We start from the raw sequence: 61,623 nt of genomic DNA on the forward strand, positions 1-61,623 counted from the left end.
TGTTTTTTTTTATATTATTGTTTTTAAAAGGGCATATATGACACTTGAACTTCTGATCTAAAATCCAATGTATCCATATTTATGTTAATCATGTTTTTAAATTTAATTTTAGTTAAATTGTGATTTTAATCGATTATTCTTGTCAAGTGGTTTATAGAATGAAACACATTTGATTTTTTTATGCTTTCTCATATACTTTTCTTTAAAACAAAAGACAGAAGAAAAGGATTCTATGCAAACTCAGCGACCTTCCTCCTCCTCTTCCTCAGCTATAAAAACTTCACATCCAGCTCTCAGAGCTCACAGCACTTCAACCTCATCATGACCATGTTCTCTGTGGCTCTGCTGCTGCTGCTGGCAGCTGATTGTGAGTAACCACATCTGATGCAGTCCCTCTTTTTTCTGAGGCTGACTGATTTTCATTCAACATGACGTTTTTCTTATTGCAACAGGTGTCAAGTGTGAAACACTGACACAGCCGGCCTCTGTGACTGTGCAGCCAGGACAACGTCTGACCATCAGCTGTCAGGTCTCCTATTCTGTCAGTAGCTATTGGACAGCTTGGATCAGACAGCCTTCAGGAAAAGGACTGGAGTGGATCGGCAGTGGATATGTTGGATCCACCACATATTACAAAGATTCTCTGAGGAGCCAGTTCAGTCTCACCTTAGACTCCTCCAGCAACACAGTGACTCTCAGCGGACAGAATATGCAGCCTGGAGACACTGCAGTGTATTACTGTGCCAGAGACCACAGTGACACAAACCATGAGAGAGCTGAACAAAAACCCCTCAGAGTGTCAGAGTGACATGAAGCCACCAGAGGAGGCGCTCTGAGACCACACGAAAGCAAAAGTACAACTCTTCAATCCAAACAATGACACACAGATATCACTCTATGTCCTTTATTAATGCAGTCAACCCAGCAAAAAGTTTTAGCCAGTGAATTGTGTGTCTTATCCTTTGCATTGTTGATGTCTAACAACACATTTTAATTCTAGTGAAAGCAACACACCTCAAACACACTGAGTGGTTCTCTGATGAAGAGACTCCAGAATTGGGTAAAAAAGTGTTTCAAGTAGCAGTGCACACAACTTAAATCATTGCATTTTATATCAATATATTTCTTGATACACTTGAAAAATAAATGAACTAAGTGCGTTTTGAAATGCAATGGATGTGCTGCAACTTGCAAAATAATCTCATGGGGCAGTTTTTGTGTGTACAACACTGACTGATGATCTTGTTCTTCATCAAGCACTTGAAGGAGGAGTCAATGCAAAACTCACTTGATCTTCCACCTACTTAATGTGACTGCAGAGAGGAGGACAGAGGACACCCAGTCTGACACGATGGACTACAGGACAGGATTGCTGGTTTTTACTATCTGCTTGTCAGGTGATGATCATCATTGGTCTGCATTCTGTTTGCCTTGTGCACAGTTTGATTAGAAATGAAATAATCTTGGATCACATCTTCTTGTCTCAGCAGGTGTTGATGGTCAGACTCTGGTGGAATCTGACTCGGTGGTTAAACGTCCTGGAGAATCTCACAGACTGACCTGTTCAGCCTCTGGATTCACATTCAGCAGCTATGGCATGAACTGGGTCAGACAGGCTCCTGGAAAAGGACTGGAGTGGATCGGATGGATACATTATAATGGTGGCACAACTCACTACTCTGACTCAGTCAGGGGCCGCTTCACCATCTCCAGAGACAATAACAGACAGCAGCTGTATCTGCAGATGAACAGTCTGAGAACTGAAGATTCAGCTGTTTATTACTGTGCCAGAGACCCACAGTAACTGGAGTTGGTTGAGCAGCTGTACAAAAACCCACACACAGTGTTGTTTTGCAATAGGCCTTCATGATGAATTTTCTCAATATATATTATGCAAGATAATAATGAATTCAAAATCCTTTGTCATCTACACTAGATTATACTAAAAATAAAATTAAAATAAAAAGTACAAACATCATTGAGAAAAACAGGTGCTTTTCTCCTGTCACAGCTTTAGTTAAGTGGCTATAAAAGGTGAGTGGATGGTCATGTGGCATTTCTGAACAACCATCACATCTCAGGCTTCCAACACAACGTGAATTAAATCACATCAACAAGATAAGTTAAAAACAATTTAAACAAACAACAAACAAATATCACTCTATGTCCACCACTAATGGTGTCAACCCAGGAAAAATGTTTTGGCCACTGAATTTGTTGTATTCACCTTTGCATCATAGATCTCTGACAGTATATTTTTAGGTGCAGTAAAAAGTCAAAACATTTTAAACACATTGTGAGTGGTTGTCTAATGAAGTTTTTCCAGTATCGGATTGAAATTGTTTCATGTAGCAGTGCACACAACTTAAATCATTGCATTTTTATATCAATATATTTCCTGATACACTTGAAAAATAAATGGGAAAAGTGCATTTTGAAATGCAATGGGTGTGTTGCAACTTGTGAATAAACTCATGGGGCAGTTTTTGTGTGTGCAACACTGACTGATGATCTTGTTCTACATCAAGCACTTAAAGGAGGAGTCAATGCAAAACTCACTTGATCTTCCACCTACTTAATGTGACTGCAGAGAGGAGGATAGAGGACACTCAGTGTGACACCATGGACGGCAAGACAGGACTGTTGATATTAATTCTCTGCTGGGCAGGTGATGATCATCATGTGTCTTCACTTTGACCTGACTTCTGATTTCAGGCTCAAATAATATTTCTGGATGTCTTTTGCAGGTGTTGATGGTCAGACTCTGGTGGAATCTGATTCGGTGGTAAAAAGTCCTGGAGAATCTCACAGACTGACCTGTTCAGCCTCTGGATTCACATTCAGCAGCTATCACATGGCCTGGGTCAGACAGGCTCCTGGAAAAGGACTGGAGTGGATTGCGTTTATATACACTGATAGTAGTGGGATGTTCTACTCTGACTCAGTCAGAGGCCGCTTCACCATCTCCAGAGACAACAGCAGACAGCAGCTGTATCTGCAGATGAACAGTCTGAGGACTGAAGATTCAGCTGTTTATTACTGTGCCAGAGACCCACAGTGACTGGAGTTGGTTGAGCAGCTGTACAAAAACCCACACACAGTATTGTTTTGCAATAGGCCTTCATGATGAATTTTCTCAATATATATTATTCAAGATTAAAATGAATTTAAAATCCTTTGTCATCCACACTAGATTTTACTAAAAATAAAATTAAAATAAAAAGTACAAACATCATTGAGAAAAACAGGTGCTTTTCTCCTGTCACAGCTTTAGTTAAGTGGCTATAAAAGGTGAATGGATGGTCAAGTGGCATTTCTGAACAACCATCACATCTAAGGCTTCCAACACAACGTGAGTTAAATCACATCAACAAGATAAGTTAAAAACATATGAAAGAGGTTTTTTGTGTCAGTTGCCACGATCCAATGCCATTGTGTGATGTAAAGTTATGAAATTTAGCCAGTCAGGACTGTCACTGAGAACATTATTGAACCACCTCAACAACTTGAGTCCCCTCATGCCTTCACTAGTGGTGTCAAGGGTGACTGACAACATGTCTGACTCTTCTCTTATAACCTGTGTGTTTCTCTCTATGCAAAGTGAACCTCCTACATCCTGCTATAAAGACCTGGCATCATGCCGTCAGTCTCAGCAGAAGAAGAAGAGAGGCTCTCACTGGACCACCTTCAGTTGTCACCATGTTGTCTGTAGCTCTGCTGCTGCTGCTGTTGGCTGCTGGATCCAGTGAGTGTCACTGAGGCAGAGACACTGACAGTATGATCAGCTCACACTGAGCGCTCACTGTTAGAACACTGCTTCAATGTTCATGTCTTCCTCCACAGGTGTCAAGTGTCAAACGCTGACTCAGCCGACCTCTGTGACTGTGCAGCCAGGACAACGTCTGACCATCAACTGTCAGGTCTCCTATTCACTCAGCAGCTATGGTACTAACTGGATCAGACAGCCTGCAGGAAAGGGACTGGAGTGGATTGGATATAGCTGTTCTGGATGCACAGCAGAATACAAAGATTCTCTGAGGAGCCAGTTCAGTATCACCTTAGACTCCTCCAGCAACACAGTGACTCTCAGCGGACAGAATATGCAGCCTGGAGACACTGCAGTGTATTACTGTGCCAGAGAGTCACAGTGATGAACGAAAGCAGCCGCGTCCTACAAAAACACTGCTGAGCTTTTCCCACACAATGTCCAACAGAGGGCAGTAGAACACATGCAGTCAGCCGGGACAGAAGACAGGACACTCATCATGCTGTGGGGCTGTGACTTCCTGTCTCTCAGCTGCACCAACTTCTTTTGTCACAATGACAAAAATATTGACAAGAGTTCTATTTCGGTCTTCAACTGCAGGAATTGATATGATAATAGACGCTACAATAAGTGATCCAAAAATAACAGGATAAGTTTGTATCAACGCCATCTTCACTGAACAATAAGTTCAAAACTGGATGGAAAAATAATTGAGTTCAGAATCGTTGTGGCCGCATTAAAATAATGATTTGAATTTTCTCTCAGTCCAGACATCAAAGGTGTTTCCACCGAGGGGGAGGAGTCAATGCAAATGTCTGGTCTCTTCATCTCTACATATGTGTTGCTGAGGTCAAATCACTGACAGTCACACTGCAGACTGGACAGAGACAACTGTCTGAAAATGACCAGAGCTGATTATTTAGTTGTTTTGCTCATCCTGTCTGTTTACTGGGCAGGTAAGATTTGTTGTTACTTTGTTGCTTGTTTAATGAGCTGCACAGCGCTAATGAGTTTTATTCTTCCCAGGTGCTGAGGGTCAAACCTTGACTGAGTCTGAGTCAGTGGTTAAAAGACCTGGAGACTCTCACAGACTGATCTGCACTTATTCAGGGTTTAGTAGTGCTATTAGCGTTGCTTGGATCAGACAGGGTGCTGGAAAAGGACTGGAGTGGATCGCCTGGATTGAATATGATGATGACAGAAAATTCTACTCTGACTCAGTCAGAGGCCGCTTTACTGCCTCCAGAGACAACAGCAGAAAGCAGGTGTATCTGCAGATGAACAGTCTGAGGACTGAAGATTCTGCTGTTTATTACTGTGCCAGAGAGTCACAGTGACACAGGAACCAGCAACACTGTACAAAAACACAACTCGTCACTCCTCAGTGCCTGCAGAGTCAAACAACCAGAGGGGGCGCTCTTGTTTCACATGATGGCTGTTAGAGATTGTGTTGACAGTGTGACTTCTATTACTTTACAGATAATTTAACAATCATCAAAAAGTTGAAAAAAAATGTCAACATCAACTGCCTATTTACTGACATCAGTCATTTTATATTGCCATCATATAATTTAAAACAGATATGATGGAAGTTACTGATTTAAATGATTTAACATGCATGTAGTTTATGTTGTTCATGCAGAACAGTTTAGAAACTTTGATCTATAAATAACATGTGAATGTACTCAAGGGGAAAAGTTGTAGTTTCATACATTCTGTCTTCTCTAAAGTCCTGCAGAGGTTGCATAAACCACCCAATTATGAAAATTCATATGTACCATGTTTCCCCCTCAGAGGAGACATGCAAACTTCCTGTCTTATAAACAGGAGCTGAGCACTGAACAGTGGAACAGTCACACATTTCTGCTCTGATCAGTGGACACTGCTGAGTTTCTCACAGAATGGAGAGTGCAGTCATCAGCAGTTTATTATTCTTACTGACTATTCATGGTGAGATCACTGTTCTGCTACTTCTTCTCTGTGTGTCTGTGTGGCCACTTTAATATTCATCACTGTGTCTTTACATCCAGGAGTCTGGAGTGAAATCAAACTGGATCAGTCTCAGTCAGCAGTGAAGAGTCCTGGAGAGACAGTGAGGATGTCCTGCATCATATCAGGATATAGCATGACAAGCAACAACATTCACTGGATACGACAGAAGCCAGGAAAAGCTCTGGAGTGGATGGGGAGGATGGACACTGGTTCAAACTCTGCTATCTACGCCAGCTCCTTCCAGAGTCGTTTCAGCATGACTGAAGATGTTCCACGCAGCACTCAGTTCCTCCAGATCAGCAGCCTGACAGCAGAAGATTCTGCTGTTTACTTCTGTGCTCGACAGCCACAGTGACTGAAAGAAGCTGCACAGCTGCACAAAAACCTCCAAACAACAACCACAGTGTCAACTTGAGGAGAGTTTTCAAAACATGCACTTTTTTCGTGGAATCAAATCTCTTGGTTCATGTTGTACATTTGAACACAATCATACAAATGAAATTATTGTCTGTCCTTAGTTTGATCATTCACAGTGAATCCAATCAAATTGGACTTTAATAATTCTTGGAAAAATTATGTTTCGTTTTGCTTTTAGAATAAAATAGATTTTATTCAAAAATAAAATTAGAATTACCTGTTAGGCAGAAACTACAAACAAAATACATTTGAATATAGGCCTAATGGCCACATTATCTTCCTGCTCAATTTAGAGCCAATGCGTTTCTCTCTATGCAAAGTGAGCCTCCTACGTCCTGCTATAAATACCTGATGTCATGCTATCAGTCTCAGCAGAAGAAGAGGAAGAAGAAGAAGAGAGGCTCTCACTGGACCACCTTCAGTCGTCACCATGTTGTCTGTAGCTCTGCTGCTGCTGCTGCTGGCTGCTGGATCCAGTGAGTGTCACTGAGGCAGAGACACTGACAGTATGATCAGCTCACACTGAGCGCTCACTGTTAGAACACTGCTTCATTGTTCATGTCTTCCTCCACAGGTGTCAAGTGTGAAACGCTGATTCAGCCGCCCTCTGTGACTGTGCAGCCAGGACAACATCTGACCATCAGCTGTCAGGTCTCCTATTCTGTCAGTAGCTATTGGACACATTGGATCAGACAGCCTGTAGGAAAAGGACTGGAATGAATTTATTACTGTGCCAGAGACTCACAGTGACTGGAGTTGGTTGAGCAGCTGTACAAAAAGCCACACACAAATTTAACTGCGCAATAAGCCTGCGTGACACATTTTCACACTCTCTCTAGTTAAAGACACCAGTCACTGGAAACTCCCTTGTTATCTACTCTAATACTCTACTCTACTCTACTAGATTTTACTAATGAATAAAGACTGTATAACCATCATTGAGAAATAGAATAGAATATACACGTGCTTTTTTTTGTTTGTTTTTAAAGACAATGAATCTTGTCAAAACCATTTTATATGTGAAATTTACAGTTATATACAACATTTAATATTTTAAATAAGAATATAATGATGATGAACCTTTTCATTTTTAGACAAGCTTCTTCTTATGTTAATTTACCATATTATTATTATTATTATTATGATTATTATTATTATTATTATTATTATTATTATTATTATTCATTTTATAATCATAATCATTTCTCACATAATTTTCTTGAAAAACAAACATTTTCATTGTTTGAATCCTTTTCATCATTCATTCATCTTCTATACCCGCTTATTCCTATTCAGGGTCACGGGGGTCTGCTGGAGCCTATCCTAGCTGTCTTAGGGCGAAGGCAGGGTACACCCTGGATAAGTCGCCAGTTCATTATTGACATTTGCTGTCTTTGATTCTTTTTTGCAATCAATCCTTCATTTGTGCATTTTTTAACATGTCATAAAACAATGTGCGTTTCATGAATATTTCCCACATGTCTCTTTATTCCTCACCATTCAACCACTAAACATTTGATTCTATGCAAACTCAGTGACCTCCTGCTTCCTCTGCTATATAATCTGTAAATCCAGCTCTCAGACTTCACAGCACTTCAGTCTCATCATGACCATGTTCTCTGTGGCTCTGCTGCTGCTGCTGGCAGCTGATTGTGAGTAACCACATCTGATGCAGTCACATTTTTTTCTGATGCTGACTGATTTTCATTCAAGATGACGTTTTTCTTATTGCAACAGGTGTCAAGTGTGAAACGCTGACTCAGCCGGCCTCTGTGACTGTGCAGCCAGGACAAAGTCTGACCATCAGCTGTCAGGTCTCCTATTCTGTCAGCAGCTATTGGACAGCTTGGATCAGACAGCCTGCAGGGAAAGGACTGGAGTGGATTGGGATGAAATATACTGGAGGGACACATTTCAAAGATTCTCTGAGGAGCCAGTTCAGTCTCACCTTAGACTCCTCCAGCAACACAGTGACTCTCAGCGGACAGAATATGCAGCCTGGAGACACTGCAGTGTATTACTGTGCCAGAGACCACAGTGACACAAACCATGAGAGAGCTGAACAAAAATCCCTCAGAGTGTCAGAGTGACATGAAGCCACCAGATTAGGCGCTCTGAGACCACACGAAAGCAAAAGTACAACTCTTCAATCCAAACAATGACACACAGATATCACTCTATGTCCTTTATTAATGCAGTCAACCCAGCAAAAAGTTTTAGCCAGTGAATTGTGTGTCTTCTCCTTTGCATTGTTGATGTCTAACAACACATTTTAATTCTAGTGAAAGCAACACACCTCAAACACACTGAGTGGTTCTCTGATGAAGAGACTCCAGAATTGGGTAAAAAAGTGTTTCAAGTAGCAGTGCACACAACTTAAATCATTGCATTTTATATCAATATATTTCTTGATACACTTGAAAAATAAATGAACTAAGTGCGTTTTGAAATGCAATGGATGTGCTGCAACTTGCAAAATAATCTCATGGGGCAGTTTTTGTGTGTACAACACTGACTGATGATCTTGTTCTTCATCAAGCACTTAAAGGAGGAGTCAATGCAAAACTCACTTGATCTTCCACCTACTTAATGTGACTGCAGAGAGGAGGACAGAGGACACCCAGTCTGACACGATGGACTACAGGACAGGATTGCTGGTTTTTACTATCTGCTTGTCAGGTGATGATCATCATGTGTCTGCATTCTGTTTGCCTTGTGCACAGTTTGATTAGAAATGAAATAATCTTGGATCACATCTTCTTGTCTCAGCAGGTGTTGATGGTCAGACTCTGACACAATCTGACTCTGTGGTTAAAAGTCCTGGAGAATCTCACAGACTGACCTGTTCAGCCTCTGGATTCACATTCAACAGCTATAACATGGCCTGGGTCAGACAGGCTCCTGGAAAAGGACTGGAGTGGATCTCATTCATCAGCAATGGTGGTGCCAGAATCTACTACTCTGACTCAGTCAGGGGCCGCTTCACCATCTCTAGAGACAACAGCAGACAGCAGCTGTATCTGCAGATGAACAGTCTAAAGACTGAAGATTCAGCTGTTTATTACTGTGCCAGAAACCCACAGTGACTGGAGTTGGTTGAGCAGCTGCACAAAAAGTCATACACACGATCATAATGGGGTTTTCACTCTGTGTTCAAGATAATTATCAATTTAAACCCAGTAAATACAATGCACTAGATTTTGATCAGATGTTTTTTGAGCCCCTTTTTTTTGTTGTATATTTTGAATGTTTGTTTTTTTTTGTTTTTTGTGGCCTAGTTTATAAAATGAGACTTTTAACTCTAAAGAAGTTTCATTTTAAATCAAAATGGGCAATAATTAATATTACATCTTTTTTACATGTCATTTTAATTCATTGAAATTTCAAACAATAGTTCTTCTCAAAAATGTCTTGAATAATTTTCTTTAAAAAAATGAAAGAAAATATTTATATATTCTCTATCTAAATTATTATCAGAATTTTTGTATCTGGATTCCTTTGCACAATTATTCCTTCATTTGTGAACTTACAACATTTCATTAAAGAGTGTGTTTAATGTAAAGCAAAGACGCTTCCATGTGTCTCTCCCCCTCTACTCTAAGCCTTCCTCCAAAGGTCTGCCTGATGGTCTCTGCTCCTGCATTGACTCTTGGTGTGTGAAGTGAGAAGTAAAACTATATTAATATCCACTTGATTGCAACATACATGGAAACGAGCCCCTCCCTCCTCCTTGATGCAAATCTCCTCTCTACACAGGGTACATCTGTCCTGCTGGCTGCTCTTCTTCTTTGACTGCAGCATCTCATGTCACACCTCCAGCATCAGGATGAAGAACACACTCACTCTGCTGCTGGTGTCTCTCACGGCATCCTGTGAGTTTTGTCTTTGGCACCGACAACATGGGCTGATGGTCGGTCAGCGACACTGGGAATCTTCCTCCATCATTGTCTGACTGTCTCTCCTGTCATCTCCTCAGGTTGTGTTGGTCAGAGCATGGAGTCTCTTCCCTCCACATCAGTGTTTAAAAGCCCAGGGGAGACGCTGAATCTCTCCTGCAGGGGATCAGGCTTCACGTTTAGCTGCTGTGTTATGCATTGGATCAGACAACCTGCTGGAAAAGGACTGGAGTGGATAGGTGGTGGCTTCTCTGATGCCAGTGGGAACGTTTATGCTAGCGGGGTCAGAGGTCGTGCAGAAATCAGTCGAGATGACGGCAACAGCATGGTGTCTCTGAGGCTGTCCAACTTACAGCCAGAGGACTCTGCAGTGTATTACTGTGCCAAAGAGTCACAGTGACACAAACCATTAGAGAGCTGAACAAAAACCAGAGTGACATGAAGCCACCAGAGGAGGCGCTCTAAGACCATGCATCAGTTCATTATACATGCAAATCAGGAATGAGATCATTTAACTCCCCACCCCCTGAAAAAAACCACACGTGTGTGTGTTCGTGTGTGTGTATTCTACTTTCTTTTTTCTCCAAGATATATATTTTTTTTTACAAATGTTCATTCAAAACAAGTTGCACATCCTACAAGTCATCAAACATTTTCATTAAAAAGAAGAAGGAAGTCCTAGTCAACTACTCTCTTCTTTCTGGAAGGTGGAGTCAATGCAAAACTTTGACACCTCCACCTCTACTTAACATTATGCAGAACGAGGACAGCAGACAACCAGTTTGGCACAATGGACTTCAGGACAGGATTGGTGCTTCTGACTATCTGCTGGGCAGGTGAATATCTGAAATGGTTCATTGTCTTCCAAGTGTGAGGCAACCATCAGATAGGACACATTTATGATTTTCTTTGTCTTGGCAGGTGTTGATGGTCAGACTCTGGTGGAATCTGACCCAGTGGTTAAACGTCCTGGAGAATCTCACAGACTGACCTGTTCAGCCTCTGGATTCACATTCAGCAGCTACTATATGGCCTGGGTCAGACAGGCTCCTGGAAAAGGACTGGAGTGGATCGCATACATTGGCACTTACAGTACACCTATCTACTACTCCCAGTCAGTGAAGGGCAGATTCTCCATCTCCAGAGACGACTCCAGTAGTAACCTCTATCTGCAGATGAGCAGTCTGAAGACTGAGGACACTGCAGTGTATTACTGTGCCAGAGACCCACAGTGAACAAAAATAACAGGATCCTTGTACAAAAACTACTTCCTCTTTTTATGGCTACAAGTTGTTCCATTTATTCCGTGTCTTCGTTGCTGTTTAAAATAGTTCTGTTGGTTGAAACTGGATTGAATCTGGACAGAAAAGAAAAGCGCTTGCAGGAATGAAAATTTACAGTAAGACAAAAATAAAATGATCACCTAAAAGTTACACAGAGGAAGATAGATGAATTTTTTAATGAATACAAAAGCTCATATTATGTGCCAAAGATTAAATGATCTTCTATTATGAATTAAATCACACGGTTACACATGTGAGATTCCTTTCTTTTTTCTTTAATCTATAAACCCCCATTAGTCTGTGTAAATTGAATTTGAAGATTAAAATTGTTTTTTGTTTTGATGAGCTGATGACACTCAAAAGTTTTTCTTTCCCTGCTCTAATTTCCTCAGCAGCTGTTTCCAAACATGCCAAGAAATGTTTGAAAGCGCAATTTAAACAAGTACACTTAAATACAAACACAAACTATCCAAAGCAGGTAAAAAGTGGATAAGAAGTAGAACTAATATAACAGCTCTCGATGGACCGGTCTGGATGCAGCACAAAGTCCATGTATTGAGGAGGAGTCAATGCAAAACCTGTGTGTCTTCCACTTCTATTTATCTCAGTGGCAACATGACAACTGAGGACAGTGGACACCCAGTCTGATGTGATGGAGTGCAGGACAGGACTCTTGGTGTTGGTTCTCTGCTGGGCAGGTGAGAATGTTTCCATGTAATGTTTGTTGAGTTTTGGAAATGTTCTCATTTTGAGAATCATTAATGAATCTATTTCTCCCGGCAGGTGTTGATGGTCAGACTCTGACACAATCTGACTCAGTGGTGAAAAGAATCTCACGCACTGACCTGTTCAGCCTCTGGATTCACATTCAGTAGCTATCACATAGTCTGGGTCAGACAGGCTCCTGGAAAAGTACTGCAGTGGATGGCATCCCATGGGGCTAGTAGCAACATCTACCACTTTGACTCAGTCAGAGGCCACTTCACCATCTCCAGAAACAATAACAGACAGCAGGTGTATCTACAGATGAGCAGTCTGAGAGCTGAAGATTCTGCTGTTTATTACTGTGCCAGAGACCCCACAGTGACTGGAGTTGGTTGAGCAGCTGCACAAAAACACAAATTTTGTTATAGTACCTCATAATAAATTTTCTACCAGATAATAATGTCTGTAAAACCTCTTTGCAATCAGGACTAGATTTGATAAGAAACAATATAAGTTCGCTATTTACCAAAACAGGTGCTTTTCTCCTTTCACAGCTTTCGTCCAGTGTCTATTAAAGGTGAAATGATGCTGCAGACGACCACTGAACGGTCTACCACCAAACAATACATATATTGAATTTTTGTTGAATATGTATTGTTTTTCCTACTTTATAAAAGGCATATGGCCCTCAAAGTTGTAATTTAAATTCAAACTAATATTTACTTGCATTATATAATTCCTCCCGTGACCCTGAGCTCGTGAAGAAGCGGGTATGGAAAACGAATGAATGAATAATTTCTAATAAATAATTTTTATCTATATTTTTTATCGACATTTATGATTTCAGTCAATCAAAATAGCCCAAATCTTTTTATTTAGTGGAATTTTTAAGTATTTCATAAGGAAAGACTGACTCACACTTGTCTCTTTCTTCTTCTCTATTCAACCACTAAACATTTGACTCTATGTAAACTCAGTGACCTCCTGCTTCCTATAAATCCTTCACATCAAGCGGTCTGACTTCACAGCACTTCAGTCTCATCATGACCATGTTCTCTGTGGCTCTGCTGCTGCTGCTGGCAGCTGATTGTGAGTCTCTGCATCTGACACTGTAACAGTTTTTTCTTATGCTGATTGATTTTAGAGTAAACTGGACATTTTCCTTTTTACAACAGGTGTCCAGTGTGAAACGCTGACTCAACCGGCCTCTTTGACTGTGCAGCCAGGACAACGTCTGACCATCAACTGTCAGGTCTCCTTTTCTCTCAGCAGCTATCGCACACACTGGATCAGACAGCCTGCAGGAAAAGGACTGGAGTGGGTCGCCAGTGGGCACTTTGGACACAACACATATTACAAAGATTATCTGAGGAGCCAGTTCAGCATGACTTTAGACTCCTCCAGCAACACAATGACTCTAAGTGGACAGAATATGCAGCCTGGAGACACTGCAGTGTATTACTGTGCCAGAGACCACAGTGACACTAACCATTAGAGAGCTGAACAAAAACCCCTGAAAGTGTCAGAGTGACATGAAGCCACCAGAGGAGGTGCTATAAGACTACACATCAGGTCGCTAGAAATCTATCCATCCCTTTTCAATACCCTCTTCTTCCTTCACTCAGAGATCCGGAAAGCTTGGAAATACTGAAATATATGAAATAAAAAAAAGGGCAACATTTGAAAAAAAAAAAAAAAAAAAAGCTCTATCAACACACATGGCTACATGCAAAGCACTGAGGAAACAGCGCAAAAATCCCAAAACACAATAGAGCAATTTTACAAGTTTCTTCATAGAACTTAAAACATGGCGTTTACTTATATTCAATTTTCAACAACAACAACAAACTTGATTCATTCAGATTCACACGACCCAGGAAACCAGGCAGACGTCAGAGTCAAATCCAGCTTCCTCCTCCGTGTGAGGAGGAGTTGATGCAAAACTCTTGAGTTCTTATGTCTGACTGCAGAGAGAAGGGCAGTGGACACAGTTCAACATGATGGACTACAGGACGGCACTGCTTCTATTGACCATCTGCTGGACAGGTCCGCGTCTTTATAGATCCTTATTGCACATTGACATTGGTCTGTGTGTCATCAGTTTCATTCATGGTTTTCTTTCTTGGCAGGTGTTGATGGTCAGACTCTGGTGGAATCTGACTCGGTGGTTAAACGTCCTGGAGAATCACACAGACTGACCTGTTCAGCCTCTGGATTCACATTCAGAAGCTATGGCATGCACTGGGTCAGACAGGCTCCTGGAAAAGGACTGGAGTGGATCTCATACATCAGCGCTCCAAGCGGCACCAGCATCTACTACTCTGACTCAGTCAGAGGCCGCTTCACCATCTCCAGAGACAATAACAGACAGCAGCTGTATCTGCAGATGAACAGTCTGAGGACTGAAGATTCAGCTGTTTATTACTGTGCCAGAGACCCACAGTGACTGGAGTTGGTTGAGCAGCTATCCATGAACCCACACACAGTGTTGTTTTGCAATAGGCCTTCATGATGAATTTTCTCAATATATATTATTCAAGATAATAATGAATTCAAAGCCCTTTGTCATCTACACTAGATTATACTAAAAATAAAATAAAATAAAAATAAAAAGTACAAACATCATTGAGAAAAACAGGTGCTTTTCTCCTGTCACAGCTTTAGTTAAGTGGCTATAAAAGGTGAGTGGATGGTCATGTGGCATTTCTGAACAACCATCACACCCAAGGCTTCCAACACAACGGAAGTTAAATCACATGAACAAGATAAGTTCTAAAACTAAAACTTCTAAAAGTCTTCGGGGACTAAAGAATACTTCAATTATTTTGTTTTTTTTATATTATTGTTTTTAAAAGGGCATATATGACACTTGAACTTCTGATCTAAATTCCAATGTATCCATATTTATGTTAATCATGTTTTTAAATTTAATTTTAGTTAAATTGTAATTTTAATCGATCATTCTTGTCAAGTGGTTTATAGAATGAAACACATTTGATTTTTTTATGCTTTCTCATATACTTTTCTTTAAAACAAAAGACAGAAGAAAAGGATTCTATGCAAACTCAGCGACCTTCCTCCTCCTCTTCCTCAGCTATAAAAACTTCACATCCAGCTCTCAGAGCTCACAGCACTTCAACCTCATCATGACCATGTTCTCTGTGGCTCTGCTGCTGCTGCTGGCAGCTGATTGTGAGTAACCACATCTGATGCAGTCCCTCTTTTTTCTGAGGCTGACTGATTTTCATTCAACATGACGTTTTTCTTATTGCAACAGGTGTCAAGTGTGAAACGCTGACACAGCCGGCCTCTGTGACTGTGCAGCCAGGACAACGTCTGACCATCAGCTGTCAGGTCTCCTATTCTGTCAGTAGCTACTACACAGCTTGGATCAGACAGCCTGCAGGGAAAGGACTGGAGTGGATCGGCAGTGGATATGTTGGATCCACCACATATTACAAAGATTCTCTGAGGAGCCAGTTCAGTCTCACCTTAGACTCCTCCAGCAACACAGTGACTCTCAGCGGACAGAATATGCAGCCTGGAGACACTGCAGTGTATTACTGTGCCAGAGACCACAGTGACACAAACCATGAGAGAGCTGAACAAAAACCCCTCAGAGTGTCAGAGTGACATGAAGCCACCAGAGGAGGCGCTCTGAGACCACACAAAAGCAAAAGTACAACTCTTCAATCCAAACAATGACACACAGATATCACTCTATGTCCTTTATTAATGCAGTCAACCCAGCAAAAAGTTTTAGCCAGTGAATTGTGTGTATTCTCCTTTGCATTGTTGATGTCTAACAGCACATTTTAATTCGAGTGAAAGCAACACACCTCAAACACACTGAGTGGTTCTCTGATGAAGAGACTCCAGAATTGGGTAAAAAAGTGTTTCAAGTAGCAGTGCACACAACTTGACTCAAGCCATTTTCTTATATGAATACATTATTGACACACTTGAAAAATAAATGGGCAAAGCACATTTTGAAACGCACCAGATCCTGAAACTTGCTAAATAACCTCATGGGGCAGTTTTTGTGTGTACAACACTGACTGATGATCTTGTTCTTCATCAAGCACTTGAAGGAGGAGTCAATGCAAAACTCACTTGATCTTCCACCTACTTAATATGGGTGCAGAGAGGAGGATAGAGGACACTCAGTGTGACACCATGGACGGCAAGACAGGACTGTTGATATTAATTCTCTGCTGGGCAGGTGATGATCATCATGTGTCTTCACTTTGACCTGACTTCTGATTTCAGGCTCAAATAATATTTCTGGATGTCTTTTGCAGGTGTTGATGGTCAGACTCTGGTGGAATCTGACTCGGTGGTTAAACGTCCTGGAGAATCTCACAGACTGACCTGTTCAGCCTCTGGATTCACATTCAGCAGCTATGGCATGAACTGGGTCAGACAGGCTCCTGGAAAAGGACTGGAGTGGATCTCATACATCAGCAGTGGTGGTGGCAGCTACATCTACTACTCTGACTCAGTCAGAGGCCGCTTCACCATCTCCAGAGACAACAGCAGACAGCAGCTGTATCTGCAGATGAACAGTCTGAGGACTGAAGATTCAGCTGTTTATTACTGTGCCAGAGACCCACAGTGACTGGAGTTGGTTGAGCAGCTGTACAAAAACCCACACACAGTGTTGTTTTGCAATAGGCCTTCATGATGAATTTTCTCAATATATATTATGCAAGATAATAATAAATTCAAAGCCCTTTGTCATCTACACTAGATTATACTAAAAATAAAATAAAAATAAAAAGTACAAACATCATTGAGAAAAACAGGTGCTTTTCTCCTGTCACAGCTTTAGTTAAGTGGCTATAAAAGGTGAGTGGATGGTCATGTGGCATTTCTGAACAACCATCACATCTAAGGCTTCCAACACAACGTGAATTAAATCACATCAACAAGATAAGTTAAAAACAATTTAAACACTTCTAAAAGTCTTCGGGGACTAAAGAATACTTCAATTATTTTGTTTTTTTTATATTATTGTTTTTAAAAGGGCATATATGACACTAGAAGTTCTGATCTAAATTCCAATGTATCCATATTTATGTTAATCATGTTTTTATATATAATTTTAGTTAAATTGTAATTTTAATCGATCATTCTTGTCAAGTGGTTTATAGAATGAAACACATTTGATTTTTTTATGCTTTCTCATATACTTTTCTTTAAAACAAAAGACAGAAGAAAAGGATTCTATGCAAACTCAGCGACCTTCCTCCTCCTCTTCCTCAGCTATAAAAACTTCACATCCAGCTCTCAGAGCTCACAGCACTTCAATCTCATCATGACCATGTTCTCTGTGGCTCTGCTGCTGCTGCTGGCAGCTGATTGTGAGTAACCACATCTGATGCAGTCCCTCTTTTTTCTGATGCTGACTGATTTTCATTCAACATGACGTTTTTCTCATTGAAACAGGTGTCAAGTGTCAAACATTGACTCAACCAGCCTCTGTGACTGTGCAGCCAGGACAACGTCTGACCATCAGCTGTCAGGTCTCCTATTCACTCAGCAGCTACTACACAGCTTGGATCAGACAGCCTGCAGGGAAAGGACTGGAGTGGATTGGGAGTATATATACTGGAGACACAGCTTACAAGGATTCTCTGAGGAGCCAGTTCAGTCTCACCTTAGTCGCCTCCAGCAAGACAGTGACTCTAAGCGGACAGAATATGCAGCCTGGAGACACTGCAGTGTATTACTGTGCCAGAGACCACAGTGACACAAACCATGAGAGAGCTGAACAAAAACCCCTCAGTGTCAGAGTGACATGAAGCCACCAGAGGAGGCGCTGTAAGACCACACAAAAGCAAAAGTACAACTCTTCAATCCAAACAATGACACACAGATATCACTCTATGTCCTTTATTAATGCAGTCAACCCAGCAAAAAGTTTTAGCCAGTGAATTGTGTGTATTCTCCTTTGCATTGTTGATGTCTAACAACACATTTTAATTTGAGTGAAAGCAACACACCTCAAACACACTGAGTGGTTCTCTGATGAAGAGACTCCAGAATTGGGTAAAAAAGTGTTTCAAGTAGCAGTGCACACAACTTAAATCATTGCATTTTATATCAATATATTTCTTGATACACTTGAAAAATAAATGAACTAAGTGCGTTTTGAAATGCAATGGATGTGCTGCAACTTGCAAAATAATCTCATGGGGCAGTTTTTGTGTGTACAACACTGACTGATGATCTTGTTCTTCATCAAGCACTTGAAGGAGGAGTCAATGCAAAACTCACTTGATCTTCCACCTACTTAATATGGGTGCAGAGAGGAGGATAGAGGACACTCAGTGTGACACCATGGACGGCAAGACAGGACTGTTGATATTAATTCTCTGCTGGGCAGGTGATGATCATCATGTGTCTTCACTTTGACCTGACTTCTGATTTCAGGCTCAAATAATATTTCTGGATGTCTTTTGCAGGTGTTGATGGTCAGACTCTGACACAATCTGACTCGGTGGTTAAACGTCCTGGAGAATCTCACAGACTGACCTGTTCAGCCTCTGGATTCACATTCAGCAGCTATGGCATGGCCTGGGTCAGACAGGCTCCTGGAAAAGGACTGGAGTGGATCTCATTCATCAGCAGTGGTGGTGGCAGCATCTACTACTCTGACTCAGTCAGAGGCCGCTTCACCATCTCCAAAGACAACAACAGACAGCAGCTGTATCTGCAGATGAACAGTCTGAGGACTGAAGATTCTGCTGTTTATTACTGTGCCAGATACACACAGTGACTGGAGTTGGTTGAGCAGCTGTACAAAAACCCACACACAGTGTTGTTTTGCAATAGGCCTTCATGATGAATTTTCTCAATATATATTATGCAAGATAATAATGAATTCAAAGCCCTTTGTCATCTACACTAGATTATACAAAAGATAAAATAAAAATAAAAAGTACAAACATCATTGAGAAAAACAGGTGCTTTTCTCCTGTCACAGCTTTAGTTACACATTTCTGCTCTGATCAGTGGACACTGCTGAGTTTCTCACAGAATGGAAAGTGCAGTCATCAGCAGTTTATTATTCTTACTGACTATTCATGGTGAGATCACTGTTCTGCTACTTCTTCTCTGTGTGTCTGTGTGGCCACTTTAATATTCATCACTGTGTCTTTGCTTCCAGGAGTCTGGAGTGAAATCAAACTGGATCAGTCTCAGTCAGCAGTGAAGAGTCCTGGAGAGACAGTGAGGATGTCCTGCATCATATCAGGATATAGCATGACAAGCTACTACATTCACTGGATACGACAGAAGCCAGGAAAAGCTCTGGAGTGGATGGGGAGGATGAATGCTGGTTCAAACTCTGCTATCTACGCCAGCTCCTTCCAGAGTCGTTTCAGCATGACTGAAGATGTTCCACGCAGCACTCAGTTCCTCCAGATCAGCAGCCTGACAGCAGAAGATTCTGCTGTTTACTTCTGTGCTCGACAGCCACAGTGACTGAAAGAAGCTGCACAGCTGCACAAAAACCTCCAAACAACAACCGCAGTGTCAACTTGAGGAGAGTTTTCAAAACATTGTTTTGCATAAAATGAATTCTCTATGGTCATGATGTGCATTTGAACACAATCATACAAAAAATGTTTCAAATCACTGACAGTCACACTGCAGACTGGACAGAGACAACTGTCTGAAAATGACCAGAGCTGATTATTTAGTTGTTTTGCTCATCCTGTCTGTTTACTGGGCAGGTAAGATTGTTTGGTGTTTGTTTCTTTCTTGCTTGTTTAATCAGCTGCACAGCGCTAATGAGTTTTATTTTTTCCAGGTTCTGAGGGTCAAACCTTGACTGAGTCTGAATCAGTAGCTAAAAGACCTGGAGACTGACAGACTGACCTGCACTTATTCAGGGTTCAGTAGTGATATACATGGTGCTTGGGTCAGACAGGCTCCTGGAAAAGGACTGGATTGGATCGCCTGGATTGAAAATAATGATAACAGAAAATTCTACTCTGACTCAGTCAGTGGCCGCTTTACTGCTTCCAGGGACAACAGCAGAAAGCAGGTGTATCTGCAGATGAACAGTCTGAGGACTGAAGATTCTTCTGTTTATTACTGTGCCAGAGAGTCACAGTGACTGGAGTCAGTTGAGCAGCTGTACAAAAACAACATACTATTATTGTGAAACAGGCCTACATGATAAAATGTGTCACTCTGCAATTATCAAGATAATAATCACATAAAACCTCTTTGCAATGAACACAATATTTAATTTAAAAAAATGCAAAATCACCATGATAAAAACAGCTGCTTCTCTTTCATCACATCTTTAATCCAGTGTCTTTTCAAGGTGAATTGATGCAGCATAAGACTTCCAAAAGGTCTGGCACAAAACAATACATACAGTAGCTGTTGTGGATGTACAGCTGTTTACGAAGATTCTCTGAGGAGCCAGTTCAGCATCACTGTTGACTCCTCCAGCAACACAGCGACTCTCAGTGGACAGAATATGCAGCCGGGAGACACTGCAGTGTATTACTGTGCCAGAGATCCACAGTGACACAAACCATGAGAGAGCTGAACAAAAACCCCTGAGAGTAACATGAAGAGTGACATGAAGCCAACAGAGGAGGCACTGTAAGACCACACATCAGGTCACTAGAAATCTATGCATCCGTTTTCAATACCCTCTTCTTCCTGCACTCAGAGTTGCTGAGAGCCTGGAAATATGGAAATATTTGAAATAAAAAAAAGGGGGAGGGGGGAGAAAGGCTACAGCAACACACATGTCTTATTGTACAACATGCAAAGCACTGAGGAAACAGCACAAAAATCCCAAAACACAAGGGAGCGATTTTACAAGTTTCTTAACAAGTGGCAAAAACACAGAAAATGTAATATTTCACTAATATTCAATTGTCAAACAACAAACTTGATTCATTAAGACTCACACATCTCAGGAAACCAGGCAGAGTCAAATCCAGTTTCCTCCTCCCTGTGAGGAGAGGTCAATGCAAAACTCTTGAGTTCTTATATGTGACTGCAGAGAGGACAGAGGACAGTGGACACAGTTCAACATGATGGACTACAGGACGGCACTGCTTCTATTAACCATCTGCTGGACAGGTCCACATCTTTATAGAACCTTATTGCACATTGACATTGGTCTGTGTCATCAGTTTCATTCATGGTTTTCTTTCTTGGCAGGTGTTGATGGTCAGACTCTGGTGGAATCTGACTCGGTGGTTAAACGTCCTGGAGAATCTCACAGACTGACCTGTTCAGCCTCTGGATTCAAATTCAGCAGCTATGGCATGCACTGGGTCAGACAGGCTCCTGGAAAAGGACTGGAGTGGATCGCATACATCAGCACTGCCAGTTCACCTATCTACTACTCCCAGTCAGTGAAGGGCAGATTCTAAACAAAAACCCCTCAGAGTGACATGAAGCCACCAGAGGAGGCGCTCTAAGACAACACAGCAGCTCACCATGACAGAAAATGAGGAAGGAGACTGAATCTTCATAAAAAAAAAAGGAAAAGGCAAATAAATACACAAACACAATCTTCAAGTTAACACAATACCTCCCCTCAAACAGTATATGTTCAAAAATGATCCCACAAGGCTCAAGTGAACTGATCCATGGAGTGTAAAAACAACTTGTTTCCACTTGACTGGTTGTAATACTTTCACTCCACTCCAGCTTCCTTCAGTGATGATCAGCATGCAAATGATTTTGGCTCCATGCGGCCTTATAAGAAGGTGATATGAAGTTGGAGCATCAGTGAGAAGACAGAGGAGCTCACATCAGCTCAGCGTCAACATCAACATGGTCTCTGGAGCTCTGACACTGCTGCTGCTGCTGCTGGCTGCTGGATCCTGTGAGCAGCTTCTTCTCTCCCATCAACACATTCACACTCAACAGTCATTAGATGGATGATGGAGATGGTTGTGATTTGTGTGTCCACAGGTGTGAACGCTGTTGATCTCCTCCAGCCACACTCCATGGCTGTGCAGCCTGGACAGTCTCTGACCATCAGCTGTCAGGTTTCTGGTTATTCTCTGACTGACAACAGCTATGCAACAGGTTGGATCAGACAGCGTGAAGGGAAACCAATGGACTGGATCTTGCATCAGTGGGGTGGTGGGACCTTTCCTAAAAACAATGCCCTGAAGAACAAGTTCAGCTACAGCAGGGACACCTCGGCTGGAACTGTGACTCTGACAGGACAGAACCTGCAGCCTGAGGACACAGCTGTTTACTACTGTGTGCGTTACCCCACAGTGATACAAACCAGAAAGAGACCTGCACAAAAACCCTGAACATCTGTGACTCACACATGTCAACAATGAGAGGTGTGAAAAATAGATTAAACTAAGTCAATGGAACCAGCCGAAAGGTTTCTGCTAGTGGGGGCTTTGTTCAGAGAGCTGAACAACAAAACCTCAGAGTTTCACAGTGACATAAAGCCACCAGAGGAGGCGCTGTGAGACCACAAAAAAGAAAAAAAAACAAAACCCACAACAGTTCAACTCATCCATTCATCCTTTCATTCATTTTCTATACCAGCTCATTCCTATTCAGGGTCACCGGGGTCTGCTGGAGCCTATCCCAGCTGTCTTAGGGCAAAGGCAGGGTGACACCCTGGACAAGTCACCAGTTCATCGCAGGGCCACATAGAAGCAAACCACCATTCACACTCACATGCACACCTACGGACAATTTAGAATGTTCAATTGACCTCACATGCATGTTTTTGGATTGTGGGAGGAAGCCGGAGAACCCGGAGAGAACTCAACTCCTCCAATGACAAACAAATATCACTCTATGTCCAGCACTAATGGCGTCAAACCAGGAAAAATGTTTTTGCCACTGAATTTGTTGTATTCACCTTTGCATCATAGATCTCTGACAGTATATTTTAGGTGCAGTAAAAAGTCAAAACATTTTAAACACATTGTGAGTGGTTGTCTAATGAAGTTTTTCCAGTATCGGATTGAAATTGTTTCATGTAGCAGTGCACACAACTTAAATCATTGCATTTTTATATCAATATATTTCCTGATACACTTGAAAAATAAATGGACAAAGTGCATTTTGAAATGCAATGGGTGTGTTGCAACTTGTGAATAAACTCATGGGGCAGTTTTTGTGTGTGCAACACTGACTGATGATCTTGTTCTTCATCAAGCACTTGAAGGAGGAGTCAATGCAAAACTCACTTGATCTTCCACCTACTTAATGTGACTGCAGAGAGGAGGACAGAGGACACTCAGTGTGACACCATGGACGGCAAGACAGGACTGTTGATATTAATTCTATGCTGGGCAGGTGATGATCATCATGTGTCTTCACTTTGACCTGACTTCTGATTTCAGGCTCAAATAATATTTCTAGATGTCTTTTGCAGGTGTTGATGGTCAGACTCTGGTGGAATCTGACTCGGTGGTTAAACGTCCTGGAGAATCTCACAGACTGACCTGTTCAGCCTCTGGATTCACATTCAGCAGCTATCACATGGCCTGGGTCAGACAGGCTCCTGGAAAAGGACTGGAGTGGATCTCATACATCAGCAATGGTGGTGGCAGCATCTACTACTCTGACTCGGTCAGAGGCCGCTTCACCATCTCTAGAGACAACAGCAGACAGCAGCTGTATCTGCAGATGAACAGTCTGAGGACTGAAGATTCAGCTGTTTATTACTGTGCCAGAGACCCACAGTGACTGGAGTTGGTTGAGCAGCTGTACAAAAACCCACACACAGTGTTGTTTTGCAATAGGCCTCCATGATGAATTTTCTCAATATATATTATGCAAGATAATAATGAATTCAAAGCCCTTTGTCATCTACACTAGATTATACTAAAAATAAAATTAAAATAAAAAGTACAAACATCATTGAGAAAAACAGGTGCTTTTCTCCTGTCACAGCTTTAGTTAAGTGGCTATAAAAGGTGAGTGGATGGTCATGTGGCATTTCTGAACAACCATCACACCCAAGGCTTCCAACACAACGGAAGTTAAATCACATGAACAAGATAAGTTCTAAAACTAAAACTTCTAAAAGTCTTCGGGGACTAAAGAATACTTCAATTATTTTGTTTTTTTTATATTATTGTTTTTAAAAGGGCATATATGACACTTGAACTTCTGATCTAAATTCCAATGTATCCATATTTATGTTAATCATGTTTTTATATATAATTTTAGTTAATTTGTAATTTTAATCGATCATTTTTGTCAAGTGGTTTATAGAATGAAACACATTTGATTTTTTTATGCTTTCTCATATACTTTTCTTTAAAACAAAAGTCAGAAGAAAAGGATTTTATGCAAACTCAGCGACCTTCCTCCTCCTCTTCCTCAGCTATAAAAACTTCACATCCAGCTCTCAGAGCTCACAGCACTTCAACCTCATCATGACCATGTTCTCTGTGGCTCTGCTGCTGCTGCTGGCAGCTGATTGTGAGTAACCACATCTGATGCAGTCCCTCTTTTTTCTGAGGCTGACTGATTTTCATTCAACATGACATTTTTTTTATTGCAACAGGTGTCAAGTGTGAAACGTTGACTCAACCAGCCTCTGTGACTGTGCAGCCAGGACAAAGTCTGACCATCAGCTGTCAGGTCTCCTATTCACTCAGCAGCTACTACACAGCTTGGATCAGACAGCCTGCAGGGAAAGGACTGGAGTGGATTGGGAGTAAATATACTGGAGGGACACATTTCAAAGATTCTCTGAGGAGCCAGTTCAGTATCACCTTAGACTCCTCCAGCAACACAGTGACTCTCAGCGGACAGAATATGCAGCCTGGAGACACTGCAGTGTATTACTGTGCCAGAGACCCACAGTGATGAACGAAAGCAGACGCGTCCTACAAAAACACTGCTGAGCTTTTCCCACACAATGTCCAACAGAGGGCAGTAGAACACATGCAGTCAGCCGGGACAGAAGACAGGACGCTCATCATGCTGTGGGGCTGTGACTTCCTGTCTCTCAGCTGCACCAACTTCTTTTGTCACAGTGACAAAGATATTGACAAGAGTTCTATTTTGATCTTCAACCGCAGGAATTGATATGATAATAAATGCTACAATAAGTGATCAAAAAATTAACAGGTTAAGTTTGTATCAGTACCATCGTCAATGAACAATAAATTCAAAACTGAATGGGAAAATGATTGAGTTCAAAATCGCTGTGTCCGCATTAAAAGAATGATTTGAATTTTCTCTCAGTCCAGACATCAAAGGTGTTTCCACCGAGTGGGAGGGGTCACTGCAAATGTCTGGTCTCTTCATCTCTACATATGTGTTGCTGAGGTCGAATCACTGACAGTCACACTGCAGACTGGACAGAGACAACTGTCTGAAAATGACCAGAGCTGATTATTTAGTTGTTTTGCTCATCCTGTCTGTTTACTGGGCAGGTAAGATTGTTTGGTGTTTGACACTTTCTTGCTTGTTTAATCAGCTGCACCGCGCTAATGAGTTTTATTTTTTCTAGGTTCTGAGGGTCAAACCTTGACTGAGTCTGAGTCAGTGGTTAAAAGACCTGGAGACTCTCACAGACTGATCTGCACTTATTCAGGGTTTATTCAGGGTCAGTGGTGATATATATGCTGCTTGGGTCAGACAGGCTCCTGGAAAAGGACTGGAGTGGATCGCCTGGATTGAATATGATGATAACAGAAAATTCTACTCTGACTCAGTCAGAGGCCGCTTTACTGCTTCCAGAGACAACAGCAGAAAGCAGGTGTATCTGCAGATGAACAGTCTGAGGACTGAAGATTCTGCTGTTTATTACTGTGCCAGAGACCCACAGTGACACAGAAACCAGCAACACTGTACAAAAACACAACTCGTCACTCCTCAGTGCCTGCAGAGTCAAACAACCAGAGGGGGCGCCCTTGTTTCACCGAATAGCTTTTAGAGATTGTGTTGACAGTGTGACTTCTATTATTTTTTAGATAATTTAACAATCATCACAATGTTGAAAAAAAAATATTTCAACATCAACTGCTTATTTACTGACATCAGTCATTTCATATTGCCAACATATAATTTAAAACAGATATGATGGAAGCTACTGATTTAAATAATTTAACATGCATGTAGTTTAACATGTGGATGTTCATGCAGAACAGTTTAGAAAATTTGTTCTATAAAAAATATGTGAATGTACTCAAGGGGAAAAGTTGTAGTTTCATACATTCTGTCTTCTCTAAAGTCCTGCAGAGGTTGCATAAACCACCCAATTATGAAAATTCATATGTACCATGTTTCCCCCTCAGAGGAGACATGCAAACTTCCTGTCTTATAAACAGGAGCTGAGCACTGAACAGTGGAACAGTCACACATTTCTGCTCTGATCAGTGGACACTGCTGAGTTTCTCACAGAATGGAGAGTGCAGTCATCAGCAGTTTATTATTCTTACTGACTATTCATGGTGAGATCACTGTTCTGCTACTTCTTCTCTGTGTGTCTGTGTGGCCACTTTAATATTCATCACTGTGTCTTTACATCCAGGAGTCTGGAGTGAAATCAAACTGGATCAGTCTCAGTCAGCAGTGAAGAGTCCTGGAGAGACAGTGAGGATGTCCTGCATCATATCAGGATATAGCATGACAAGCCACTACATTCACTGGATACGACAGAAGCCAGGAAAAGCTCTGGAGTGGATGGGGAGGATGAACACTGGTTCAAACTCTGCTATCTACGCCAGCTCCTTCCAGAGTCGTTTCAGCATGACTGAAGATGTTCCACGCAGCACTCAGTTCCTCCAGATCAGCAGCCTGACAGCAGAAGATTCTGCTGTTTACTTCTGTGCTCGACAGCCACAGTGACTGAAAGAAGCTGCACAGCTGCACAAAAACCTCCAAACAACAACCGCAGTGTCAACTTGAGGAGAGTTTTCAAAACATGCACTTTTTTCGTGGAATCAAATCTCTTGGTTCATGTTGTACATTTGAACACAATCATACAAATGAAATTATTGTCTGTCCTTAGTTTGATCATTCACAGTGAATCCAATCAAATTGGACTTTAATAATTCTTGGAAAAATTATGTTTCGTTTTGCTTTTAGAATAAAATAGATTTTATTCAAAAATAAAATTAGAATTACCTGTTAGGCAGAAACTACAAACAAAATACATTTGAATATAGGCCTAATGGCCACATTATCTTCCTGCTCAATTTAGAGCCAATGCGTTTCTCTCTATGCAAAGTGAGCCTCCTACGTCCTGCTATAAATACCTGATGTCATGCTATCAGTCTCAGCAGAAGAAGAGGAAGAAGAAGAAGAGAGGCTCTCACTGGACCACCTTCAGTCGTCACCATGTTGTCTGTAGCTCTGCTGCTGCTGCTGCTGGCTGCTGGATCCAGTGAGTGTCACTGAGGCAGAGACACTGACAGTATGATCAGCTCACACTGAGCGCTCACTGTTAGAACACTGCTTCATTGTTCATGTCTTCCTCCACAGGTGTCAAGTGTGAAACGCTGATTCAGCCGCCCTCTGTGACTGTGCAGCCAGGACAACGTCTGACCATCAGCTGTCAGGTCTCCTATTCTGTCAGTAGCTATTGGACACATTGGATCAGACAGCCTGTAGGAAAAGGACTGGAATGAATTTATTACTGTGCCAGAGACTCACAGTGACTGGAGTTGGTTGAGCAGCTGTACAAAAAGCCACACACAAATTTAACTGCGCAATAAGCCTGCGTGACACATTTTCACACTCTCTCTAGTTAAAGACACCAGTCACTGGAAACTCCCTTGTTATCTACTCTAATACTCTACTCTACTCTACTAGATTTTACTAATGAATAAAGACTGTATAACCATCATTGAGAAATAGAATAGAATATACACGTGCTTTTTTTTGTTTGTTTTTAAAGACAATGAATCTTGTCAAAACCATTTTATATGTGAAATTTACAGTTATATACAACATTTAATATTTTAAATAAGAATATAATGATGATGAACCTTTTCATTTTTAGACAAGCTTCTTCTTATGTTAATTTACCATATTATTATTATTATTATTATGATTATTATTATTATTATTATTATTATTCATTTTATAATCATAATCATTTCTCACATAATTTTCTTGAAAAACAAACATTTTCATTGTTTGAATCCTTTTCATCATTCATTCATCTTCTATACCCGCTTATTCCTATTCAGGGTCACGGGGGTCTGCTGGAGCCTATCCTAGCTGTCTTAGGGCGAAGGCAGGGTACACCCTGGATAAGTCGCCAGTTCATTATTGACATTTGCTGTCTTTGATTCTTTTTTGCAATCAATCCTTCATTTGTGCATTTTTTAACATGTCATAAAACAATGTGCGTTTCATGAATATTTCCCACATGTCTCTTTATTCCTCACCATTCAACCACTAAACATTTGATTCTATGCAAACTCAGTGACCTCCTGCTTCCTCTGCTATATAATCTGTAAATCCAGCTCTCAGACTTCACAGCACTTCAGTCTCATCATGACCATGTTCTCTGTGGCTCTGCTGCTGCTGCTGGCAGCTGATTGTGAGTAACCACATCTGATGCAGTCACATTTTTTTCTGATGCTGACTGATTTTCATTCAACATGACGTTTTTCTTATTGCAACAGGTGTCAAGTGTGAAACGCTGACTCAGCCGGCCTCTGTGACTGTGCAGCCAGGACAAAGTCTGACCATCAGCTGTCAGGTCTCCTATTCTGTCAGCAGCTATTGGACAGCTTGGATCAGACAGCCTGCAGGGAAAGGACTGGAGTGGATTGGGATGAAATATACTGGAGGGACACATTTCAAAGATTCTCTGAGGAGCCAGTTCAGTCTCACCTTAGACTCCTCCAGCAACACAGTGACTCTCAGCGGACAGAATATGCAGCCTGGAGACACTGCAGTGTATTACTGTGCCAGAGACCACAGTGACACAAACCATGAGAGAGCTGAACAAAAATCCCTCAGAGTGTCAGAGTGACATGAAGCCACCAGATTAGGCGCTCTGAGACCACACGAAAGCAAAAGTACAACTCTTCAATCCAAACAATGACACACAGATATCACTCTATGTCCTTTATTAATGCAGTCAACCCAGCAAAAAGTTTTAGCCAGTGAATTGTGTATCTTCTCCTTTGCATTGTTGATGTCTAACAACACATTTTAATTCTAGTGAAAGCAACACACCTCAAACACACTGAGTGGTTCTCTGATGAAGAGACTCCAGAATTGGGTAAAAAAGTGTTTCAAGTAGCAGTGCACACAACTTAAATCATTGCATTTTATATCAATATATTTCTTGATACACTTGAAAAATAAATGAACTAAGTGCGTTTTGAAATGCAATGGATGTGCTGCAACTTGCAAAATAATCTCATGGGGCAGTTTTTGTGTGTACAACACTGACTGATGATCTTGTTCTTCATCAAGCACTTGAAGGAGGAGTCAATGCAAAACTCACTTGATCTTCCACCTACTTAATGTGACTGCAGAGAGGAGGACAGAGGACACCCAGTCTGACACGATGGAATACAGGACAGGATTGCTGGTTTTTACTATCTGCTTGTCAGGTGATGATCATCATTGGTCTGCATTCTGTTTGCCTTGTGCACAGTTTGATTAGAAATGAAATAATCTTGGATCACATCTTCTTGTCTCAGCAGGTGTTGATGGTCAGACTCTGACACAATCTGACTCTGTGGTTAAAAGTCCTGGAGAATCTCACAGACTGACCTGTTCAGCCTCTGGATTCACATTCAACAGCTATAACATGGCCTGGGTCAGACAGGCTCCTGGAAAAGGACTGGAGTGGATCTCATTCATCAGCAATGGTGGTGCCAGAATCTACTACTCTGACTCAGTCAGAGGCCGCTTCACCATCTCTAGAGACAACAGCAGACAGCAGCTGTATCTGCAGATGAACAGTCTAAAGACTGAAGATTCAGCTGTTTATTACTGTGCCAGAAACCCACAGTGACTGGAGTTGGTTGAGCAGCTGCACAAAAAGTCATACACACGATCATAATGGGGTTTTCACTCTGTGTTCAAGATAATTATCAATTTAAACCCAGTAAATACAATGCACTAGATTTTGATCAGATGTTTTTTGAGCCCCTTTTTTTTGTTGTATATTTTGAATGTTTGTTTTTTTTGTTTTTTGTGGCCTAGTTTATAAAATGAGACTTTTAACTCTAAAGAAGTTTCATTTTAAATCAAAATGGGCAATAATTAATATTACATCTTTTTTACATGTCATTTTAATTCATTGAAATTTCAAACAATAGTTCTTCTCAAAAATGTCTTGAATAATTTTCTTTAAAAAAATGAAAGAAAATATTTATATATTCTCTATCTAAATTATTATCAGAATTTTTGTATCTGGATTCCTTTGCACAATTATTCCTTCATTTGTGAACTTACAACATTTCATTAAAGAGTGTGTTTAATGTAAAGCAAAGACGCTTCCATGTGTCTCTCCCCCTCTACTCTAAGCCTTCCTCCAAAGGTCTGCCTGATGGTCTGTGCTCCTGCATTGACTCTTGGTGTGTGAAGTGAGAAGTAAAACTATATTAATATCCACTTGATTGCAACATACATGGAAACGAGCCCCTCCCTCCTCCTTGATGCAAATCTCCTCTCTACACAGGGTACATCTGTCCTGCTGGCTGCTCTTCTTCTTTGACTGCAGCATCTCATGTCACACCTCCAGCATCAGGATGAAGAACACACTCACTCTGCTGCTGGTGTCTCTCACGGCATCCTGTGAGTTTTGTCTTTGGCACCGACAACATGGGCTGATGGTCGGTCAGCGACACTGGGAATCTTCCTCCATCATTGTCTGACTGTCTCTCCTGTCATCTCCTCAGGTTGTGTTGATCAGAGCATGGAGTCTCTTCCCTCCACATCAGTGTTTAAAAGCCCAGGGGAGACGCTGAATGTCTCCTGCAGGGGATCAGGCTTCACGTTTAGCTGCTGTGTTATGCATTGGATCAGACAACCTGCTGGAAAAGGACTGGAGTGGATAGGTGGTGGCTTCTCTGATGCCAGTGGGAACGTTTATGCTAGCGGGGTCAGAGGTCGTGCAGAAATCAGTCGAGATGACGGCAACAGCATGGTGTCTCTGAGGCTGTCCAACTTACAGCCAGAGGACTCTGCAGTGTATTACTGTGCCAGACAGACACAGTGACACAAACCATGAGAGCTGAACAAAAACCCCTCAGAGTGACAGAGTGACATGAAGCTACCAGAGGAGGCACTCTAAGACCACACATCATCTCACCACAACATCAAAAAAGGAACAAGACCATATGTAACCCCAAATAAAACAAAAAACACTCTGTCAGGTTTCTGGTTATTCTCTGACTGACAACAGCTATGCAACAGGTTGGATCAGACAGCGTGAAGGGAAACCAATGGACTGGATCTTCCATCAGTGGGGTGGTGGGACCTTTCCTAAAAACAATGCCCTGAAGAACAAGTTCAGCTACAGCAGGGACACCTCGGCTGGAACTGTGACTCTGACAGGACAGAACCTGCAGCATGAGGACACAGCTGTTTACTACTGTGTGCGTTACCCCACAGTGATACAAACCAGAAAGAGACCTGCACAAAAACCCTGAACATCTGTGACTCACACATGTCAACAATGAGAGGTGTGAAAAATAGATTAAACTAAGTCAATGGAACCAGCCGAAAGGTTTCTGCTAGTGGGGGCTTTGTTCAGAGAGCTGAACAACAAAACCTCAGAGTTTCACAGTGACATAAAGCCACCAGAGGAGGCGCTGTGAGACCACAAAAAAGAAAAAAAACAAAACCCACAACAGTTCAACTCATCCATTCATCCTTTCATTCATTTTCTATACCTGCTAATTCCTATTCAGGGTCACCGGGGTCTGCTGGAGCCTATCCCAGCTGTCTTAGGGCAAAGGCAGGGTGACACCCTGGACAAGTCACCAGTTCATCGCAGGGCCACATAGAAGCAAACCACCATTCACACTCACATGCACACCTACGGACAATTTAGAATGTTCAATTGACCTCACATGCATGTTTTTGGATTGTGGGAGGAAGCCGGAGAACCCGGAGAGAACTCAACTCCTCCAGTGACAAACAAATATCACTCTATGTCCAGCACTAATGGTGTCAACCCAGGAAAAATGTTTTGGCCACTGAATTTGTTGTATTCACCTTTGCATCATAGATCTCTGACAGTATATTTTTAGGTGCAGTAAAAAGTCAAAACATTTTAAACACATTGTGAGTGGTTGTCTAATGAAGTTTTTCCAGTATCGGATTGAAATTGTTTCATGTAGCAGTGCACACAACTTAAATCATTGCATTTTTATATCAATATATTTCCTGATACACTTGAAAAATAAATGGACAAAGTGCATTTTGAAATGCAATGGGTGTGTTGCAACTTGTGAATAAACTCATGGGGCAGTTTTTGTGTGTGCAACACTGACTGATGATCTTGTTCTTCATCAAGCACTTAAAGGAGGAGTCAATGCAAAACTCACTTGATCTTCCACCTACTTAATGTGACTGCAGAGAGGAGGATAGAGGACACTCAGTGTGACACCATGGACGGCAAGACAGGACTGTTGATATTAATTCTCTGCTGGGCAGGTGATGATCATCATGTGTCTTCACTTTGACCTGACTTCTGATTTCAGGCTCAAATAATATTTCTGGATGTCTTTTGCAGGTGTTGATGGTCAGACTCTGGTGGAATCTGACTTGGTGGTAAAAAGTCCTGGAGAATCTCACAGACTGACCTGTTCAGCCTCTGGATTCACATTCAGCAGCTACTGGATGGCCTGGGTCAGACAGGCTCCTGGAAAAGGACTGGAGTGGATCGCAACCCATGGGGGCAGCAGCAGCTACATCTACTACTCTGACTCAGTCAGAGGCCGCTTCACCATCTCCAGAGACAACAGCAGACAGCAGCTGTATCTGCAGATGAACAGTCTGAGGACTGAAGATTCAGCTGTTTATTACTGTGCCAGACACCCACAGTGACTGGAGTTGGTTGAGCAGCTGTACAAAAACCCACACACAGTATTGTTTTGCAATAGGCCTTCATGATGAATTTTCTCAATATATATTATTCAAGATTAAAATGAATTTAAAATCCTTTGTCATCCACACTAGATTTTACTAAAAATAAAATTAAAATAAAAAGTACAAACATCATTGAGAAAAACAGGTGCTTTTCTCCTGTCACAGCTTTAGTTAAGTGGCTATAAAAGGTGAATGGATGGTCAAGTGGCATTTCTGAACAACCATCACATCTAAGGCTTCCAACACAACGTGAGTTAAATCACATCAACAAGATAAGTTAAAAACATATGAAAGAGGTTTTTTGTGTCAGTTGCCACGATCCAATGCCATTGTGTGATGTAAAGTTATGAAATTTAGCCAGTCAGGACTGTCACTGAGAACATTATTGAACCACCTCAACAACTTGAGTCCCCTCATGCCTTCACTAGTGGTGTCAAGGGTGACTGACAACATGTCTGACTCTTCTCTTATAACCTGTGTGTTTCTCTCTATGCAAAGTGAACCTCCTACATCCTGCTATAAAGACCTGGCATCATGCCGTCAGTCTCAGCAGAAGAAGAAGAGAGGCTCTCACTGGACCACCTTCAGTTGTCACCATGTTGTCTGTAGCTCTGCTGCTGCTGCTGTTGGCTGCTGGATCCAGTGAGTGTCACTGAGGCAGAGACACTGACAGTATGATCAGCTCACACTGAGCGCTCACTGTTAGAACACTGCTTCAATGTTCATGTCTTCCTCCACAGGTGTCAAGTGTCAAACGCTGACTCAGCCGACCTCTGTGACTGTGCAGCCAGGACAACGTCTGACCATCAACTGTCAGGTCTCCTATTCACTCAGCAGCTATGGTACTAACTGGATCAGACAGCCTGCAGGAAAGGGACTGGAGTGGATTGGATATAGCTGTTCTGGATGCACAGCAGAATACAAAGATTCTCTGAGGAGCCAGTTCAGTCTCACCTTAGACTCCTCCAGCAACACAGTGACTCTCAGCGGACAGAATATGCAGCCTGGAGACACTGCAGTGTATTACTGTGCCAGAGACCCACAGTGATGAACGAAAGCAGACGCGTCCTACAAAAACACTGCTGAGCTTTTCCCACACAATGTCCAACAGAGGGCAGTAGAACACATGCAGTCAGCCGGGACAGAAGACAGGACGCTCATCATGCTGTGGGGCTGTGACTTCCTGTCTCTCAGCTGCGCCAACTTCTTTTGTCACAGTGACAAAAATATTGACAAGAGTTCTATTTTGATCTTCAACCGCAGGAATTGATATGATAATAGACGCTACAATAAGTGATCCAAAAATAACAGGATAAGTTTGTATCAGTACCATCGTCAATGAACAATAAATTCAAAACTGAATGGAAAAATGATTGAGTTCAAAATCGCTGTGCCCGCATTAAAAGAATGATTTGAATTTTCTCTCAGTCCAGACATCAAAGGTGTTTCCACCGAGTGGGAGGGGTCAATGCAAATCTCTGGTCTCTTCATCTCTACATATGTGTTGCTGAGGTCGAATCATTGACAGTCACACTGCAGACTGGACAGAGACAACTGTCTGAAAATGACCAGAGCTGATTATTTAGTTGTTTTGCTCATCCTGTCTGTTTACTGGGCAGGTAAGATTGTTTGGTGTGTGTTGCTTTCTTGCTTGTTTAATCAGCTGGATGACACTAACAAGCTGTTTAAATGTTTTTTAGGTGCTGAGGGTCAAACCTTGACTCAGTCTGACTCAGTGGCTAAAACACCTGGAGAATCTCACAGACTGATCTGCACTTATTCAGGGTTCAGTAGTGATATACATGGTGCTTGGGTCAGACAGGCTCCTGGAAAAGGACTGGAGTGGATCGCCTGGATTGAAAATGATGACGACAGAAAATTCTACTCTGACTCAGTCAGTGGCCGCTTCATTGCTTCCAGAGACAACAGCAGAAAGCAGGTGTATCTGCAGATGAACAGTCTGAGGACTGAAGATTCTGCTGTTTATTACTGTGCCAGAGAGTCACAGTGGCACAAACCATTAGAGAGCTGAACAAAAACCCCTCAGAGCGACATGAAGCCACCAAAGGAGGCGCTGTAAGACCGCTTATCAGCTCACCATGACAGCAAATGAGGAACGAGACTGGATCTTCATAAAACAAAGCAAAAGAGAAAACAAAACACAAATAAATACACAAACACAATCTTCAAGTTAACACAATACCTCCCCTCAAACAGTATATGTTCAAAAATGATCCCACAAGGCTCAAGTGAACTGATCCGTGGAGTGTAAAAACAACTTGTTTCCACTTGACTGGTTGTAATACTTTCACTCCACTCCAGCTTCCTTCAGTGATGATCAGCATGCAAATGATTTTGGCTCCATGCGGCCTTATAAGAAGGTGATATGAAGGTGGAGCATCAGTGAGAAGACAGAGAAGCTCACATCAGCTCAGCGTCAACATCAACATGGTCTCTGGAGCTCTGACACTGCTGCTGCTGCTGCTGGCTGCTGGATCCTGTGAGCAGCTTCTTCTCTCCCATCAACACATTCACACTCAACAGTCATTAGATGGATGATGGAGATGGTTGTGATTTGTGTGTCCACAGGTGTGAACGCTGTTGATCTCCTCCAGCCACACTCCATGGCTGTGCAGCCTGGACAGTCTCTGACCATCAGCTGTCAGGTTTCTGGTTATTCTCTGACTGACAACAGCTATGCAACAGGTTGGATCAGACAGCGTGAAGGGAAATCAATGGACTGGATCTTGCACCGATGGGGAAGTGTAGACTATCTTCAAAACAATGTTCTGAAGAACAAGTTTCTTTACCACACACACACGTCGACCAGCTCATTAACTGGACGGAACCTGCAGCCTGAGGACACAGCTGTTCACTACTGTGTGCGTTACCCAAAAACCCTGAACAATTGTGACTCACACAATGACAGATGTGAAAAATAGATTAAACTAAGTCAATGGAACCAGTTGAAAGGTTTCTGCTAGTGGGGGTGTTGGAGAATGACGTCATCATCAAATATTTTCTTGTCACAAAAAAACCTTATAAGTTTTTCATTACAAGGAGGAGATTGAAAGTCCTGAGCAATCATGCACCAGATCTCAAGGTCTGTTATTTAGGTAGCATGCTTGTTTATTTTCACTTCAATCCCTCTGTCCAATCAAAAACAGTCGATCTTGCTGAAATCATGGAATTTACATTGAAACAGAACATTAACATTTCTGACATAATAAAAAAAATTAACATACCCAATAGACCACATAGCCTTATGTTTCTTTTTATGTTCATTGTCATTATCTTAATATTGATGATGTTTGCCATCATTCTCCTAAATAAGAAAACGTTGTTTTCTCTTCTGTGCAATTCTTCCTTTCCATTTGTGAACATGAAAACATAAAACATTGTGTGTTTAATGCAAAGCATAAACGTTTTCCTCACGTCTCTCCCTCTCAATTCCACCGCTACACATTTGATTCTATGCAAACTCAGTGAACTTCCTCACTTATAAAATCTTCACGTCCAGCTCTCAGAGTTCACAGCACTTCAGTCTCAACATGACCATGTTCTCTGTGGCTCTGCTGCTGCTGCTGGCAACCGATTGTGAGTTTCTGAATCTGACACTGTCGCACTTTATTCTCATGCTGATTGATTTCAGAGTAAACTGGACATTTTCCTTTTTACAGCAGGTGTCAAGTGTCAAACGCTGACTCAGCCGGCCTCTGTGACTGTGCAGCCAGGACAACGTCTGACCATCAGCTGTCAGGTCTCCTATTCTGTCAGCAGCCATCACACACATTGGATCAGACAGCCTGCCGGAAAAGGACTGGAGTGGGTTGGAGCAGCACGTGTTGGACACAGCACATTTTACAAAGATTCTCTGAGGAGCCAGTTCAGTATCGCCTTAGACTCCTCCAGCAACACAGTGACTCTCAGCGGACAGAATATGCAGCCTGGAGACTCTGTAGTGTATTACTGTGCCAGAGACCACAGTGACACTAACCATTAGAGAGTTGAACAAAAACCCCTCAGAGTGTCAGAGTGACATGAAGCCACCAGAGGAGGCGCTGTAAGACCACACATCAGCTCCCCAAGAGAGTGAACGGAGAAAGAAATCTCAATAGTAAAGAAAATATTTTTAAATATTTTTATTCAGACCGCTTCGCAACCACACTTTTATCATCCTGCTATTCATGCACAATGTGTCCCTTTTTCACACCTTGCTTCGCTACGGTCGTCTCCACCACCTTGCCCCACCTCACCAGCCATAATCACCTCCACCTGTGACTCCCAGCTCCCAGCAATCAACCAGCCTTTCTGCTGAAAGCTCATTCTGTCAACTACGGCACTCATTGGATCAGACCTCAGCCTCCAGGAAAAGGACTGGAGTGTATCAGAGAACGCCGTGCTGGATGCACAGCCGCTTTCACAGCTCTCTGACATTAGGCCACCAGAGACAGCAATTACACTGAAAATAATCTCAGTCAGGTTTTATATACTTAAAAAATAATAATTGCAAACTCAATGCTTTTTTTTTTTTGTTTCTATGTACATGCACAATAATATGCATAATCCATTTGGTTGTCGTGTCCTGGTCCCATGGGGGTGGAGTGCAGAATAGCACTGGTGGTTTTTGTTGTGGCTTGTGTCACAGTGCTATTTGGGATGGCACTCTGATACAGTTCAGTACAATAACCTAAATGTTACAGCGTTGCAGTTATAACACCTTTCAATGACTGTATTCTGCAAAACAACAAGGTAGGAGTTATTTTAGTTAATTTAATGTCCTATTCCTTCAGTGTGTCTTTATTTTTCAAAGTATTTCAAACTTTGCAAACTATCCGTTTGAAACTGAGACGGTTGAAAGATTGAACTGTCACCCTATTAATGTTGAATATGAAGTCTTTTTAGCATCAACTCGAAACATTTGCTTCTATCAGGAAGCATTTCTGTGTCATTTGCCTTCAAGTGCCCTTTCTACAGGGATATTGACAGGTTTTTCTGGCATGCCAGGTTTTTGTTGAGGCACTGAATGGAGCTGCAGCACTGTGTGTACTTCGATTACTGGGGTAAAGGAACAAAAGTCACCGTATCTTCAGGTAAGTTTAAAAACATTGCTTGTCTTTTCTTTTTGTCTTCTTTTCATTCTTAATGTATATATTTAATGTTCCTGCTGCAGAGGTGAGATACAAGTTACATTTTGACCTCTTGCCAGAAAATTCAGTGTTCTCAACAGAACTAATTATTGCTGGTCCAAAAAACTTTACGTACATACTTTGATTGTAATTATTTTTATGATGGAATCATCATTTGCATCTTTGTTGTATTTACATCTAGACTAAAAACATTCCTTTGGTCTTCATTGATAGATTTACTCTTATTTTCTTTTGTTCGGACACTTAAAGACGTAAAGATGTTAGCTGCTTAACAGTTTGATTGTGACTCCAGTCGACACTTCTGGGGAAGACTGCAGTCACAGCCAAAACTGTCAAACACGTTACATCTTTACGTGTCTGAAGAAAAAAAAAAGAGTAAATGTATTTTCTCTTATCTATCTAATGTGTTTCTTATCTATATTGGAAAATGGGCTTTTTGTACTTACTGAGATTTGAGTCTTATTTTGTAAATGTTCTATTTAGTAAGATAGTTAGGATTATGTAAGATTACTCTGTACCCGAAACTAACTAAACTGAGTTGACCAACTGTACCGTTCTTAAAATGGGATTTAGGTTTAAAATGTTGTGAAAATTATGTGAAGTTATCTCACTTTGTAAAAACGTTGTTTTATTTTAATTAAATACATCACTGGACATAACTCTTTAATTTAGAAATTCATTCATTCATTTATCAATTATTTAGAAATTATTTAGAAATGCATGTACAGGTAGTAGTTTTTCTATAAAGCACAAATTGGGGTTGCAAAAAGTAATAAGTTGCAAAAAGCACTTTTTGCAACTTTGGTTTTTAATATTTTGACAAATTTTTAAACAGATTTTCTTTTGCCATTAGAACTATGCAGTTATTGCATTAACACACGGGTCATCTACTATTTTACAGATCAAGTTTCATCGCCGAGCGTTTTCCCTTTGGTTCCATGCACCGAGTCGGGAGATGAAATCACTGTTGGTTGCCTTGCGTACGACTTCTTCCCCGACAGTCTCACTTTCCAGTGGACTCCTGACGGCAACGTCTCCTCTGTGCAGTATCCCTCCGTTCTGAATGGCAACAAGTACACCGCAGTCAGCTTGGTTCAAATGCCAAAGTCCGAATGGCTATCTGGGGTGTCTTTGGGCTGTTCTGTGAATCACAATGGAATCGTCATTCCGATTATTTCAGTCGGCATACCGAGGAGAAGTACACCTCCCCCTGCCATTACCACCAGTGTCTCTGGAGTTCGGCATCCAGAAGTGACAGTCCACGTCCTCCCAAAAGAGGTCATCAACGAAGGGTCAGGTGAGGTCACCATGGTGTGCCTGGTCTCCAGTCCTGTGCAGCAGAATTACAACATCAGCTGGTTAGAATACACTGGACTGCGCACAAACAACTACAAAAGGGGCGCTGACTCCAGCCCAGTGCAGACCCGGCGTGGCTACTCAGTCTCAAGCGTTTACAGCACCACCAAGGAAAAGTGGCAGACGTATATGTTTGAGTGCAACGTCCGGTTTAAAGGCAGCAACAGGATCCTGCAACGAAGAGCAGTGTCCAGTGCCCAACTTAACGCCATTGAATGTGACCGTTGAATGTCTGGTTGTTGTGCCATTGTGTCGCTGTCGACGTCTTGACAACTCTGTGATGTCATCGTTGTTTGTGACCCCGCCAAGGAAAGTTGTCGTGCGAGCCGGCGTTTGTTTGTCATCACAGGATGTTTCAATGTGGCTTTGTCACTATGTCTAACACCTCGATGTGTCATGTGTGTTGATTGTTTCTAATAAATGTTGCATGCAGAATTGTTTCTTACATGTCTTGGAGTGTTTTCCAACAAGCAATCGAGCCCAATTGTGTTTGTGCTGTTTGAATAAAAACGCACACAAAACACACACACACACACACACACACATTAAATGTGACATGAACTGCAAATGCACACTGTTTTACACTATTTCTGAGAATTACAGAATGTGTCTCTTTACGCTCACACAGCTGCCATCTGCTGGGATCCACCGTCCTTCTTAGAATGTGCCGGCGATGCTGGTGAAACTGTGGAGGACGAGTACAGCAGCCTGTGGTCCACTAGCTTCTCCTTCATCTTACTCTTCATAGCTTCCTTCCTCTATAGCTTGATGCTCAGCTTGGTCAAGGTAAAAACAAACAAACAAAAGCATACAAGGTGGTTCATCATACTGAAGGCCAGTAATGATGCATTGAATAAAGTTCAATCTCAGATACATCAATACTGTGAAAATGTAATGTGCACTTTTACCTTTTCAGTGTTTAATTTTTGCTTGAAACAGGAATAATCAATCAATCTAAATGCTTTATTGTTGCATAAGAAGTACAACATCATCATCTCTCATGTGTGTTTTCATAACCAGATATAAAAATACATCTGTTGCTCATTTGGTTACCAAGTGTTTGGTTAAGTGAAAAAGTGTGCATGACATGGAGCATGACTTATTCTCATTTGTTTTTCAGATGAAGAAACCGTAAAAGGACGAGATGAACGAGTGCGAAGCAAGAATTTCTCCCTTCCCTTTCAAATGTTCCTTTCTCTTTTGCCTTTGCAATACTGAACATGATTGCTATTTATAATAGATAATAAATAATAAAAGTCAAAACATATGTTTCCATTTTCTTCTTTATATTAGCATAATAAACAGAATTTGCATTTGAAGAACCTAAAAAAATATACAAATGTCGCTCATTCTAAGTGATTTTTTAAGTGGACAACCAACACGAGATCTTTTCAGGAATTTAGGAACCACATCAAGTTTGCATACTGTGAATTTGGGTATCAGTTCATCTGTGGGGCTTTTTGGGTTTCCTGGTGTTTCTGAGTAAACCATCTTTCGAGAGTCACTTCCCCACTCTGGCTGCACCTCTGGGACCACACCTGCAGCACCACAACTCTTCAGAAACTGCCACAGCTGCAAATAAACTGAGGCGAAGACAGCGGCTCATCCTCGACTGAAAACATTTGCATTTTACACATTGTGACATTCAGGCATGACATTCAAACAGCAGACACAAACAAGCACAAGCGAAGCTGAAATGTAGCATTCTACAGTGACGTAACTGGGATCCAAAATAAGAGTAAAATAATAAGAATGAATTTTATTTATAGCTGTGCTTTCTCAACACTCAAGGACACTTCACAAAGATAAAACAAATGCAATAAAGCACTCAACCATCAAAATACCATTTTGTTGTTATATAATGTATACAATATACAAAAAGAAAAGATTTTGCTAAAATTGAAACACTCACTTGTGTTTGTTTGAGGCCCTCAGGTTCCGTATTAGTGCTTTTTACGCTTACGGAGTGTAGAGCGTCCTGTCCATTATGTGAGAAGGATCACGAGAGCGGGAGCGTGTGGTATAAACTAAAAAACAGGCATGGACTGCCATCTAGTGGTATAACTGTAAGAAGAGTAAACGAAATACCCAATAAGGAAAAGATTATAGATCACAGCAGTAGTTGCAGTTCATATTCTCTATTCTGCTGTCATCGTGAGCTAGAAGCACACAATTAATGTATTAATTTATTTCATTTGTAATCCTCCCAACCCTTATCACACTGATTTTTCTATTCAACAGAGAACGACAGTATTTTGTTCAATCTTTCGTTTTTGCTCTTTAGTAAAGGGGGTGTTTTGCTCTCTGTTAAACATTGCATTGCATTTCTCTTCAGTCATTGTAGTATCTGATGCATGGTGTACCATTTAGATATATATTTTGTTTTTTTACAAAATAAATTTATTTAATTTATTTTATTCATTTATTTATTTATTTTGAATAAACAGGTAGGATTGAGTTCATGTGCTAAAAAGGGCCCCTAGAGGTCAGTAAAGGACAACCTTTTTTTTTGTTCATGGTCGTTGATAAACTGGATTATTCCTTGAATATGAAATATCTCAGTTGTGGATTTTGAGAAAGAGTAAAAGAATAGATGCCATGTTATCCTGAAAAAACCTACAAAGACAGCATGACAATATCGTAAAGTTTAGCCAAGTAAATATTTTAATGATGTTTGATTAAGGTGGAGGCCAGACCATAAATAGGAGTTTTATCTCAATTTTGGATTGTTTTTAAACTTGTTTGTGTACAATTTAAGAAGGTTTTAACTAAATTACAGGGCTTTATTTAAAGTGTTTCTTATTTGCAAATTTCTTATTTGTATTCTCTTTTTTTTTTTTTTCTAAAGAACGTCTTTTTTCTTCTTCTTCTTCTTCTTCTTCTTCTTCTTCTTCTTCTTCTTCTTCTTCTTCTTCTTCTTCTTCTTTATTTTTTATTTTTTTATTATTATTATTTTTTTAAATTGTGCCAGCAGAAAAGTTGGCTCATGTCTGTGTTGTTCATTCCGAGCCACCGTACTTGGCGTCGCTGTCATTCGCGCAAAAGACGCCTGATGTTCTCTTTTGCTCTCCACAAACCTGTTGTGTCTCAATTCCAAGAGTACCCAAATGCAGACAAAATGGCGGACACGGGCGCTGCCATTGCTCCAATCCCCATAGGGATGGTTAGGACATTCCACACAGCAGTAAATTTATCTGACTGGGACAGACGACCTAATAAGCCAGTTCTATACGGCGCTATTGCTGCAACAGACATGAGGAGCAAATATGCCTACACCGACTTTTTTTATTTTATTTATTTTTATTATTATTGACATATTTGAGTTCTTTCTGCAGGTGAGACCGGAAGTGAACAACATGAACTTATAGGAAAGTATATATAGGCATAGGACAGTAGAAATTAAGGAGGCGCCACCCTGTGGCGCAATTTCGTAATGCGTTACTAGACTGACTGTTAAAACATGTAGGGACGTTTTTGTTACTATCGACTTTTTGTTTGATTTTTTTTACCCTGCACTTGTGCTCCGGCCCGTCATCTAGCAGCTCAGAATAAAAATAAATAAATAAATAAATACATTTAAAAAATGCACCGTGGTAAATCGTTGACGCCAATCCCATCTGAGAAAATGAACCAAGCAAAATCTAAACACAGATATAAAGCCATATGTAGATTCTGTATGAAATTATTAAGTGTTTTTGTTTGTTTGTTTTTCTCCTGTGATTGTAGTAGATGTACAACTTCTTATTTTCAACATTCCATTCCAGAAGTTGTCTCTGTTTTAGACTGACCCCAGAAGTCTCTGTGTGGTAAGGTTTTGGTAGGTGTTTGTGTCACTGTGTCTATTATAGCTCGGGTTACAGCACAGTGTTATACGCCATAACAAAAACCCTGTTGCAAGATCTCTTGCGACTTTCTATCTTATTTATATATATAAAAAAAAAAGATAAAAAGAACAGAGTAAAAATCCAGATTGGAGACTGGCAATGATGTATCAGTATTGACAAAACAAACTGCCCTCAGTTACATATACAAACAAGTTATGAAATGACAAGTTTTCTGTTAACTACAGCACTTTTTATATTGGACAGTTGCTGTATGCTGCTTAACTAATGAGGAGGTGGAAATAAAAACTTTCACTGTACTAAACCCATAATAAATGTTCAGAAAAGTTTGATACATTACATAAATCCACATTTCCAATTTTTCAAATCAGGAAGAAAAGGTAAAAAAATAAAAAAATTTCTACATGTTTTGTTTATAGTGTCCAGAGGCACAACGTGTTAGGGCTTTATCCACATCTAAAGTTATGTAACAGTAATAATAGAAAATAATCCAATTCATAAAAAACAAAAACAATAACGGAAAATATTAATCTGTTGTTGACATCCTGCAGTCAGGGTGGGGTCTAGTTTATGCATGGGGATATAACACTGTGCAGTATAGCGGCCACAGTGATACATCCTGTGACAAAAATTGCCGTCTATGAGAATTGCGCGTTCATACTTTATTATCACCCCTGTTTTACACCAGAAGCGTCTGCAGAGCGACCGCGTTGACGCTCTGCTCACGCTCCAGCACCCTCCCACACAGGACGCGTTTTACGAGCAGAGCGTCTCGATCGGTTCACGCGAGGATTGCCGCGAACTGCTGGCATCATGCAAAATGCAGGTATTTAAAGTATAGATGCATTTTGTTCATCATAGTTTGAGATTCAAAGTGAAATTTGTTTTTGTTTGACGGCCGACCTGAACAGCGTTGAAGCCGATGCGTCACGTTGATGTTTCACAGTGAAGTACAGCACATATAAATACAAAATCCAGCACATTGTGTGTTATGATGAAAATCAACCTGCTACAATTGACGCAGGAGGGACGCGGCAAGCGTCAAAGAATAAATTCTGGCGTTCTTTTCCAGCGGCTCGCGTTTTACTGCTTCTGGGACGCTTCTGAAACGCGGCCGCTCTGCGCCTGGTGTGAACCTGCTCATTGACTTTAGTGGCCGCGTTTCACTGCGTCAACGCGGACGCTCTGCTGACGCTCTGCAAACGCTTCTGGTGGAGCAAAGCGGCGAAACAGATTATATATATATAATCATTTTGACTGCAGTCTGTTTGTACTGATCATGCATTTATGGTTTGCTCATGGATGAACAAAAACAAGCAAAAAGTCTTCTTGAAATTTATCAAGACCAGTGCGTAGAGGGGAGTTTTAGTACAGCCTTCTGTCACAGTGTACTATAACTACCACAGTGATATATCCTGTGACAAAAAGTGACTTGGGAATGTGAATGGTGAAAATTGATCACTTTTAATCACTTGTTCACTTTTGGGCACGATGCAATGACTGCATTGTGCAGCCCGATTCACCAGGGGAAAGGAATTCAATCACGTTTATTTTTGCACTACAAAAGACAGTTAAACTTAAACTTTATGAGCCACAGTGCACTTCCAACAAAAAGTATGATTTGCAGAGCCCTCAAAATGAAATAGTTAGAATAATAAATACACAAATTAGAATAATAAACAAGCAAATCATAAAATAAAACAATGCATGATAAAATTAGATATTATACGATAAATTATCACACAAAATAAAAGAGAATCGGAATAGTAATAGGCACAATTCAAACATTAACCATTTTAGCGCACTTTTTTTTTTCTCTAATCTGTATTTTTCTTCTACACACACGGACTCATTTACAGTAATCTAAGATGTAGACAGGTGCACATATTAACATGATCCAAACATTAGTGATGCAAAGCATTGACTATGTTTCTTGGGGCATTTTTCATTCAATGCCAATCCAGCAATGCCCCAGCTATTTATAGTACTACTTTGAAAACAATGTTGGATTATTGTTATTGCATTTTGGTTATTTTACTTAGTTGAAATGATCATTTTTGTTCGGAAACCACACTTCTATCTGACGCATACCAGCCATTGCGCGTTGCTTTTGTTTTTGTAAGAGCATCACACACTGTGTGGGGTGGGAGCACAGTGATATATTGTAATACAAAAACCTCTCCTTCAGCAGGACTTTGACACAAAGACTCTGTCATGAGTACAAAGTTGACCATCAAAAAAAGAAGATTGAACATCTATTAAAAGTAAGGATAAAATTGTGTGCATTAATACAAAACATATATTATTATTTTTTTATTGTAGTAATTAAAACATATACAAATATATACACAGCATACATGATACACATACATTATGATAAAAAATAAACATGTAAAATAATGTTCATCACACAATAATAATAATAATAATAATAATAATAATAATAATAATAATAATAATAATACTAATAATAATGATAATAATTTCATTTATTGTTGTTATTATATCATAGAAATAGTACCAGTAAAAGTAATAATTAAATTAGAAAGTACTTTATTGACCAGAGTATCCAAAATATTTTAATAAAGAATAAAAACACAATGATTCAATTGAAAAAAAGAAAGAAAAAAAAGAATACACTTTATGTGAAAATACTGTAAAGACCCTCCAAACAGAGATGGAAAAATAATGTACAAAGTGGACTGGGGGTTACACAAGACTCACTGGTTTATATTTATGTAACACAAAAGGAAATAATCTTCACCGCAACACCAGGTGCTTCCTTGGCCTGTTAAAAAACAGGAACTTTAGATTCACACAGCCAACACTCACAATGTATCATACAAAATACTGGATTTGGAATTCAGTGGCCAACTTTTTCATTAAGTTAACTGAACCATTTAATCTAAGTTCAGTTGAAGAAGAAGGGTTGACTTGAGTAGGTCGAATGATGATGTACATGGAGATATAGTTGACTGGTAGAAGGAGAACTTCAAGGAGGTTCTGAATACATGCCCATCTGGAATGAGGCCTTGTCTCATGAATTGGTGGATGACTTATTCACGCCACTGGTAAAGATCATGGAGGTTGTCAAAAAGCTACACTGAAGAAAAATATAAACGCATCCCATTTTTCATGAGCTGAACTCAAAGATCTAAACATTTTTCTAGATACTCAATAACAATTTCTCTCAAATATTACTCATAAATCTGAGATGATCTGAGATAATCCATCCCACCTCACAGGTGTGGCATATCAAGATGCTGATTAAACAGCATGATTAGTGCACAGGTGTGCTCTAGGCTGGCTACAATCAAAGGCCACTCTGAAATGTACAGTTTAATCGCACAGCGCAATGCCACAGATGTCGCAAGTTTTGAGGGAGTGTGCAATTGGCGTGGTGACTGCAGGGATGTCCACCAGAGATGTTTTCATGGATTGAATTTTTCATTTCTCTACCATAAGCCGTCTCCAAAGACGTTTCAGAGAATTTGGCAGTACAGCCAACCGGCCTCACAACCGCAGACCACACCAGCCCAGGACCTCCACATCTAGCAGGTTCTCCTCTAAGACTGTCTGAGACCAGTTGAGTCCAGTTTCTGCGCAAACTGTCCGAAGCCGTCTCAGGGAAGCTCGTCTGCATGCTTGTTGTCCTCATCGGGGTCCCAACCTGCCTGCAGTTCGTCGCCGTAACCGACGTGATTGGGCAAATGCTCACATTTGATGCCGTGTGGCACGCTGGAGAAGTGTTCTCTTCACAGTTGAATTCCGGTTTTCACTGTTCGGGGCAGATGGCAGACAGCGTGTATGGCGTTGTGTGAGTGGTTTGCTAATGTCAGCATTGTGGATCGAAATTTGCAAATTTCAGAGTGGCCTTTTATTGTAGCCAGCGTAAGGCACGCCTGTGCAATAATCATGCCGTCTAAGGCAATCAGGATCTTGATATGCCACTGCTGTGAGGTGGGATGTCGCATAATTTCATATTTATATCTCAGATTTGTGAACAATATATGTGAGAAATTGTTATTTTGAGTATATAGAGTTCGGCTTGTAAAAAATGGGAATATAAACAAAAGTGTTGCGTTTATATTTTTGTTCAGTGTAGTGTTGTAGTTTGCCATGAGATTCTGATTGCTTTGAACATTGTGAGAATATCGAAATCTGGAAGGGAATGGGAGCTTCCCTATAGGAAGTGGAAGGAAGTGTATCTGTTGGTCCGCCAATAACTTGCCTTCATTATTCACACCAATAAATTGGGCTCACTGATTCATAAGTGAGCCTAAGATTCAACTTGCCTTAATCAATTATATTGATTATTCAATTTAAAGAAATTGAATATTGTTACATTTGATTAATACATTCTGTTAGAGAATGATTTTTACCTCCTAAAACCTTTTTTGGATGAGAAATATTAATGAAAATCAACTGATAATGTCACAAAAATGTAATCAATTTAATCAGTAAATCAAATCATCAAATTAGCATAAAAACCTGACCTAATTGAGAAAAATGGATGTCATTTTTGATTCAGCAGTGCAAAATGGTCTTAATTCAGCTGAAAAAACTATTTACAAAAAAAAAAACATTTGTAACCCAGTGTTATCATTTTTTTTTCCTTGATGATTGTTTTTGAGGTGTGATAAGTTTCCCTTGCCGTTTCCCGACTTTAATTATCTCCACAGAAATAAGCTTTTGTGATTTTCTGATTTCTTCCATCTTTTCGTCCACAACACGTTACATTTGGATTTGGTGACTTTTTGCTATTTCCATACAAGCCGGCCAGAGACACCAACATAGCATGAATGCACACATGCTCAGTATCCTGCAGGGGTGCATTAATAGAAAACAAACAAACAAAAGTCTGTCCTTATATTGAGGCTGGTAATTCTGGCTAGTAGTGTGAACCTGTGGCAGGAACCAGGGCTGACTGTGGGCTCTGATAAAGAGGAAGTGCTGCCTAACCGTTGGAAAACAAACATAATTTTGCACAAGACCCAGACCACAGGAAGCGCATATCTCAGGGGAAGTGGTTTGTATTTACTTTGCAGGTTCAGAGCCTTTCTTTCATTAATTGGGTGTGTTTGCATTATAAACCAACAGTTAGCTATCACTGTGACATATTTTGACTACTGGGGGAAAGGAACACAAGTCACAGTAACTTCTGGTGAGAAAAACATGTATGTTATATTAAGGAGCATTTCATTGTTTTTTTAGTTGATCCATTTCACTTTGTTAAAATGGGGATTACAGGGTCGACTATAGAATAATTTGATTTAAAATAGGAAGCAGTAATACTTTGGGATATGCAGTAAAGGTAGGTGTTTTTTGTATGAACGTGATACTGTTGTCAGCCACTGTGACGACTACTGGGGAAAAGGAACAATGGTGACCGTTACATCAGGTAAGAGACACTTATTTTTTCCGAAAATTACACAATTAATCAAAGTATATTACAATATCAGGTCCATTAATGGTCTTCGGGTTGCCAGTTTTTGTATGATGGATGCTTGATTTGTTGTACTGTGACGACTACTTTGACTACTGGGGAGAAGGAACAATGGTGACTGTCACATCAGGTAAGTAAAGCAGACTGTTTTCTTAAAATTCATAATGTGACAAATTGACATTTTATCCAAGCGTAAACTTAATTGGAATGAAGGGTCCCAGTTTTTGTATGTTGGATGTTTGATATTTTGCACTGTGACAACGGCTACTTTGACTATTGGGGAAAAGGAACAATGGTGACTGTCACATCGGGTAAGAAGGGCTATTATCGTGTTTTTTGTCGTAAAATTTACACTGTGATAAATCAAAGTCTATAAGGATTGCAGTGTCTTAAAGGCTCCCAGTTTTTGTATGTTGGGTGGTTAATATATTGCACTGTGACAACGCTTTTGACTACTGGGGCAAAGGGACAATGGTCACCGTAACTTCGGGTAAGTAAAAATCCCTTTGCCTGTTTGTGCTCTTTTCCTTTCTTTTTTTTTTACCTTGCCATTACCCGAATAATTTCTTTGTGGTGAAAACTCTTAATTTAATAACAAGAATGCATGCAATGTCAAATATTTGAAACGAAAAATAACGCACATTTTGTACATGCAACAAATGTAGATACTGGTGAGCTGGTTTTTGTGTGTAGTCGATGAGGAATTGTTAGACTGTGTTATGGCTTTGACTACTGGGGAAAAGGCACCACGGTCACTGTCACCTCAGGTAGGACATTTTTTCCCATTGCTATTGAAACCATCTGTCTGTTGTGTAGTTTCCACATGAGCTACATTTAATTCAGATTGATGTAAAAAAAAAAAAAAAAAAAAAAAAAAAAGGTCAAAGTGACGAAATGTGTAAGTTGAAAGGTTTTTGTGGGAAGCATAAATTGACTGTCTAAACTGTGATACTGGTCTTTCGACTACTGGGGAAAAGGCACCATGGTAACCGTGACATCAGGTAAGATTTCAAAAGTTTCAAATTTACAACAATGTGTAATTAGACGGAAATACCTTGTCTTTATTAGTGTGTTTTGATATTTTGTCAATACAAAGAAAAAGTTCTATGTAAAGTAAGATGCTGTAAAATCAATATTATGAACAGATGGCAGGTATATATTTTATCATCAGATTTATAATAGTTTTGAATCAAAGTAATGTTGATATCAACTAAACGGCAAGCTAGCCGGGAAATTTTTAGACTGACAACAAAGTAGATTCAGCATTGTGCTACTATGGATATGCATTTGACTACTGGGGCAAAGGAACGATGGTAACAGTGACATCAGGTAAGATTTGAACAGTTTCAAATGTACAACAGGCTGTAATTAGAATGTAACATTTTTAGATTACAGTTTATTTAATTGGCCATATGTGTTGTTGGTGCCAAGAAAGTTTTTTTTTTTTTTTTCTTGAAGTTCAATTGCTGTAAAATTACTATTATGGACAGTTGGCTGGTCCGTTTATTATCGGTACGACAGCAAAGCAATTGTTTGACTGAAAACAAAGTAGATTCATCACTGTGCTACTACGGTGCTTTTGACTACTGGGGTAAAGGCACTATGGTAACAGTGTCTACAGGTAAGAATGATTTTCAACATTCAACAGACTCAAGTTAAATTTGTGAGACAATAGATTGACATATCTGGTTTTCTGCACGGTAAATTTGACAGATCTTCTGGGACATATGCTTATTCCTTATTCCTTTACATCACTGCAAAAAGGCTTTTATTTGCAGCTGATAGCGGTTTTCTTTGTTTGTTTGTTTTTTTAAAATAATGAACGCTTCTAAAACTCCCAAAACCATTTCAAAGAGTTTTCAGCCTTCTGCAGGAAAATGCTGAAAAGAATTGATGGAACTCTTAAGTTTGCACATTGTCATTGAAAGAAAATGTTTTTATTGCTATGTGTATAAGACCGATCAAAAAAACCAAAATGGCCAATACTTTGAATTTTATGTAATTATTTTTTTCCATCCACACATTTTTTTTTTCTTCTCCCAGCCACTCCAATAAAACCAAGTGTGTTTCCTCTGACATCATGTGATTCTGGCACCGGAGACATTGTCACTCTTGGCTGTCTTGCAACTGGCTTTTCACCTTTGCCTGTGACCTACACCTGGAGAAAAGATGGAGTAGACATTACTGACTTTATTCAGTATCCTGCTGTACTGAAAGACAACTTTTACACTGGAGTCAGTCAACTACGGGTGAGGAGACAGGATTGGACAGCCAACCCAAAGCCGTCTTACACATGTGTGGCAGAAAATACAGCTGGAAATGGACAAGTCACAATCAGACCGACAAGTAAGAAAAAAAATAAATTCCTAAATGAAAAAAATGCTAATTAATTTATAATTGTTCTCGTGCTTTATTATCTTGCAGTACTTTCTTCATTATTTTACAATTGTTTCAAATACGTAGACCAAGTCCGGTAACTTCCGCCTTAAATTAATAAACAATTGGACATTTTGATTTAAATATAAATTTAAAAAAAAAAAAACTGATAAGGATTTTCCTTTACTTTATGACTTAATTTTCATTACAACTGATGTATTATTACCCCCTGCAAATTGAGCGTGTGTGTGTGTGTGTGTGTGTGTGTGTGTGTGTGTGTGTGTGTGTGTGTGTGTGTGATGAAATCATCCAATGTGTAAAGTTGGAATTTCTTTTTTTTAATTCTGAAACAAAACAATCTCCCAAAAAACATCACTACCTGCCAAACGAAATAATATAAATCTTAATTCTGTATCTACTTTGACTGGTGGGGAAAAATAAGGTGGAGTGAAAAAAACTAAAGCCTCTCTATATTTTTGTTCAGCCTACCCCGCTTTCTCGTACTTCACTTCTTTCTCTTTCTATAATTATGGTCGACGATCACGCTGTTGCAGTGGCTTTTGCTTCTTTCCATCGATCTGCAGCTTGTGAACATTACGCTTAAAAAAAATGTTTGCTTGCCTTTTAAGTCAATGTCAATGCAGAAGTGGCCAGTCCTACTCTGGAGATCAGTATCAGTTGTGAATTTCATATTTTGGCTTGACTCTGGCCACACATCAGTAACAACCTCCACTAATATTATGAGGGACGTAAATCTAACATTATATGGGAATGCATTATTTTAAATTAAGAAAAATACCCTCTGAAAATTGAAGTTTGCATCAGTTATGTGGAGACTAATGCATTGTTCTCTACTACTTCTGCATACATGTGTCTCTATATTTATTACTTTTCTTCTTCTGCATACATTTTTGTGTGTTTGACTGTTTTCAGGTGTGTATTGTCATCCTGCAACTCTTAGAGTGTTGACTTCCTCTAGCGAGGAAGACGAGGTTTCCTTCTCCTGCTTTGCCAAAGATTTCTCGCCCAAGAACCACAAGTTTAAGTGGCTGAAAAATAATGAGGAAGTCAGCAACAAAATATCTGAGTTCAGCACGCCTCCCACAGCAGTGAACACGACTGGGAATGGGCCACTGTATAGTGCTGCAAGTTTCCTCACAGTGCCCAAAGCTCAGTGGAATGTCGGCGATATGTTTACATGCAAATTCGGGGGGAAATGTGAAAATAATGTCCCAACATTTCAGACTTTAAATATCACGTACAATGATTGTACTGTTCTTCCTGTTGGTGAGTAGCTCCTCCACACTTTCCATGTCAATTGATTTTTAGAACAATTACATTTTTGTTTATCCAGTACTTCATTTCTCACACAGGCTGCAGAAAAGCTGATGCAGAAATAAAGATCATTCAGCCTTCAGACGAGCAAATGTTCGAGCAAGGGAAAGGACAGGTTGTGTGCCAAGTTAAGCAAAACAAGCCATCAGTCATCAGAATCTGGTGGGAAGATGAGGATGGAAATGAATTGGCCAACTCCGACGCAGGTTCACTCAAAAGCCTTTCACTTGACATCACTTTTGATGAGTGGACCCGAGGGCTGAAGCGCATCTGCAAAGTTGAACACTCGGAATTGTTGGGCCCATTGGAGGATTTCTATGCGAGGAAAGCTGGTACGTGAACTATTGAGTGCCGTGAATGCCCCTTCATATGCCACTGAAGGTGCATTAAATGTCTTTGTGTGGTCACAAATACACTGTGGTGTATTTGATTTGCCCTGCTGCACATGGCCTAAAGTTTCTCTCACACTTGCAGGAAGATACCCTCAGCGTCCATCAGTGTTTATGCTGCCTCCAGTGGAGCATACTAGAAAAAATATGACGACCCTGACTTGCTATGTGAAAGACTTCTTCCCTCAGGAAGTTTTTGTGTCTTGGCTTGTTGATGATGAGAAAATAGACTCCAAACACACGTTCTACACCACAAACTCTGTAGAAGGTCCTGTTGGAAGTTATTCGGCTTATGGCCACCTGTTGCTCCCTCTTGAGGAGTGGGAGAGGAATGACGTGGTGTACAGTTGTGCAGTTCACCACGAGTCGGTGGCCAACTCGACTAGAGCTATTGTCAGGTCCATCGGGTACAGAACATCGCAAAACACCAACCTTGTCAACCTCAACTTGAACGTCCCAGAAACGTGCAAGGCCCAGTAGACGTCACTTTTGTGTTGCTCTGTCTTCTGCTTTGTGTTGTTTAACATTTGTTGCTTGTGACATTGACATTGTGTGTGTCTTTTTAATGCAGATTTAAAATCAAAATAAAAAAAAACTTTCATACAACTCTGTTGATGTATGTCCTGTGTTCATGTTACTTGACCCCAGCTGTTTGTGTTTCCTGAACTGCCATGGTATTGCACCAGTGCAACAAAGATTTGGACACAGTTTAAAAACATTCTTATGTCCAACCTTTTGCAGTGTTTTTTTTTTATTTTTTTTTATCTTCACTAACATTACACTTATTTTGGGCAAATTAAATTGCAATTTAATGGTTTGTCCTGTTAGTCAGTATGTTTCCTGTTTGTGTGACTTTTTTATGTGCGCGTTTGTTTCCACTACTGGGTCTTTCACCCTCAACATAATGCAACGGGTTTTCCAAAATCTTAAAGTGTGGTATTGGATTGAACAATAGTGAATAAATAACAAGCCAATAACCTTCCAGGAGTCTTTCAAAAGCAATTCCAGATCGTTGTTGGAGTAATATTAACTTACACTAATTAGTCAAGTAGTCAAGAAAAAAAAATCATTGTGAAGATAAACTTTTAGGAGATCATTTTTTTTGTATTAAAAATATTCTAATCACAGGTGAACTTAAGATACAAATGATTATACTAAGGAACTGTGGATGTTTTGTAACGTGGGTTATTGCAGCTACTAGTAGGCAACTGGTCAATTTTGTATGTCTCTGGTGTCTCAGGCCCAGGTCGTTATGGTAAAGGAGAGCTGCTTTGTTACTGAGTCATCAGGTTTACAGAAGTAAATTAATGAATATATAAATAATTACTGTTCGCTATATTCAGCAGACCTGCCTGAAACTGATGTCTCATGCGACAACTCTTTGGATGCAGAGGAAGACAGCATGGGAAGTACTGCCATCACTTTTATCCTCCTCTTTCTCATCACCCTGCTGTTCACCATTGGTACCACTACTTTAAAGGTATGGCTACCTTATGTTGTCATCAACACAACTTTTGTCTTTCCCATTAAGGACATTATTTTGGATTAAACAATAAATAATATAGAATAGAATTATTTAAATAATATGGGAGTTGACAGAAAACTCATGCTGACCAACAATAAAATACCTTTTAAGTACTTCCCATGTTGAAATAACATACTCAAACATTTGAGTCAATGAACTGCATGCTTACAAAATCACGTTCAAGAATTATGGTACAGTAATCCATCCCCTAATATATTTACCTCTTTTCAAAAAACTAAAGTATATTTCCAAGAATTCCACTCTTTATAGCATGCATGATTTTAAAAACAATTCTATTGATATTAAACATTTTGTAACAAAAATATAACATTTAACGGTGTATGCCTGTAAAGGTCAACAGGTTTACGTTGAGTTTAGTTTTAATCCTTATAGAGATATTTTATCTTAACATTTTTAATAATTGTATTTTTGATTTCTTTGCACAAAGCATTTTTTTTTTCACATTTCACAGTGAGGCTTAATGATGCTTTTAAAAAGTTATTGGGTAGATTCTGGCAAATACTGACAGGTCTAAACTGTCTTCATTTTAAGTTTTTGATGAATTTCATAAACATACTTTAAAGGATACATTCACAGAAAGGATATATATACATACATGCATATACTTTTTTGTCAATTACTTTATAATTTTAATCAGAGTCCTGGAAATTTGTCATTTTCTTGAAATTTTAATAATTCATGTTGTGTTATCTTTGTTTTTTGTCATTTCAGATCAAATAAATCAAGGTTTAAATGAGAATTTAAATTTTCTTGAAGGTCTCTGTAAGTAATGCCTTTTTTATTTTGAATGGCATTTTTTTTTTTTTTTTGAATGGCATGATCTGTGTGCTTTTAAACATTTTAATTAAAGTTTAAATACTGTGATTCATTTTATTGTCATTTTCCAACTTTCTTTAATCTATTTTACTGACGTGTCATACAGTCTATTTGTTGAACAGTGTTAATAAATAAAAAAAAATAAATTGCACTCAAAGACCCTTCCTGAGGCTTGAACTTCACCTCTGCACCTGGAATCAACAGTCCGTGTTAAACTCTACATGTAAATTAGGAGATTTCACAAGTGGTTGGTTTTTCATTGTAAGAAATAGACAACTAAGAGAAAACATATTTGACTGTGTCATGAGAAGTGACGCATGATTAGTTATGTAGACTTATATGAGACATTTGAATATGTACTCTTTTTCTCTTTACTGGTAAAACCACACCTCACACCTGGTAGCTGCCATGCACCGTTGCATCTGTTGCATTGTTTCACTTCTGTTTTCTGGTCCATTTTTGGTGACCAGGATGCTTCTCAAAGCTCCCGCCAGCTCTGAACGCTCTACTGCTCTTTCTCTCTGCGACATCTGTGTAAGAAAGCTGTCAGCCTCATCTCCACCTTACCCCCACCAGAAACAGTATTAAAGTGGTAGAGCATTGCCATCTAGTTTAAGTACAATTCACAAAAAAAAAAATCACATTGAATTGAGACAACAGAGATATGTTGACCAAAAACAAAAGGTATGTATGACTGAAATTGCAAATATTGGACATTTATTAATTTTATTTTGTCAATTGAACTAGCATTTAACATTATAAGTGAACCAAAACAAAACAAATGAATAATAAAAGAGCATCTTCTCCATCTAAGGTTTGCGGGTCGTCTCTCCAAACATCACGTTGCAACCTACCTGGGAAGGAGAATTCGGGACCTCCTCAGTCACACTTGTATGCAGCCTCAGTGGCTACTTTCCAGACAAACTAACAGTGGAATGGCAAATGGATGACGACAGTGCGAGCATTGGAGGGATCAGTAGGAAGCTGCAGAGTGTGCAGGAAAAAGAGAAGACATTCAGTCTGACCAGTGAGATTAAGCCAAATGCCACAAAATGGAATTCAGGCACCAGATTTACTTGCAAGTCGACTCACAACAGCATTGACTACATCAAAACAATAAGCATTTGTGATGGTGAGTCCTATGTCTGACTTCTGACTTGTAGATTTGTTGATGCACAAAGATGATTTCAAAGTTTAAAAGTACCAAGTGAAAAGATTTGATAACATTTTGAAAACAGATGTACAGTATGGTCATATATTCTATGTTGTGTTTTCTCCAGTCCATGCAAATGTCCCTCCTTCCATTCATGTGGAGATTCCCAGCTTGGAGACAGTTGTGAATGCAACGTCACAGGTGCAGGCTACTTGTTTGGTCCGCACTGTGTTTGGTGCCAACGTAACCTGGGTAACTGATGGACACATTGTTCCAGAGGGCAAAGTGGATTTCAGTAGAAACGCTTCTGATTTGAGAAGCATCCTGACGTTGCCTTCCAGTCAGTGGAAACAACTGAAGCTCCTGACATGTAAAGCTGAACACAGCTGCTTTTCTCCCAGTGAAAAGACCATCAATTTGGCAGGTTTGGTGACTATAAATTTTGTATCTTGAGCGTTTTTTTTTTTTTTTCAAACTGAAGAATGAGACATATTCTCATTGATCAACCTTGCTGTCATTCAGAACCTTCAGCTACAGCGCCCCTGGTGGAGATCAGGAGATATCTCCCAGATTTGCAAAAGGGAAACAGTTCTGTGCTGGAGTGTGATGTCACTCAGCTCTCCTCCAGTGATATCCTCATCACTTTTCAAGCCAGCGGTGTCGACATATCTGACAGCCAGCTTGTCAAGATTCCCAGAGCACCAGGCCTCCATTCAATCAGTCGACGCTTCACTGTTCCTTCAAGTCACTGGAAAAATGACGCAAACTTCACTTGCGACGTGAATCAGGGTTTCACCCGAACCTTGGTGTCCGAATCAACAGGAAAATTAATTGGTGACCTAAATCAAGTTTCCATCTCTGAAATTGAAAAAGTCAAGTGCATACATGTATAATGAACTGACTCATAATTCCATTGACTGCTTTGACCTCTAGCTGACCCATCAGTGCAGTGGAGCTCCTTCTGGTTCCCAGGAAGGAGACTGAAGAACAGCCAAGGTCTTCACCTGTCAAGTGGTTGATAGGTCTTTAAGAAAAAATGTCATGAAGAACATCAGTATCTGCTCAGGTATGATTAGAATGAACGGTGTCATCGTATAATCCAGTTTGAATAGCTGCATACATCACACATTTTTCTTCAGTCACATGTCAGAATTGAACTTAACAGTCTCTTTCTTTTTTCATTCTGTCTGTTTTTTTCCTGGTGACTTCAGCACCATCTCCGACAGTTGCTGTACAAGTCCAGGAGCCACCACTCACAGAGCTTCAGCAAAAGAAGCAAGTGACCGTTACCTGTCTTCTGATTGGCTCTTCTCTCAATGGTCTCTCCATAACTTGGAAAGTGGATGGGGAAATGAAATCTTCTGGCTTCACTAAAGGGCCACTTGTTAAACACAGCAACGGGACAGAGACCCTGAGATGTTTCCTCAGCATCTCAGCAGAGGATTGGCTTGCACATAAACAAGTGCACTGTGAGGCCAAGCATCAGTGTTCTAACCAGAGTTATGATGGGCATGTTGGAAAAAGCAGAGGTAGTCCAAGCAATGTTTTATGTTTCAGTTTCCCAGTGTGTTGTATCATGTAATAATTCCCCCCAAAAATATGTCATGTTTCTGCACCTCTAAAGAGTTGAGTCCACCAACAGTCAGGATATTTGAACCTACTTCCAGTGACTTGTCAACGTACGACGTCCTCACACTTCTTTGCCTAGTGTCTGGATTTTTCCCATCCAACCTCGTACTGCACTGGGAAAAAGATGGCCAGAAGCTCGACCCGATATACTATGCAACCAGTGTTCCTTGGAAATCTCAGGAAAGCAGCACTTACTCACTGAGCAGCAGACTGAACACCACCAAAGCTGAAGACAAAGGGTCCTTCTATTCTTGTGTTGTTGCACACAAGTCTTCTGAAAATCCATTTAAGAACTCTTTCAACAATGTGTCTGGTAAGCCTTTGATTTGACATCATTGCTATGTATTAAATGGGAGGTCCTTTGCTGTTGTGCATTAGTGAACCAAACTTCTGATTCAGATATATATTGATGAATATAAATGCGTATAAAATTTGATTATGTTTCGCGTTTGACTTTATAGGTGTCTTATTCAAACATTTTTTGTTATTATTTCTGGAAAAACGTTAACATTTCGACTCAGTAGAAAGAAGCTCAGATCACATTATGTCAAAGGAACAAAGCCTTATGTATTTGTTTGCGCTGTCTTGCTGTATAGTCGTTCTGAAAACCCAATTAAAACTACAGGACTTTTTCTCACCGCCTCAGTGACTTATGCTGAACCTTTGGCGACTCTGCTTGAGGGCGCCGGAGAACTCCTGTGCCTGGTCTCTGGCTTCAGCCCTGCCCTCATCAACATCGCCTGGTTTCTTGATAACACAACTGAGCTGCTGGACTTCACAACAACTGAACCCCACAGAGGCCCCGACGGACGTTTTATCATCCAAAGCCACCTTCATCTGTCCCGAGTCACCTGGTTCAATGGGACAGTTACCTGCAGGGTGGAACACTTTAACACCACCATAGCACTGAATATATCCAGAAGAGGTGTCGTTCCACTCATCTGTTCATGTCCCCTCTGACTGAACATGGCATTGCACCTAGATTTCTGATTTTGAATTTGACATTTTGACAAAAACGTTTAACAGCATACTTTCATTGCTTTTCAGGAATTGATGAGCTCAGTCATGATGACGTGGACCCAGACATGGATGTGGGAAGTTGGTACATGGCTTTTACCTTCCTCCTATTTTTCCTCATCGCGATCATCTATTCTGTTTTCGCAACTACCATAAAGGTAAACTTGTACTTTGCAAAACTTTGAATACTTCTTAAACTAATATGCAAAGCCTGACGTGCTCTTTCTGTTTGCTCTCTCCAGACCTAACGATGACTATTGCAATATCTGCCCGTGGATATCTGAGGAGACATCTGGCAGCCTGTGACATTTAAAGACAAATCGATGATATGCCTTACTTTCCTGCTCTTATTACTCGCATAATCTTATGTCTCAAACAAATGTAACAATGCATTGAAAAAAATAAAGGTTATGATAATAAAAACATCCTCCAATACTCTAAAACTTCATGAATCAACAAATCTACCCACTTCTGTTAATATTGGAATCACAAAATAAATAGATCCTCAAAGGGAAAACGTGATTTGTTGTGACAGATGACTTTTTTTTAAAAAAAAGAAAATATATATTTTTTTAAATAACAGGGGAGATATGCAGTCTTATACACTTGCATTACCCAGAGTGACCACAAGAGTGTGACAAAGACCTACATAACGCAACTGAACTGCCACCCACCAGTGAAACAACAGCGTCGGACTCGGAAAAATGCTGATAGAGCTGAGATTGTGTTAAATGATGCATGTTCACACATCCGCACACAATTTTGTGTGTTTTTTATAGCAAGCGCGCACGCGCACACACACACCCTTCTAATGCAGGCTGCAGTTTTGAGTTAGAGATTAAAGTGTGTGTGTCTGCATTTGTGTACTTTGTTGATTTGGATGAATCCACATCTGGGAGGGATGACAATAAGTCCATCCAGGCACACTATTGGCTACCTCTGGAGTGATCTGGCACTGTATACACCCTGATTGGCTAAGCGCCGAGGCAGCCAGCCCAAATATGTGACGCTGTTGCTGGGATGGAGTCACAGTAGGCTGCTGCCAGTCTCAGTTCCAAGGGACATGCATGAGGGAAGCGGGGCAACGTGCCCAGTGCCTCCCCTGTCTAATTCCAAATACCTTCCCATACTATGATGTGGGGCAAACTCTGCAAGCCTGAATGACCCTATGACCCCTGGACCATAAAAAAGTGCAGACAGGCAATTTCTGATCTAAAAAGAGGAATGACGATTTATGCTGAAGAATGCCGATGTAAGCGATTTTTAAAATTAAAGGGATGGTTCATGATCTGGGCAAATTGACCCATTGTCATCATTGCCATAATCAAATGAGTTGGTACATTCCCTTAATTATCAGTGCCTGTTGTTTTGGGATCGGGGGACAGAGATGCAAGCTGTGCAGCCAACAAAATGGTGTGAATGGTAAAATTCATCAAATACACAATCCAACAACTCCGAAAAGAGTGGAAAAGTTGCAGCCTGCACATTCACCTAGCTATGAAATAACAAATGTGTAATTCTGTGCTGCGTATTGATGTAACATTAACACACTCAATATTACTATCTTGCTTAGACAGTGCTGTAGTTAATTACTTGTTTTTTGTCTCAAATGAATACAGTTCTGAGTGATGTTATTAAAAAAAAAATCATCATTGCTACTCTCTGTCTTGTAATGTTACATTGTTGTTATTTTGAAATATGGCAAAATATGGCATGCCATGCCACTTGATATTGGATGCAGATTTCATATCACAGATACATGATTCCTAGCACTTTTCATTCATTTATACATTTCAGTTTATAACCAGAGGGGTGACATTTCACCTCAGACCAATGTAGTTTTGGCTACAACCCTGCACACTGGCTCCATGCGAGACACTTACATTATCCAAAAGGGACATGAAGAATGAGCCAATAATTGTCACAAGATTTAATTCAATCACCTCTCTATACTAATTTTTTCTTTTAATAAAATAAATAAATAACAAAAATTCTTATTTTTGGTTTAATTAAAAATAAGAATTTTAGTGTTCATTATTTAACGCATAAAGGTGTATTTCTGTTACTTTTCCACCAGGTGGAAGCATTTCACTAACTATGAGGACTCTGACATGACGCCACGGTTGGCACAACTAATTTTTTGTTTTTCTTTAAATAAAAAAGTAAATACTTACTGACGGCTGGATTCTATTAAGTTGCTTCACCTTTGGAGCTCCTGGTAATAAGCACACTGTTGCACTTTTCTCCTTCATGAAGACATTCATGTTCTTTTTATAGTTGTTCTCTACGCTTCTCTACTATTTCTTGTTTATCATGCTAACATAATCGATGTGTTTGTGATATGCATTATACGCTATAAAAGAACATGCAATGACAATAAACAATAAAATATATTTTATATATAACAACAAAAAGGTGTTTGTCAGACCATCAACACCTAGATTCATCAGTCAGG

At 40.3% G+C, this 61,623-nt stretch overlaps 1 protein-coding gene, 1 long non-coding RNA gene and 3 gene segments (V, D, J or C); all 5 read left to right on the plus strand.

Annotated features, from left to right (window-relative positions):
• The first annotated feature begins 306 nt into the window (after positions 1-306).
• Positions 307-59,591, plus strand: LOC142886568 (immunoglobulin mu heavy chain-like). Its single transcript, XM_076023579.1, has 13 exons — positions 307-367; positions 3,844-4,147; positions 48,813-48,862; positions 50,951-51,253; positions 56,184-56,501; positions 56,650-56,946; positions 57,045-57,399; positions 57,509-57,588; positions 57,734-58,051; positions 58,147-58,464; positions 58,798-59,076; positions 59,178-59,326; positions 59,411-59,591. Exons 1-13 carry the CDS (start codon positions 322-324, stop codon positions 59,414-59,416), a joined length of 2,823 nt encoding a protein of 940 aa, XP_075879694.1. The 5' UTR covers positions 307-321; the 3' UTR covers positions 59,417-59,591.
• On the plus strand, positions 15,964-17,645 carry LOC142886789 (immunoglobulin heavy variable 3-48-like). The segment is given in 3 exon segments: positions 15,964-16,281; positions 16,361-17,422; positions 17,508-17,645. Coding segments are annotated over 2 exon segments (405 nt in total).
• LOC142886794 (uncharacterized) lies at positions 19,712-23,705 on the plus strand. The gene is made up of 3 exons (XR_012926450.1): positions 19,712-19,798; positions 19,876-19,995; positions 23,583-23,705. It is a non-coding gene; the product is annotated as an uncharacterized LOC142886794 (long non-coding RNA).
• On the plus strand, positions 32,610-40,054 carry LOC142886787 (Ig heavy chain Mem5-like). The segment is given in 5 exon segments: positions 32,610-32,678; positions 32,758-33,053; positions 34,733-34,747; positions 38,152-38,206; positions 39,165-40,054. Coding segments are annotated over 5 exon segments (1,095 nt in total).
• Positions 33,710-34,161, plus strand: LOC142886792 (immunoglobulin heavy variable 2-4-like). The segment is given in 2 exon segments: positions 33,710-33,755; positions 33,854-34,161. Coding segments are annotated over 2 exon segments (354 nt in total).
• Positions 59,592-61,623: the final 2,032 nt, after the last annotated feature.

This window comes from Nelusetta ayraudi, unplaced genomic scaffold, assembly GCF_046127955.1.
Source record: "Nelusetta ayraudi isolate G7.1 ecotype Tasmania unplaced genomic scaffold, CSIRO-AGI_Nayr_v1 ptg000016l, whole genome shotgun sequence".
Classification (NCBI taxonomy): Eukaryota; Metazoa; Chordata; class Actinopteri; order Tetraodontiformes; family Monacanthidae; genus Nelusetta; species Nelusetta ayraudi.

Coding starts and splice junctions, on each gene's coding strand:
- LOC142886568 (XM_076023579.1), top strand. CDS start 322: ATGACCATGTTCTCTGTGGCTCTGCTGCTGCTGCTGGCAGCTGATT. Junction 368..3,843: donor GCTGCTGCTGGCAGCTGATT/GTGAGTAACCAC, acceptor CTTCCTCCACAG/GTGTCAAGTGTCAAACGCTG. Junction 48,863..50,950: donor AATGGTGACCGTTACATCAG/GTAAGAGACACT, acceptor TTCTTCTCCCAG/CCACTCCAATAAAACCAAGT.